The 60,822-nt window shown below is 44.0% G+C and overlaps 3 protein-coding genes and 1 long non-coding RNA gene across 7 annotated transcripts; 1 reads left to right on the top strand and 3 right to left on the bottom strand.

Moving 5' to 3' along the window:
* Positions 1-504: 504 nt before the first annotated feature.
* Positions 505-5,571, bottom strand: LOC148684208 (uncharacterized). The gene is made up of 2 exons (XR_015946433.1): positions 5,497-5,571; positions 505-705 (listed from the first exon to the last, which is right to left on the bottom strand). It is a non-coding gene; the product is annotated as an uncharacterized LOC148684208 (long non-coding RNA).
* Positions 5,572-7,552: 1,981 nt separating this feature from the next.
* MTURN (maturin, neural progenitor differentiation regulator homolog) lies at positions 7,553-23,707 on the bottom strand. Its single transcript, XM_035129636.3, has 3 exons — positions 23,161-23,707; positions 10,800-10,922; positions 7,553-8,113 (listed from the first exon to the last, which is right to left on the bottom strand). Exons 1-3 carry the CDS (start codon positions 23,323-23,325, stop codon positions 8,003-8,005), a joined length of 399 nt encoding a protein of 132 aa, XP_034985527.1. The 5' UTR covers positions 23,326-23,707; the 3' UTR covers positions 7,553-8,002.
* Positions 23,708-26,849: 3,142 nt separating this feature from the next.
* On the bottom strand, positions 26,850-42,650 carry EAF1 (ELL associated factor 1). Its single transcript, XM_035129533.3, has 6 exons — positions 42,517-42,650; positions 38,820-38,914; positions 37,355-37,491; positions 34,020-34,189; positions 31,454-31,672; positions 26,850-30,393 (listed from the first exon to the last, which is right to left on the bottom strand). Exons 1-6 carry the CDS (start codon positions 42,617-42,619, stop codon positions 30,347-30,349), a joined length of 771 nt encoding a protein of 256 aa, XP_034985424.1. The 5' UTR covers positions 42,620-42,650; the 3' UTR covers positions 26,850-30,346.
* On the top strand, positions 42,649-57,593 carry METTL6 (methyltransferase 6, tRNA N3-cytidine). Of its 4 annotated transcripts, none has more exons than XM_035129530.3 (6): positions 42,649-42,791; positions 45,262-45,638; positions 50,877-51,011; positions 53,325-53,495; positions 54,439-54,580; positions 57,270-57,593. In XM_035129530.3, exons 2-6 carry the CDS (start codon positions 45,342-45,344, stop codon positions 57,416-57,418), a joined length of 894 nt encoding a protein of 297 aa, XP_034985421.3. In that variant the 5' UTR covers positions 42,649-42,791; positions 45,262-45,341; the 3' UTR covers positions 57,419-57,593. The 4 variants fall into 4 exon arrangements, with proteins under 4 accessions (XP_034985421.3, XP_088510390.1, XP_088510389.1 ...); XM_088654263.1 differs by lacking the exon at positions 42,649-42,791 and adding an exon at positions 42,853-43,311; XM_088654262.1 differs by lacking the exon at positions 42,649-42,791 and adding an exon at positions 44,535-44,592.
* Positions 57,594-60,822: the final 3,229 nt, after the last annotated feature.

Below are 60,822 nucleotides of genomic sequence, written 5' to 3'. Positions count from 1 at the left end.
ACGGAGGGCTTCGCCGCTGTGCCAGAGAGCCTTGTTGGGCCTTGTGACCTCCTTCCGACATGTGTGACATAACACATGTGATGTCACACGCATTCAACGAGCCGTCCCAATGCTATGCCGAACTCAGTGGTTCTGTATACCAGTAGCTATAGGTAGGACGTTTCTCAAACTGTATAAATTTGTATGTGGGGGGGAAACACGTCTTGGTCTCATGAGCTCATCCCTCCAACTTGAACCTTGGCCATTTAGCGCCACTAAAAAAAATTAAAATGAAGCATGCTTTCGCGGGTCTGCCGGAAGTGTTTCTTATGTAGAGATTATCACTGCGTAGGAAAAAATGCAATGCACAAAGGTGGCTTTGAATTCTCGGAGGTGGAGGGGGGGAACTGTAGCATAAAGAATGTGACAAGCACTTTGATGGAAAGCTTTTTGATATCGAGCTACATTTTTAGATTTGATGGCCAGGCAGCAGGGAGAAGGCAATAATGGGTACGAACGCATCAATCAAAAGGGCGCATCTTTTATTCAAGTTACCATTCTGGGGAGGCAGTCTTTCGGATTTATAGTCCCAAAAAGAAACACGTCTTTGAAGGAGGAAACACAAGCGCCAATAGATGCCCTACTTTCAGTGTGGCAAATGATTCCCTCTCCTAGCAAGAGAGGTGCTGTTGCTGTTTTCACACGCCATGGTGCTCGGATCAATATCTGCATTAATAAAGTAAAATATGAAATCTTTTGGATTTTTATAAACAAAAGACTTTTATGGCCTCATTGCAGAGTCGAGGAATGAAAGGCCTTTGACAGGCAGTGGTGTCTTCACATCATTGTCCCCTGTCACAACACACAAAGGGAATTTCGGGAATCTCTGGCCAATCATTTTTATATGGCACTTCTGCTGCCTTCTGTTTGGTGCTATGCACATCAAGCCATTTTTCACAAACACACACAGACGGACGGACGTCTTCCATAAGATCCACTGGGTGAGAACAGATGGCCACTTAAATGCATGCTGGCTGCTGAAAAAACACACCGCATGGTGCTTCTACCGCTTTGCTCTGACCATTTATTGATGGAGTTACGACGCCTCTCCTTTGGCCCTTGTCCCCGTAGTTTCAAACTGGCAAGGTAATTGTCTCCGTTTCACCAGAGACTATAGGCAACCCAGTGGCCTGGCACTGTCTGGTGGGGCATCTTTTAAGCACCACCAAGTGCGGAATATAGCTGACTGTTTCGTTCTGCTTAGCCCCTGGGCTTTGGCCAGTGAGAATGCTATCCAGGCTTAAGTTGGGCATTGGCAAAGGATGGCAAAGGCCGGCCAGCTGTTTCTGCTAGTAGCCCATTTGCCAAGTAATTACATACCTTTCTGTCCTTGTGGAGTTGTACAGGCCAGGAATGGTTCGCCCAGTGGGGTGGAGCTGCAGGAATAGCCTGTCAGAGGGGTAAGGCGCGTGGGAGCAAAGGTGGGGCTGCACGATTGTACCAGCAGCGCCAGACTGATTTCGTGTGCAGCCCTGGCCTTGTCCCTCCTGAAAATCATTGATGCTGCTGCCAAGTGCCTAGGTTGTGGCTCCGCCTTGCCAGGTGAGCTGCATTTGAAGCAGTGCATAGGGGCAGGCCAATGCAGGACATTTTGCTTCTTTCAAAGAAGGCAGGTATCTGAAGGCAACCCTGTTTAGGGAAGTTTTTAATGTTTGATGTTTTATCGTATTTTTAATGTTCTGTTGGGAGCCGCCCAGAGTGGCTGGAGAAACCCAGCCAGATGGACGGGGTAGAAATATTATTATTATTATTATTATTATTATTATTATTATTATTATTATTATGCGTTTACACAGAATATATTAGGTTATTGACAAAAAGAATATACACATCTGTATACAGTGGTACCTCGGTTTTCAAACGTCTCAGAAGTCGAATGTTTCGGTTTCCAAACGCCGAAAACCCAGAAGAAACTGCTTCAGTTTTCGAATGTTTTTCAGAAGTTGAACCTGCTATGCGGCTTCCGTATTGAGTTTTCCATAAGTAAATGCTTCTGGAAGTAAATGCTCTGGTTTTCAAACGTTTCGAACTGTCGAACTGTCTTCCGGAATGGATTACGTTTGGAAACCGATGTTTCACTGTATTAATATATGGTCATGCAACAGCATTTTCTTTTTAGTTGTGCTCACTCGCTTTTTTTCTTTTTTCTCATTATTTTATAAATGAAATTCTAATAAAACACTTTTTTAAAAAAGCTATTTTGCTTGGCGCTGTGGTTAAACCACTGAGCCTAGGGCTTGCTGATCAGAAGGTCAGCGGTTCGAATCCCCGTGACGGGGTGAGCTCCCGTTGCTTGGTCCCAGCTCCTGCCAACCTAGCAGTTCGAAAGCACGTCAAAATGCAAGTAGATAAATAGGAACCGCTACAGCGGGAAGGTAAACGGCGTTTCCATGTGCTGCTCTGGTTTGCCAGAAGCGGCTTTGTCATGCTGGCCACATGACCTGGAAGCTATACGCCGGCTCCCTCTGCCAATAATGCGAGATGAGCGCGCAACCCCAGAGTCGGTCACAACTGGACCTAATGGTCAGGGGTCCCTTTACCTTTACCTTTATTTTGCTTCTTGAGGCAAAGGGCAAGAGGTGCCACCACCCCCCTTTTAATGGTGAATGAACTGGCTATTAACTCTTACTTCAATCCCGAAGGCAGCAAACTAATTTAGGAGATGCTGGGCAGGCTGCATGGCTCCCAGGTACCTCAGGTGGCCTAATGATAGGACCGGCCCTGAGTAGGGGTGCGTTTATGGCAGGTTATAAGGATCATATGCAGGCACTGGCGCATACTTTGGAACATACCAGGCTGCAGTGAGTTTCCATTGATTGGCCTTAGGAGGACTAGATCCATCAGAGACTTACTAGTGCACACTGATAACTCTCTCCAGAAAAACTGAAACCCTTACCAATGAGATTTCAGAACCGGTTGGCCATCATAGGTGTGGCAGATGCGCCTCCTGTCCGTTTGCATTGCAAACTAAGGAAATTCATAATGAGACTATTAATGTTAGATTCACCATTCGGCATTTCAGTAGGTGTCAAACGAAAAAATGTAGTTTATTTGATCCGCTGCCCCTGTAACTTACTGTACATTGGTTCAACCACCTGGGCGGTTGGAGTCCGCATTGGAGAACACCGTTCCAGGATTCGAAATGCCAACAGGGAGGCGCCCCGGGAGAATATTGTATATCGCACAACCACTCAGATACAGACTTATTGTTTACAGTCTTGTGGGTTAACCGTAAGACCACTGGAGTAAGGATGGATTATGAGAAATATTTACGTCAGCAAGAGTTCCGATTTATCTTTATGTTCAAAACCATGCACCCAGGGGGACTCAATTCAGAAATTGATTTGAATTGTTTCATCTAAGCCTTAGCTTGAGGTAGTTTTTAGTTCTGTACCTTTAAATATCACTTATTTGTAATCGGCACCACCTGGAGTCAGCTATAACACTGTTTGAAGCTGTGAGTTTAGTAACAGTGATTACATGAGACTATGAACACTGTTCCGCAAGCATATATCTACCCATATGATAGATGTGGTATGTATTCAGCGATTGTACTTTATTGTTCTTTATTGTATATTTTGTTTTCATATTGTCAAGAAGATATAGGACATTGTACCTCTATTTTTTACAGTTTATGAAATACGCCAATTTTCTCTTTCTGCGCTGAAGAAGTTCTCACGAAACAGTGCAACATTTCGGAAACTCTGTCCGACTAGTTCATTTAATCCTTCAGTTACTTTGGAACTTTGGAATATGACAAGTTCGCTGACTACTTTGGAACTTTGCTATACAAAGCTTTTCAGCTTGTTTCTTATTGAACGACTTTCTGCCATTTGGTTCCATTCATATCAACAGGGACCTCCAGAGACCTATTGGAATTGTTTTCATGTGTATTATATTATATATTCTAGTCTTGTTTGACATTGCATATGTTGTATATATACATTGTTTGTTTGTAATTGGCCACGTGTTGCTCTGTTCTTGGTTTTCACTTCAGTGTTTGCAACACAGGGGTTTGGTTAGTTTTTTTACTCCTGTGTATGCCGGCAGCTTTCTGCGAGAGTCACCAGAATTAAATTTCTGGTTGTTGCTGGCAACCTGAATGCTCTTTGGGGACCCTTGCAGATGAGACCACAGGGTGGCTGGTGGGGGTCAGTGCAGCCCGACTGACTCCCAAGAACAGCATCTGGAGTCTTCAGCAAAGGCCAGCCTAGCCCTATAATGGACCAGCAGGCACCTGTGACATATGTTTTGCATCAATAAAACTATCTGATCAATTTCAGGGCAGCTGGTTTTGATATAGGTTTTTTTTTATATTAAGGATGGGTTCAGCTCTGCAAGCCATGGGTGATTAGGAACCATCTGTTTCCGAGGGTGAATTTGCAAAACAAAATTATTTGCTCCTAGATGCAAGTGGTCCTGATCTGTGCCCAGAAAGCCCCTTTCTCACCTCCTCAGCCGTTACTTGATGACTCCATATGGTAAAGGTAAAGGACCCCTGGACGGTTAAGTCCTGTCAAAGACGACTATGGGGTTGCGGCGCTCATCTCGCTTTCAGGCCGAGGGAGCCGGTGTTTGTCCACAGACAGCTTTCTGGGTCATGTGGCCAGCAGGACTAAACCGCTTCTGGCACAACGAGACACCGTGATGGAAACCAGAGCGCATGGAAATGCCGTTTACCTTCGCGTCACAGCAGTACCTGTTTATCTACTTCCACTGGCGCGCTTTCCAACTGACAGAGCAACAGGAGCTCACTCCATTGCGGGGACTCGAACCATCAACCTTCCGATCGGCAACCCAAGAGGCTCAGTGGTTTAGACCACAGCGCCACCCGCATCCCTGCAGACTCCATATGCACATGTGTGAACAGCGTCGGCTGAAATGAAATGGACGCTTTCCAATGGGGGCAGCTATCCTGGAGTTCAACCGTCAATCATCCAACGTGTAGTAATCCAAGACAAGATAAGGCTAGGCTCTCCCTCGCTGGAGGAGATAATGGGGGCGCCATCTTTGCATCACATATGGAGTCAAAGTAGAAGACTATACATCCCCACTCCCCAACTTTATCCTTGTATGTATATGGGCTCAGCTCTGCCTTATACCAGGAGGAAGTGACCCACCTTGGGCGACACCATGAAGGGAATTAGGTTAAAGGCACCTCCAGGCCATTTTTTTAAAGAGTGTATTCTGCGGCATGCCATGACGCAATAACAGGGCATTAGTGGTTGATTTAAACTGGATTGCTCACACATAATCATGTTTTATTAGTTGTACTGGGGTACTAATAACCCAATGTTACTGTGTGGTTGCCATGCAGAGGGGAACTCTTGCACCACAGCACCCTGAACTGGGACCTCCAGATGCATCATCTCTTGACATACAGGTCTCCCCTGAGGAACCAACCCCCTTTTAATACCAGGTGGGGCACATGTTGGGAGTGAATGAGAGGCCACTCACTGAATGAGAAGTGAAGAAGAAGCTTCAGGCTGCTTTTAAGAGCTTGTCACTTGTCAGAAAGGGGTTGGAACCTGGAATGGGTAAAAGGATTTGGTTTAGTTGGAGGTTTTGTTAGGTTGTGAATCACCCTGAGATCTATGGGTATAGGGCGGTATACAAATTTAAATAATAATAATGTCAAAGCACTTTTGTCGGATGCAAGATAACCCCGGCCCTGCAATTCCAGGCAAACTGACCACACACCTCTCAGACATTTGTTCCATATAATGGAGCAAAACAGGGGAGCATTCAGACATGGGGAATAGTACATTAGTTTCCCTGATTCCAAACAGCCCCAAATTCCATCACTTTTCAGGTCAAGGGGGCTGCAAAGGATTTTTCTCTGGAATCAAGTAACGCAGAAATGTGTGTGAAACATGCACTGTATTCTGTTAAGTTTTCTGAAAGTGCCTTTTGCATTGTGTGAAAGCTCAAATATAATTTGGAAATTGACAGGGAAATGGAATAAACTGTTGTGTGAACGCAGCCCAAGAAAGCATTTGTGCATCTTACTTGCGAAGCCTTTATTGCTCACGATTTTGCAGCCTGATCACATGTGAAAAGATAAGGTTGTGTGGCATGGTCCCCAGACCACTGCCTGGAAAACACGAGTGTCTTCAAAAACAAATAAGCTATTCTAAGCGAAACTCATTCAGCGATGGGTTTGTTATCTCACAGCCTGGCTCCCGTTGGTGGTCAATTGCCTATGGCAATTAGATACAAGGATCTGCGGTGGCCAATCATCTTATAGACTGATGGCTATACACTTCCACCGAAGTGATAAATGCAGTTATCAAGTGAAGAACTTCCAAGTGTGAACTTAACTGAGTGTAATGAACCACCGTTCTGAATAGACAGCATGCCACAATCATTTTGCACATAATGGAAAGAAACGGTAGAAATGTGCAGATCAGATGCTGTTTCTATCTCCTGTGACTTCCAATTAACTTTGGCTGTTAATCGTTGCTCATTTGATTAAAAAGAGTGAAGGAGAAATTAGGCATTTATGAAGAAGGATAATTTTTAAAGGATTTAGGGGATACTAGTTATCTGACTAACCATTTCCTGTGCAGGCAAATGATTAAGGAATTCCTCTCATTGCTGATTTATTGTACTGATAAATGTGGATTTGTGCCAGCATGTCCAACATGTATTTTTAATTTTAATTAATTTTTTGTTAAAGCAATATTTGGCCCAGCATTTGCTGATAATAAAATTCATAACCATAATATCTGAAAGCCTTAATATAAATCTCTATTCTGACCAACATCTGTAAATAAAGTGCTTCAGGCACTTAGGAAACCTATTATTGTTGAATTATTATTAGATCAATACTGATGTGTTTTGTAAGAAATTTCCACCTAATCCAATTATCTTTGTTCAAACTTTAAGGGTTCTTCTGCATTTATCACTGCACAAAAACAGCACGAATTTAGCAATGTGATTGAGCTGAAGCTAAGCACTTAGGAGTCTCAAGCCCAGTGCAGATGTAACATTCCCAATCTTGTATTTATGGCTAGAAGATAAGAGTGGTGGTCATCCTCCTTCACAAATTCTCTTCTCCCTTCCTGTGGTAGTCTTAACCATGGTGCATCCTTTTGCCTGGATAAGAACTAGCCGTGATGAATGGCAACCAGGGTAAATTTTAACCAGGGTTGGCAAGCCAGCCTCCAACTCTGGTTTAAAGCCAAACCATGGTCAGCACACAGCCAGATATAATACTACACCAGTGTTAAACCAAACAATGGAAAAGAGGGTGGTATCCAGGCTGAATAGGAACAAGAATAAGTAGTGCTTGTTAGGTGCCTGATGACTCTCATTCCATCTGCACCGGGCCTCAATGATATCATAGTTAAAAGCACATGTTTAAATATTTCCCACTGAAAGCAAGGAGATTTTAAAATGCTTCATTTTGGCTCAGTTGCGCCTTTTGCTGGAACATTAACCATTCAGTACATTAACTAATAGTCTAGTTCTGTTTTCAATATATATATATAATAAGAGAGATATCTAAGACTGAAAGTGCAGATTGCATTTATTTTCTGCATGGATGGTCCTCTGTAAGGTCACGCAAGTACTTAACACACCAACCAAATAGTTCCTACATTCAAATCACATTCACGTCAGTGAAATGTTAATTCTATACAAACAAATAAAAAATGATAATAATTAAAACAAAACAAAAGAAAAGACAAGTCAGCAGGAAGAAAAAGAAAAACCCTAGTTCTAAGTTAACAATGGCAGAACGCTACTGAGACAACACCATAGAAACCTCACTGAAGCAGGAGTTAAATTCAGGCCACTTCTTAGCAAAGCTCATCACAGACTCTGAAAAACATTGTTGTTTTCTTTAAACTTTGGGTTTGGGAGTCGGATTTTCCAGTGTGATGCGTCATTCAAAAATGCTAATGCAGAAGCATAGCGATCCCACCTGGTAGGATAAAATATATTTCAATTCCTCTGAAAATTACTGCTGACTGACACCCATTTGCTGGTGATCGGCTTCCGCCTCTTCTTCTTCCACATCCGCGTTATATTCTTCAAATGCATCATCGTCTACATCCGGAAGCCCCAATAGCTATTATAAAAACGACAGAAATAAAACTGTGAGTGCAATATAAAAGGGCAAAACAACCAGGCAACAGCACTGATGTTCTAAGTCAGGCATCCCCAAACTTCGGCCCTCCAGATGTTTTGGACTACAATTCCCATCTTCCCCGACCACTGGCCCTGTTAGCTAGGGATCATGGGAGTTGTAGGCCAAAACATCTAGAGGGCCGCAGTTTGGGGGTGCCTGTTCTAAGTCCAAGAACAAACTGAAGATGTGGTTATTTGCAGCACCGCATAAAAGCATTTAAAATCGGGGGAAGGGGTGTAGTAGCTCAGTGACTTGTGGGCCAGAGAAGGCCAATTCATACATTAGGCAGCAGTTGACTTGGTTTGTTCCTAAGATACTTCTCAATAAAATGGGGCCAGCTCCAGCTCCCTGAATGAGCACACCTGTAGGATGCTGAAGTTTGTAGACACCTCTGGCTCATTTAGTTTTCACACATCTTTGGTGTTAATAATAATTAAAAATGTGTAAAGAAACCCAGGCACATAAACCTCCTTTCTTCACAGCAATGCGGGAAGCCATATTTGTTGAGGGAAATCTTCCCTTAAAGAGCTTTTAGATACCAGAGTTAGCTCTGCAAACCTGGAGAAGTGTTGATAGTACTGTGCCATTAGTCTAACTCTAATGTATTAATGCAGCCTTGTAAATAAGCCTGCAGGCATCATTAGCCTGGTAGGTACTAGGCTGCGTTTCCAGCAGAAGTAGGAGGAGGAGCTGTTATGCTAGCTTCCCAGCAGGTGAGTTCACTGTTGCTTACCAGGAGGGAGACAGGCGAAGCAGTTAGCACAGTGCAAATGCACTATATTGCTTCCTGTAGTGCTCTTACACTGTGCTGACCTCCCTGCCGCCTTGCCCCCCCCCCTTCAGTAAAAAGCACTGGCTCACCTGCTGGGAAGTTAGCCAGGAAGCCCCCTCTTCTGCATACAGCAAGGAAACGCAGCACACTTAACAATGTACAGTAGTGAAAAAGAAAGATTACATCTTTCAAGGGCTGGTAGAGAGGACAGAACAGAGGGTTGGATCAACAGACAACCAGGAAACCAAGTGGACTGGAGGAAGAGAGAGAGAAATCCCTTTGCCGACGCCACCACCAGCCTGTTCACTTGTTTGTGTGGAATTCCTGGTTGCCTGTAGCTACCAGGTAAGTTGTTAAAGGCAAGGTTGTAGTCAGAGCTGGATAAAAGGTGAATGTGACGTCCGCCCTTAAATGGCACTGCTGCCCGTTCACTTTTAACAAAACTAACTTCCACATAAGTGAGTTTTGGGGTTGTGATATTTTGATCACCAGGCTGGAAGCAACCCTATGGAGAACATCTAATAAAAGCCCTCCAATGCCTAGGGTTAAACCAGGGGTCCCCAGACTTACCCGGCTTTGGGCCAGTGCCCGCCGCGCCGATCGCGCAGAGGAGTGTGCGTGCAGCGGGCGGGGGAGTGCGCGCCCGTGCGCATGCGCACACACACTTACTGGCGCGGTGGCGCGCTTCCAGGTCAGAAAAATCGTCAAAAATCGTTTGTGCCCATGCGTATGGGCCTCCCCCGACCCGGAAGTGCACCGGAAATGACCTCTTCTGGGTCGGGAGAGGCCCATACGCATGCGCACAATTTTCAGCGCTTTTTTCCGATCTGGAAGTGCGCCGCCGTGCTGCGCGCCGTAAGAGCGGGCGGCAGCAGCGGGCTGTGGCGGCGCGGGCTGGATTGGGAGGCCAATTGGGCCACATCTGGCCCGCGGGCCGTAGTCTGGGGACCCCTGGGTTAAACCATAACTGAGAGATGCGCATTTGGGACCAAGTTGGACTCCGGCTCCCATCAGCTGCAGCCAGCATGGCCAATAGTCACCAACATCTTCAGGGCACCCCTGTCATACAGGATGGTAGCTTCCATCCTGTGCCACTCCAGACACATGAGAAGCAGGGGAGATCACATGGCAGGGGCTGACAAGAGAATCACTTCCTGTGGCTGTGTGCTCCCAGGGAAGATGCCCCTTCGGAGAGTAACCACAGTTGTCGCCCCGACCCGAGGTTCCTAGTTTAGCATTACTGGAGCAGCGCAGGGCAGAGAAAGACTGGGGAACCCAAAGCTCCTCCACCTGTGGTTATTGGACACTAAGTCCCATAAGCCTCAGCTGCCATGGCCAAAGGTCAAGGGTGATGGGAGGTGAAGTCCTATGATCTCTGGAGGGCCACAGCTTCCTCATACTTGGGACAGAGGAGCAACAAACTTGATTCTTCTTAGGGTAATGTTTTCTCAGGGGGAAAGAACATGCTCAGTTCTCCACCCTTTTCAATTTCAGTATATTGTGAAATTTCACAACAGAGGTGCCAGGAAATAATTCCACATCAGAGTCTGCCAGCAGAGCCAACTACTCTAGTTCTTTAGATGCCGCATGCTGAAATGAAAGAAACATGTGTGTATCATTTCTCATATGGGATGGACAGACTCTTTTGGGTTGCTTTCTGTCCCAGCTGGGAATGCGTGTTTGGAAAATGGGAGACAGAAAAACAAAGCCCTTAAAAATAAAACTTATGCTTATACACATTTAAGTGTGATGATGGGAAACGATCGTGAAAGCATGTGGTGTTTGTGGTCTGGCGTGTTGAAAACACAACCTCTTAACGCAATAAAGCCTAAGGGTAAAAAAATGGGCACTTACAGGTCTGAATGATTTGAAGACTTTTTCCAGTATTTCATGCAGTGTCTTTTTACCACAGGAGGAGATGTAGTCCTGCGCCAACTGCAGGAAAGGCAAGCAGTCCTCGCTTTCACTCCAGACGTGCTGCAAAGGCAAGTCATGACAAAGCAGGGATTAATCATGTTGGCAGGCAAGTTTGAGCTGTGGGGAGGAACAGGTTAAAACCCAGGGGCCTTAGGGGCTTCCTGTTTCCGGCGGTGACAAATGGCTGACTCCCATAGATTGGACCTCAGCCGTGCCCGTAATTCAGGGTTGATATGGGGGTAATTAGCCCTGGCAGACCCCCCCCCAGGGTGGGGGAGGACCCGCAGATTGTCCGATATTGTCAGCTTGCATCAAGGTGCAAGCAGCAGGACACTGGGTCCCAGAGCACGACACGGCTGGCACTCTCCAAAGCCACTCTCATAGCTGGAAATATCTGTTTGATAAAATAATTAGATTTGGACAATAAACAGACATAGTCTGGACCGAAGCGAGAAAAAACCTGCAGAATTGCACAGTCCCTGGTGTTTAAGCTTGGACTTCAAAGAGATTCTCATCATGGTGTTTGGAATACGGAGGTGATTGGTACGTTCTTTTTTCTTCCCAATACCTACAATTGTTTTTCTACGCCAAGCCTCATTAAGAAACCAATTAAGGAAAAAAAAGAAACCAATTTTTTTGGAAAAGTACAGATAGACTTCTATTTATAATTAAGTATTCAATTGTGCAGCTTTACTTAGACTTGAAAGACTTGATAAAGATAAAAGAAGAAACAATATGGCGCTTGTTAATATGATGCAGCATAGATAAATGAGAGTTCCTCCCTTTTTCGAGGGAAGTGGGAGATGCTTGCTGGCTGCCTTTGTAGTGACTTGAGACAATAATTTGGGATAACACAGTGCATCTGTTTGCAGAATTTATTCATTATGAGCGAGAGAGAAGGCTAAATGGATGCCTAGCAGCCCCCCTTCTAGGGCCCAGAAGGGGGGATTGTGTGGTCTCCTAAAGCTGATTGAACGTCAAATAACTTATATCTGTGAGATACAGTTCATTTACATTGCAATATTGCAAACAGTATGCTTAACATTAAACAACAGGCTTCGACAACAGCCCAGATTGGAATAACTTAATAACATGGGAGTTGCTGTGTCATTAAACTCTAAACGATAGACTTGGACAACAGCCCGGATTGGAAGATTGGAATGAAGTCTGGAAAAGCTATGCTGGCAAATAGACAGTTGGAAAAATACATATTTACAAATAAAGCTGTATTCGATGGATGAAAGGATATATGATTTCTGACATGATTGAGAATCGCATAGCCAGGGACAGAGAACTTTAAAGCACTAAGATCGGAATGTGGAAAATATGAGAACAAGAAGAAGAAGGCAGGAACGAAGATATTGGAGATATACTTCAAGAGGTCCAGACTATGGGGAGCTCGGAAAAATTAATAATTTGGACTGTTATTTGGTGTTGGTTTTTTTTAGTTTATTGTTTTTAATTGGATTATGATTATGGATATGTTAATTGGCTGTTTTTATTGGAAAAATAATAAAAATGATATTAAAAAACAAACAAAACAAAACCCAGGGGCCTTATACCCAATGGCGGCCCCCATCTAACTCTCTGCTGTCCAGTGGCTATGTAGTTGCATACAAATCCTCCCTCTGCCATAGACTCAGCGTTGCCACATATATTTGAAGGATTTTTACTCTGCTCTCCAGCCACATGGTGACTTACAAAGCGGTCACTGCTCTTAGGCTCATGACACAAAAGGAAAGGGGATTGGGAGGAGAGAGGGGGGAAAGCAAGCTCAAGCACTTAGTCAAAGTAGCAGAATTGTTATAGTGGGTGGTGCCTCCAGACTGTCAGCATTTTGGAGGAAGGAGTCAAGGGCATATCAGAATTTTAGGTTTGCGCACCTAGAGTGGATTAAAGTGCTGTGTCACCCTAGCGCAGGGGTGCAGAATCTCTCACCCACTGACCAAAATTGGCTTGGCCCGGGTCCCAATTTGGCCCATGAGTCACTTTCCCCAGCCCATGTTGAACTTCCCTGGCCCTCTTCATGCTTGCTGTGTTCCCCCAGAGGTGCAGAAAAAACTACTATTGATCAGTGAAGCCACTGTCCATCAGCTGACAGGCAGTGACTTCAAGTCTGATCAGTGGCAGCATTTTCTGCACCTCTGGGGTAACACAGCAAGCAGGAATTTGCGCATAATCCCCTCCCCTTGCAATGCAGAAGCTCCTGCGTCAGTCCTGCACCTCCCTTCCCTCCTGCGCTGGCAGCCAGGTGTCTCTGTGAGCAACACAGCGAATGAGGAGAGCTCAGGACCAGCACCACAGGTTGGCACTGACAGGCACCTGCAGCAGCCACAAGTCTCAGGATGTGGCCCGCTGCCCATCCATGGAACCAGCAGTCCTGCTGCACCTCCACCTTGCTCTCAGTTACTGCTCATGTGACATCTGTGAGCAAGCAAGCAATGTCAGGGGCAAAGGGAATGAGCTGTTCTACTTGCCTCTTCAACCTTTTGTCCTTAGATGTTGCTGGACTACGACTCCCATCATCCCATACTGCTGGGGACTGTGGGAGTTTTAGTTTGATGCTAAATTTATTATTATTATTATTATTGATGACCCAAGTTGAAGAACATTGTTTGCCATACAGACTGGCCTCCAACAAAGAGGGCAAGCAAATGGGGAGTGGTGTGGTAGACGGGAACTCGCTCCTTAAGTCTTCTCCCTGAAAGATCCCCAAAATTTGAAGGCAGCATTGGGAAATGACCAGGATGTGATTAGGCAGGAATGATTCCGCCCTCACAAATAATCATCTTGGTTTCTCCAGCTTTTTGATTATACACACTTAACATTTTACTCAAATTATGTCGTCCCCTCCAATTATTACACACAACCACCCTTTTATTCCCTATGCAACTCTCCAATTCAGATATATTTCACATCCAATGTCTTTGGGACAACACATAGCTACAGTATTGATCTAGCCACACCTGCAGTCTGTCAGAGCAAAGAAGCAGGATGTTAATTAGTGCAGGCACTTAATTAGGTTACAAACTGACTTGCTAATAGGGTTCAAAATGTAGAGGGGCTAATCAGAGCCAGTGCAGTTCAGTGGATAAGAGTGCTGGATCAGGACTCTGGAGACCAGAGTTCAAATCCCAACTAATCTGTGAAGCTCAGTGGGTGGCCTCACCTACTTTGCAGGGTTGTTGTAAATATAAAGCAGGAGTTGAGAGACATGTGCACCACTTGGAAGAAGGCTAAAATGCAATTAATACCGTCTATGAAATATCTATCCACCCATTCATCCATTATCCATCTATCTACACACACATCCCTTGGAATGTCCATCCCTTGGAAACAGAAGTAAGGCCTGTCTTATGTACCAAAGCCATTAGCATCTCACAAAACCTTTCAGAGGAAAAGAACAAAAATGACAAACTATGTAGACCTACATTGGCTCCCAGTACGTTTCCGAGCACAATTCAAAGTGTTGGTGCTGACCTTTAAAGCCCTAAATGGCCTCGGTCCTGTATACCTGAAGGAGCGTCTCCACCCCTATCATTCTGCCTGGACACTGAGGTCCAGCACTGAGGGCCTTCTGGCAGTTCCCTCGTTGCGAGAAGCCAAGTTGCAGGGAACTAGGCAGAGGGCCTTCTCGGTAGTGGCACCCGCCATGTGGAACGCCCTCCCACCAGATGTCAAAGAGAAAAACAACTACCAGACTTTTAGAAGACATCTGAAGGCAGCCCTGTTTAGGGAGGCTTTTAATGTTTAATAGATTATTGTATTTTAATATTCTGTTGGAAGCTGCCCAGAGTGGTTGGGGAAACCCAGCCAGATGGGCAGGGTATAAATAACATATTATTATTATTATTATTATTATTATTATTATTATTATTATTATTAAAAGTGAAGTCTCATTTTGTTAGCACCCAAGGTAGACTCAGGTGAATTTGAATGTTTTGATCATTCCCAATGGATGGATTATGCTGGGGAATTTTAACACAGGAACCTTGAACCTGGCTTGGCAGCATATGAGCTGCCAGTTATTTTTGCAGAGGTGTCACATGCTGTCAGCTGTGTACCACCATCCATAGTTCAGCCCCTGCATTCTGCACCAGCAGCTGCAGCTTCTGGATCAGGTCCAAAGGCAGCCCCACATAGAATGCATTGCAGTAATCCAGCATCAAGGTTACCAGTGCATGAACTGCAGTGGCCAAGTGATCCCTATCCAAATATGGCTGCAGCCAGTGTACCAAAACCAAGCTAGAGAGACGCACTCCTAGGCCACCTCGACCTCTAACAGCCTCCTGTATCCAGGAGTAGCCCCAAGCTAAGTACCTGCTCCTTCAGAGGAAGTGCAACGCTATCCAGAACAGGCAACCGCCCTACCTTCCAGATACGTGAACTACCTGCCCACAGAGCCTCCATCTTCCCAGGGTTCAAACTCAGCTGTTGGCAGATGTTAGCTGAAAATATTGGCACTGCTGCCCCTGCACCAGGGTGGCCAGCCCACCATAACCAGGCCGCATGTTGTCTCCAAAAAGAGGCAGATCTGAAGAGGATTAATTTCAAAGTCGTTTCCGAAAGGTTTGTTACATAAGCACATTTGCAATGAGATTCCCAATGATAAAAGCATACTGTATAGGTATAAATAGCTATTACATAAAATCTGTCCTGTATTGCCAGTATCCGCTCTATACAGTTAATACAGTCAGCTGAAGAACTGGGAAGCAGAGATTTTCCTAGACTGGACCATCTCTCTTTAGAGACTGCCATGTCCTAATTTGCCTCCATGAAAAATGCTGCATCATGGATGATGCTGAACAAGTCTCCCTGATGTGCTATTTTCAGTTCCCACCAGGCACCACCCCCACCCCCATTTAGCTTGAATTGGTACAATCTTCTGGAAACAGGCTTTATCACTGGCAAATGTTTACCACTCAATTCTGCTGATAGCATAAACTGGCTCTAGGAGGAAAGCAAGCAATTATGTGCGAAAACGAGACAAAAATCTCAATACTATGATTTGAACAATGTCAATATATTAACTTTTACATGTTAAGAACCCCAGATTTTAGGTCCAGGGCATCTGCACACAGAATATTTCAAAGCGGGACAAATCAGGTTACCCCCACACTTCCTGTAAGCGTTACAATCTAAAGACATGGCACTCTCCAGTTTCCAGTTTTTCACAAGGAAAAATAGGTGTCAAAGCATTTTTTATTAATACTTCATTGTGAATATTAGGACATATAACTGTGACAGCTGCAAAATACGAGCAAAATCAATTTCACATCTCAAGCAAAATCCAAAGAACAGAAAGAAAATTACACAAGGATCACATCAAAGACCTAACTGAAAGCACATAATGAAATACAAGATCATGCGCAAACATTATTTAGCAGAGTACACAAACCCACACAACTATGAAATACAATGAATGCCACTCAGTCCCCACCCCTAGATTACCATGGTTTGGAGGTCAAGAAATGCCCTGTAGATTTCTTTGTTCTCCCTCTGCTCTTAAGTATTTCCCTCCTATTTTTTTGGAGCTAACATTCTTATACATTTGCAATGGCATTTTTGCAAGCCATGGTTTGCTCCAACCGCAGTTTGCAACGTGGTTAGAAGTGGGACTACAAATTATGCAATGCTAAACCATGGTTAGCTCTAAAAGGGAAAGAAAGGGAATTCACAAAGTTGGAGGAGGGAGGTGGAGAGGTATGAGACCCCACAGACCACCTCTGCTTTGCAAACCAGGGCTAGGCAATCAGAAGACTCACACTACACTGTGCCCAAGGTGAAATAAGTTAGGTTCTCTCTGGTGTACAAAAAGTTTATGAGACGCCTTAACAATCACCCATATTAAGTACCCTGAAATACCTAGAGATAGTTAGAATTATTCATGCTGTCTGCTTCCTGACCACCTGTGGCACAGAAGCTCTGCTAGAAAACAAATTGGATCCCAAAGTGACAACAGAAGCGGGAACTCTGTTAACATGTTGAATCAGACAAGCTTCAAGCTATGTTGAAGTCTTTGCCCATTGCATGTCCCAGTCTAAGCTCTCTGGCTCATCTATCACCTGGGAGACGTGTGCAAAGGGATTTTAGCTTCATTCACATCCAATTCACAAAGGAAAACTGTCAACACAGCATCAGAAAGACTTAACACTACACGGATGAAACAGGAGGCAGTTTTGCTAAGCAACCCACTGAAAACTAAACGTAACTGCAACAGCAAAGTGGGAATAAAATGAGGGTTGTGAGAAAATACACACACAACTTTTGGTCCTTTATGAGATCGCTTTTCCTCTTACAAGCTGTCAGATGAAGTGTACTCTGAAAGACTACACGTCTTGTTAACTTCAGCTGACCTGAAATTTGAAATAATCAGTGGTGCATGCCTGTGTTCCATAGAAAATCTTCCTTTTCTTTTCTGAAAACAAGACCAAGACAGTTCCCTGGCAGCTTAAAGGTTTCTTCTCAACCGATTCACGGCTCCCGAGTGCTGCTCTTTATCTGATTACTTATTTCTCTTAAGCCCACCTATCCAGCTTGCGGACAGCAGAGTTCTCTTCATGGTTCCTAGAGCATTTGTGCAAGAACATGTTGATACCAGTGGTTCAGCACAAAAAACATGGGCTGGATACAGAGTTTATCATGTCTGAAACACAGCCATTGAAATTAACAAGACTTAAGTTAGTTAAAGAAAGTGCTGTGCGAAACCAAAATTGGTGTTTCCATGATTGCCAATAACTCTGCTGTATAATCTATATTGTACAAGTGTTAACTGCCAGTGGAAAAGGTAACCGGGGGGGGGGGGGTAGACATTTGAGGGGAGTCAAACTGAAAATTGGGTGGTACATTATAACCTTTCATAACTTATGTGACCCAACAGCAGGGTCAGAACATTCCACCTGCCTCTCAGAAATGCGTGTGGCTGGGTATTATTGGCTATTGGCTTGAAAACTACAGATGCCAAGACATAAGCAACACATGAGGCTTGTAATGTGCTATTAATTTTTATTGTGAGTCTGTAAAATTATTTCCAACACTCCTGCTTCTGTTGCAATGCTGGCGTCTGAGGGTAGACACCTAGTCCGTCTTTTGGTTTGGTTATTATTATTACGTATTCATTTCATTTCTGTACCGCTTTATTTTTTGGCTGGTGTTCTATGTTTGATCCTATTAGTTTTATATTTTATATGTTGGTATACTTAGCTACTGAATTATTATTATTATTATTATTATTATTATTATTATTCACAAGGCAGTGTTTTAGGGTTGCCAGACTCAATAGAGGACAGGACTTCTGTGCCTTTAATTGCCCTGCTCTCTTTTGAGTCTGGAAACCTTAAAGAGAAACCAGCAGACCCTTTGCTTGCAAATTAAACAAAGGGTCTGCTGGTTTCTCTTTAAGGTTTCCAGACTCAAAAGAGAGCAGGGCAATTAAAGGCACAGAAGTCCTGTCCTCTATTGAGTCTGGCAACCCTACAGTGTTTCTATATCAACTCTCATGTTACAAATGCACACTTAAAAATGCAAACAAACAAAGCCACACTCTGCTGTTGTTGTTGTTGTCGTCTGGAAGCACTAATGTGATGCAGCTAACTAGCCAGCCAAGGGCCAGCAACAATCACTATCCCATCTTGGCAGGTGGAAGAATGAAATACTCAAATGGAAACACTTGGGAAGGGGGGTTAATAGCAACACCCGTCTACATTTTCGCAAGCCATGGTTTATGAAGGTGTGGGTCAAAGTTCCAATGACACCAGTGAGCAATAAGACAGATCTAGCATGGAGAGAATGAGTGATATAAGCATGCAAGTGTGCATAGGACCCAAGATGCTGCAAGAATGGAATGTTTTAGAACAGGCATGTCCAGCTTCCAAGAAACTGTGATCTACTCCCAGTATAAAAAAAAACCTGGCAGTGATCTATCTATTGTCACTGGAGGGAGGAGGAGCGTGCGTAGGGTGGGTGGATTGCCCAGAGTTGTTGAGCTTTTTTTTTTTTTAAGAGGGAAGTGCCTAAAAGTCAGCTTTTTTTTTTTCAGGGAGACTTGCACAGAGTTTTTAAGCCTTTCCCCCATAACTTTTTGTATACGATAAGGATCCTGCGATCATCCCTGTTTTAGAGGGCACTCGTGGTAAAAACAGCATCTGATCTAGTTCGGCACATACAAAGTTTCAGGGACGAAGATGAATGGCTCTGCATGGCTTCAACATGTACAGAATGGTTGCGTGAATTGGCAATGAGACATAAGCCTTCAGATCCAGGTCTTTAAGAAACAAGGCACAAAGCGGCCCGGATGTCGTTCTAGCCACTCAGTTGATTTTTTTTTATTGTAAGACTGTTAATCAACCAAATATTTATTTGGCCTGATTGCTGTTGTTAGGTTTGTTTGTTTGTTTTTGCTTCCAGTTGCCAGAAAAGCAACGGGCAAGGCTGGTTTTCCACCCTTCGGGCAGTTAAAAACACACAACAAAACTACCGTATATAACTTAGAAAGGATAGACAGGTTTTGTGAGGAACACCTTTGGACCTTCCAAAACCACGACATCACGCCTGGATTCACAAAACTCCCATTAGGCTTTCAGCCAACTCCAACAAGGCCCACACTTGGCTCTTCCCCCTAATCCCAAAGGTCCACTTGGTGGTTGAACTTTCCCAGGAACCACAACTTTTTATATCAAGATCTGGCAACCCTAGCCAAATATGGAGCCCTAGTTCTTAAGGAAATCAACTGTAGGCTGTTTTCTGTTAAGCAGATCCAATGTTTCAAAACTTTCAAATGAACTTTACAAAGCATAGCCCACTTGACACAACTGCATTATCAACGCAGGAACGTTTTTTGCCTGTTCTCCATTTTTACCCTGCAAAAGCCCTGGCAAAGTGCCTAGTATCATTGAGAACACTGTCCTGGGGCCAGTTATTATTATTAATTTTTTTTAAAATCCATTTTCATCTATGAGTAATTCCTCTCTCTGGGAATTCAGAAGAGGTCTAGAAACTAGGCTGTGATAATTGGCGAGTTCTCCAATTACACTAAAAAGCCAAGGGCAAGCGTGCGAGAGACCTCCCATCTCAGATTGTCACAAGAACATAGGAAGTTAGTTTATACTGAATCAGACCATTGGTCCATCTAGCTCCATATTGTCTACACTGACTGTCAGTGGCAGTCAGGGAATGTTCACTGCTAGAACCTTTCCAGGGTTTCAGGTAAGCGGACTCTCCCAGAGCTACCTGGAGATGCCAGGGATCGAACCTGGGACTTTCTGCATGCAAGACAGATGCTTTACCATGAACTACAGATCTGGCCCAAGACCAACACTACACCATGCTAGTTCTCTGAGTCTCAAGCTCTCTTTTAATTACCTTTGCCTTTTCAACAAAGGGGCTTTCGGTGATCAGCTTGGAGCAAAAAGAAATTGCAATGAGGTGCAGCATGGCTTCTGAGTCATGGGCATACTTACAGAGTGGCAAGCCCTATTCCCCCACGGGAATGTACTTAAGAAGGCAAGGCTTTTCCAGTGAAATTGATGTGGCCCACCTTAAGCCCATGGGAGACGGTGAGCTAGAAATAAAAATCCAATAATTCCCCTTAATAGATTAGATGCAGACTTAAGCCATGCTCCGAGTAGACCCATTGAAATCAAGGAGACTTCTAACAGCCATTGCTAAATTAAGGCCTAGTGAGTTCAATGGGTCTCTTCTATGCACAACTGAGTCTGGTGCCACCAACTCAAAGGGCCACGTTCATGCCATACATTTAAGGCACTATGGCACCACTTTAAACCATCATGGCTTCCCCCAATGAATTCTGGGAGCTGTCATTTGTTAAGGGCGCTGGGAGTTGTTAGGAGACCCCTAGTCCCCTCCCAGAGTTCCCTGTAAAGAGGGATTTATTGTGGAATGACTTGGAGAATTGTAGTTCTGTGAGGGGAATAGCGGTTTCCTAAATTCAGCTACAGATGGGACGCGGGTGGTGCCGTGGGTTAAACCACTGAGCCAAGGGCTTGCCAATCAGAAGGTTGGCAGTTCGAATCCCTGCGACGGGGTCAGCTCCCGTTGTTTGGTCCCAGCTCCTGCCAACCTAGCAGTTCAAAAGCATGTCAAAGTGCAAGTAAATAAATAGGTACCGCTAGAGCGGGAAGGTAAACAGCGTTTCCGTGCGCTGCTCTGGTTCGCCAGAAGCGGCTTTGTCATGCTGGCCACGATCTGGAAGCTGTACGCCGGCTCCCTCGGCCAATAATGCAAGATGAGTGCCGCAACCCCAGAGTCGGTCAAAACTGGACCTAATGGTCAGGGGCCCCTTTACCTTTAAGTTCAGCTACAGTCCCAGAATTCTCGGGGGGGGGGGAGCCCTGACGATATCACAGTGTATGGTGTGACTGTGGTCCTAGTGAAGGCCCATTAATTATTTCTGCAAGGAAAAACGTAAGAAGCCACCACCTGCCTGGATTCTGCTGCAGCCAAGAGGGAAGAAGAAGCGGCATCCCTTCTCTTGTTTACAACAGAAGATCAGTTTCTGAGCTCTGGGCGCAGTCCTGCGCCAAAGATTTCAGGTTAAAACTGTAGAGTGGAAAGAAAGGAGGACCTTTTTCTGCCTCCCCACTTGCAGCTACTCTCTGAAGACTAGAGACAAGACCTTCTTAAGAATATTAGAGGGGTGGGCAGGGAAAGGACTGGACCATGTGAAAAACACAGTATTTTTGCTGCAGTTCATTCATTTCCAGCTTTGTGTTCTTGTTATTAAAAAAGCACACCTAGACGTTCCGTTGTTGCGCCCGTAACCTTGGTTTCAGGTGCCATTGGGCTCCTAGTTTTCATATCTCCATTTCTAACACGGCCCTTGGGGTCCCTTCCAATGCTACAATTCCATTATTCTAGGAGGGGAGAATAACAATGCAGGTTTCCTTGAGCTCCTTGGCGAAAAATACAGGCTGGAATTGAAATAAATAAATATAAGCCCTAGGGGTCAAGAGAAGCCCCAATGTTTTAATTGTTCTGCTGCCCGGGGGGGTTCCTTTGGGAGCAAGGACGAGATAGAAAAATAAATTAAGCAAGGTGCCAGCGCTTGCCAGCAGAATAAAAGGGTGCACACCTCGAGGCAGATGATACCAGCTCTGAGACTCCTTCCAGGTGGGGGAATCCATCACTCCCAGGCAAAGGAGCCAATGTTAATCTCCCAGCCCAGGCAAAGATGAATGTGAGGCGCAAATGCACTTGGTGACTTAAGCTCCCCCCCCCAAAAAAAAGCAGGTGAAATACCAAGTGCTGTGAGTGTGGATGGCCAGACTGGAACCATCGGGAAGGCAGAAAAGGCTGAAAGGCCTCGGAACGGTCAAGACCCCCTTTTCTCTCTCTGTGCCCCCCACCTTACTATCAGGGGTGCCAACTTGAATTAAATATTGGGGGCGCAGGGAAACCCCGCCCCGCATAATCGATCCCATGACACCACTCTAATAGCAATGCCCATCAGCAATATTTCAGATATTTCATGGGGGGGGGGAAGCGAAGACACCTCAGCCCAGCGGTTCCCAACATGGGGCATACGCCCCATAGGGGGGACAATTTTATTTTTAAAGGGGGAATACGAGAACAAGTTATTAACAGTGAATGGCCTTTTAGGCTTCCTCCATGTGAATAGTTCACTTTTTGAATAAAAAGAATTATATGTCACCGGCCGGGGGGGGGTGCATCAGGATTTTAGAGATGCTTAGGTGGGGCATGGCCCCAAAAAAGGTTCGGAACCACTGCCTCTGCCCCTAGGTCTTGGCTCCTGTGCCCACTCTTAAGAAAGAATCCCCCAAAAGGTGGGTAAATAATAATAATAATAATAATAATAATAATAATAAGCGTTCACGTGCATACCAATGACAAACTTAGTTGGTCTCTAAGGTGCTGTTGGAAGAAAAAAAATTATTCTGTTTCGACTACGCCAGACCAACACGGCTACCTAGCTGTAATAATAAAAAATAATAATATTAATAATAGAAAAAAAATCCTCCCCAAAGGAAAAAAAGAGACACAGCAGGGGAAAGAAAGAAGAAAGGGGCTCCCTGGTCTTTCTCTCCCTCCCCCCCCCCTATTATTTTTGTGCGTCTTAGGGGCCAACTCCATGGGACTCAAATACGCGAGGGGGGGGGCAAAAGTTGACGTCTGTGGCCATTCAAAGCGTGTCGCGTCACGTGATGGGGCGGGGCTGGCCTGCTCCCCCCCCAACCTCAATATTTTATTCCAGTTGTGGGGGGAGGGGGAGGACACCCCCCTGAGGGGGGGGTCGCCGCCGCCGCCGCCGGGCGCTACTTACGAAGCTGTCCCCGCCGCAGCCGTTGTCCGGGCACAGCACGTAGAAGGAGACGCCCGGGTCGGCGTAGAAATCCATCCTGCGCTCCGTCTCCTCGGTGGCGATGAGCTCGAAGGGGGTGCGCGAGCACCATTTGTCCGCCGCGTCCGCCAGCTGTTGGAAAGCCATCGCTTCAGGCCGCCGCCGCCGCCTCAGGCCGTGTGTGGGGCTGGCGGGACCCGGTTCCTCCTCCTCCTCCTCCTCGGGCCCTGCGAGGGGGTTTACTCGGCCGGAGCTGCTCCTCCCCCAGGCGCTGCTGCTGTTGTTGCTGCTGCGGCCGCCGGGCTTCGCATTCCCGGTTTACATACTGAGGGGACGGCCGCTTCCCCCCCGCCCTCTCTTCTTCTTCTTCTTCTTCCTCCTCCTCCTCCTCTCTTCCTTTCCCGCCTCAGCAGCCCGGCATAGGGGCTCCTCGGTCGCTCCGCCTCGGCCGGATGCGGCCGGATTCTGCTGGATCTCGAGGAGAATGAGCCACCCGCTGCCGCCGCCGCCGCTCGCCCCTTTCGGGTTCGGAGCCTCGTGGTGCGCACGCGCAATCGCGCAGCTAGGTGGAAATAACGGGAACGAACGTCCGTTCGCGGAGGCGGCGGCGGAGAGGCGAGCCTCGGGATCTTTTCGCTGCCTGAAGCGGGAGACGCCCTCAAAAATATCGCGCAGGGCGGCAGCCCAGTGGATCCGGGCAAAGGCGGAGCATCCCCGATCCTGCAGAAACGCCACGGGCTCTGAATTCTGCTAAGGCAGGGTCTGAAAACAATCCAGAGGCGAGCGTAACAACAGAAATCCCAGGCCTACCCAGGTCACTTTTTGTTTCAGCCATGTATGTGTGTGTGTGTGAGTGTGTGTGTGTGTGTGTGTGTGTGTAGGTCAATTTGTTTCAGCCATACATATGTACCGGTATATGCATATATATATATGTACCGGTATATGCATATATATATATGTACCGGTATATGCATATATATATATGTACCGGTATATGCATATATATATATATATATATATATATATATATATATATATATATATATATATATATATATATATATACACACACGCATATACCGGTGCTCTGGTCCATGGGGTCACAAAGAGTCGGGACACAACTAAACGTGTGTGTGTGTGTGTGTGTGAATGGCTGAAACAATATATACAGCTGAAACAAAAAGTAACCTAGGCTAGGGATTTTGTGTGTGTGTGTGTGTGTGTGTGTGTGTGTGTATATATATATATATATATATATATATATATATATATACATATACATATACATACACATACATACTGTATACACATACACATATATATGGGATGCGGGTGTACACACACAGACACATAGAACAGTATTTTAATCCCACAGCTATATATAAATATATATAGGTGTGATATTAAAATACTTTCTCTAGAAAAATAGCAGTGTATGTGTGTATTACATATTATATAATATACATACCTATAACATATGCACATATCAGTGCTTTTTTCTGCATACCCCTAAACATTTTGTGAATCTAAGTTTGGCCTCATTGAGGGGCAGTATTTCAGTATGAGTGGAAAATGAGAGTACCCCTAAACATTTTTTAAGGGAAAAAAAAGCACTGTATATAATAGAATATGTGATACACACACACTGCTATTTTTCTAGAGAAAGAGGTGCTGGAACTCACCATGAACACCTTGTTCTCTTATAATGGCAATGGTGCTGGAACTGATTTCTGGTGATAACATAACAACATAACAGCAATATATGTGTGTTGTGCCATCTTCCTCAGGAGGTTGCAGACTCTTTCCTTGGAGGTTTTTAAGCAGAGCTTGGATGGCCATTTGTCATAGATGCTTTAGTTGAGATTCTGGTATTGCAGGGGGCTGGACTGGATGACCCTTGAGGTCCCTTCCAACTCTTACAATTCTGATTCTACATATAAATATGTGGAACATATGCAGCCCAGTCTTCTCAGAATCAGTTGCCTCTGTATTGAATAATATTTACCGGTATTCCCAGCTAAGGACACATTGGTTTGCAACCCTGATCTCACATTCACAAGAGTGGGATTGTTTTGATTGCAAAAGCATTGCAAATACTAATTTTTGCAGGAAGGGCATTTGGCAATTTGCGGTAGGCTCCTCTGCGCAGGGTTGCCTTCAGTTGCCGCCACAAAATTTCGGCCGAGAAAGGGCCAATTTACAGACAAGCAGGTTGGGAAGCAAAGCACTTCAGGAATAAATTGACTAGGTTAATTTGGCATTGCCTTGCTTGGAAGTTTTCAAGAAAAATCTGGGCAGCCAGCATGCTTTCAGGATATGGCATGCTTCACTACAAAGACTATTCCTAGCTCATTCAGTGAGTTGTGTCCAAACCTGCTGCACGATCAATTCTATTATATTTCTGGGATTTGCAAAAGGCACCTGTGCAGAGACCTGTAGCGGCTTGTGTCAGCACAACCCAACAATATATTCAGCTGACGCAGGAACCTAGAAGCTTCCACAGTCCAGACTCCAGACTATCAGTTCTCTGCGCTTGCATAGTTTCTTTGACCAGGACCTCTCTTAACGATACTTGAGTTCAGATTCCCTTTCTTTTAAAAAGTTTTTTATTTATACATTTCATTAGTTTTACAATCCATTTAACATTTCAAAATTTGACTTCCTTCCCCCTTTCTGCGGCTCCTTAAATTTACTTTTTAATGCCTTCTGCATATCCAAATTTATTTAACTTGCTCATTTAATTATCAACTTTAAATACATCGTATACTCTTATAAAACTGCAGGTTATTACAATAATCCTGCTAATGTTTTCAACTGTACATTTTATCCTTTTCTCACTCCCTCATCAGTGTTGGCCCCAGGGGGAAACTTTCCAAAGGAAAGGTGTTTGGATCCTGCTCCCACTCGTTTTCCACCGAGTCTTGCAGTTGTCTTTTTAAATAAATTTTTTTTTAATGGTTTTCACCTTTATACGTTTCAATAATTTAAATCCTGCCAATGTTCTTATCTGTTTACAATTTGTCCGTAAATATTCCATAAACCATTTCCATTCTTTTATAACGAAGTTTGTTAGCTTGATTTCTTATTCTTCCGGTAAGTTTCACCATTTTTGCATATTCCGTAAGTTTTTATATCCATTCTTCCTTTGCTGGGACTTCTGCTTCTTCCCACTTTTGGGCAAGTAACATTCTTGCTGCTGTAGTCGCATACACAAAGAAATTTCTATACAATTTAGGTAGTTCTATCCCTATAATTCCCAAAAGAATAGCTTCTGGGGTGTTTTTTTTTTAAAATAAAAGTTATTTTCACAACATTCAGATTCTCATGGGCACATCAGAAACAACCTAAGGTGCCTCTGGGCTAGCAACTTCGAACTATGTATATATGTACCTGGTATGTTTGTACCTGCTATATATTTTGGATTTGCCTGTCCGTCCATTAATTCTCTACAGATTTGGCTGCCTCTAGAGATATTGTTGCTATATATACTGTCACCAGTGGCCTTCATTCAATGAAAACCAAATCCAAGTTATGTGTTGGTTGGCACCCTTGAGATCCCTTGCCACTGAGGAGTGTGGTGTGCATGTAACAATATATTAGAAATATGCGAGTTGTCGGTTTGGGATGGACAGGTGGGGAAGCCTCTTGTTACTCAGAAATAAGCACACAACTTGCATGGCTGAAGTTCATTTTTTATTTAAATAACACTTTAAAAAGAAAAAAATCTACAAAATTTTACAAGGCATATATATATATATTATTTACATATAAATGTAAACATACTATGTCTAAACAAATGATGCAGATAAATCTGAGGCACAAACTGCATCAAAAATAGGAGATCATACATCTGAGTTTGGTCTCGTTCCTATTTTATTCCGGTAACATTTGAAACAACTCAATTCTCTAAATAGTCTTGCCTGCTAACTCAATTGGCCAACACGTGGCTTATGAGAAGCATTAGGAATCTATTCAGTACAACAGCCTTTGTGCACAAGGTGTGGACCATAAAATCTCTCAAAGTCCCTCAGTCTTTCCAGCTTTGGGAGTACAGTCGTTTCAATTCCTTCAGATTACTAGATGCCATTACCAAATCCTACGCCTTGCAGCAGAATCCATATCTAAGCCAACTCAGCAGCGAGCCCAGCTAAGTTGAATCTTACTTACTTCCATGTGAGTGCATACAGGACTGCAGCCTCAATTTGTTTGCTTTTTTATTTTTCTTCTGTTAGTCACAAAGAGGGACAAAAGCTTTGTAAGACACTGAAGTACACCTAAGGTTTCATCTCAAGCAGTGGCTGCATATTTTCAAGCCTATCTTTTTGCAGGCCACAAACTAGAAACTAACAAAGCAAGGTTCTGCTGTATAGCAAACTCCACTTTTAGTACCTAAGTTTCTAATTTCTGCAGAAATTGCTGTACATGCACAATCCTGTCTATATGCCCTTCAGAACTGGCTCATAACATTCCAAAATCATATGAATGCTTTCTTTTCTGACCCCTTCTCTCAAATGCATAAGAAAGCCAAACATGTGAACACAGCTCATCTCCCTCCAGTGGATTAAATTTGTTTTATAGTTGTGTATCATTTTAAAGCGATGCATCCATCTTCCTCCAATTCACATCACATTTGAAAGGTTACAAGAAAGGCATTCAAAAGAACGACTTGCAACCTAATCCCACCCCTAGTTGTAGCTGCAACAAAGGTTGTAGCGTCTTTCCACGCAAGGCAAGAGGAACAACCCTAGTTCTGCTTTCCTTGTCTCTCAAAATCTCTCCTGCCTATTAGCAATATGATCAGCCTACTGATTCTCACAATAGGGCTTCCTGCCTTGCTTTGAGATAATGTTTAGGTACTCTCCTATTCAAAGATGGAGGTGGCTGAATTAGAGACGCAACATTTCTGGAAATTTTGAGGCTCTGGGCAAAAGCAGAAATGGAAGGGGTGTGGAATGAAACATACACGATACTTTCCTATCAAACCCAAACTTACTTTACTGCTTTAACAAGATAAAATGTGTCATTTAGAATGTAGTTAGCATCTAAAATGGTACTGCTTGACACATTTATAAAAATCCAAACAGCAATCCTATGCACGTTAACTCCAAAGGAAGACCCACTCTTTGAGCAGAGCTTACTCCCAGGTACGCAGCCTCAAATGTATAAATAGCTTACAGTGCAATCCTACATGATACAGTTCTACTGAGTAAACCCCACTGAGTTCAATGAGTTGTAGTATCGCCAAGCTAGAACAAAGGTTGCCATATATGGCAAGCAGCAATTCACAAGGAACCCAAGCCCCAAGTATTCCTTTCGTGTAGATGGCAACAGCTTCTATGCACAACTTCAGCACAACAGCACTCTCCCCACCTGTGATTTCTAGCAACAGGTATTCAGAAGTATGCTGCCTCCAACAATGGATGTAGAAGACAGCCATTGACTACTGGGCACCTGGCTTCTGATAATGCCAAAGCTAAGTTTGGATAAATTTGAAAAGCTTTATACAATTAGTTCTCTGCTTTTCACTGCAACGTTGTACCATTTGCCTACAAAATGCGTGCCATTTATTAGGAACAAATACACGAAGGATTGTGTCCTGTTCCCTGTTGACCCACACAGATTGGCAGGTGGAACTTTGGAGAGGCTAAATCTGGTATGTTATGGGTAGTTCTTGTTCTGGGGGATTCTATGCTTCTCATTTTGAAAAGTTATGGGTCTCAACAATCCAGTAACTTCACCAAATGACACGAGTATCACTTCCTACGAGTGGGAATTAAAGTCCCCCACATGTGTACACATCTGTTTCGCTACACAGTATGTTCACATAACATAAAGCACTGGATAGGGATGGGATTTTCTTAAAATCTCAACATCAAGTTTATGTGCACAGGTTTCCCCCCCCCCTTCTAATTTTCATCTTGCTCCTTAATCTTGAAGGGGTTAGATTCCCCCACCCCTGCACCGGTCCTGCTAAAAATGCCAACAATTCTTGCCCATTATATGCGTTATTTTATGTATATTCACTCCAGATTTCCTAAAGCTAACAGTGCATAAATACATACATACAATGATGCATATAACCATATGAAATACATATGCATTAATTTACTTATAAAATTATGATGAAGTATACTGAAGCATAGAGATTGACTCTTCTATGTACATCATACTTTGATATACATTTTTGGGGCATATTATTAGTTGGGCTTGTCTTGGGCATAAGTGGGTGCTCGAGGCAAGAGGCAGTCCAAGACGAGCAAAACTGAATGGGTTTGGAACTGCCCAAATCAGTGTATAAAACCATTTAAAAACATTCCTCCATTCTTAGTGCTGAGTGGTGTGGGTTTCTACAGTGCATATTGGCCAGCAGACCTATACATTTTCATGTGTGATGGGGCACAGGTATGATGAATTTCTTACATGGAAGTAATAAAAGGCATTGTTAGGTTTCCTATTTGTAACGTCACAAAAACTTAATCGGCATACGATCTCTCAGCAGTAGTAAGAAAGCCTTACAAGTGAGTCTACAAGTTATTGGCCTATGCATGGTTCTACTAAAGTCTCTGCCTACACATACCTCTATCAATCACTTGTGTCATACTGAGAACCTCAAAAGGAAAAAAGAAAGAAAAGACACCCCAGTTTTTTAAATTCCCTTGCCTGGGTGAAATTTGTATTCATCACAGGTGACAAGGCTATTGACAATTAACACCTGCCTTAATGCTATTTGACATCTTTGCATAAAAACGCTTGAAATTTGTACTCCACTTCCTATTTTGTTTTTAAAATGGTAAACCTGAGTTACATCTACCCCAGAGACAGCTTTTGCTTTATCTTATTGGGGTACGCAGCCTTTGCTAACAGCAAGAATCATATTGGAGTACACCAAAATTACAGAGCGTCAGCATGTTAAGAGCACAGGCCACTGAATTAAGACTGGTATATTCACATCCATTTTAAAACTTTCAAAAAGATACACAACATTCACAATTTATACATAAGTAAGAGTATAAGCCTTGCTTCAGGAATATTGGTTGCCCCCTTCACCTTCAAATGCCACATACAGCTGTGTCCTGTGAGCCGGCTTCTATAATTGTATCGTTCTTACTCCTCAGGAGATTTACATCTTCATGTATTTGCAACAGAAAAGCAATGGAGAAACCTCATTCTAATCATCACTGTCACTTCCAGATTCACTCAACTGCAAGTCATTTCCTGTTTTTAAATAAAGGAAGTTAGAATTACTCGTTGGCTGTGATCTACATTGAAGAATTGCTGTATTTGACCTCAAATACACTGGGAAGAAAAATAGGGCGTTAGGCGGAAACACACTATTCCTAGGTCATAAATATATTCATTTTAATCGAATTTATGTACAGGACTGCCACTGTCGTTGACCTCTGCTCAGCATTCACTGGCTTAAGATTCACTAGGAGTCTGGAGGTGGCAGTGACTCATCTGCCCTGCAAACTGGTAGCTTTCTACTTGCCTATTGGCTTCATGTAGCGTTTAACATTTGAAAAAGAATAAGCTCATTTGTCTCATCGCAGACTTGGCCCAGCAGATGACAAACTGGAACAGCAGCACCCATTTTCTGCAGCAATTGCTGGCACCGGTTTGATTCACAGCTGGAAGAATTTAGATCCAGTCTGCTTTGTGTTCATACGAGGCCAAGTTGTGAAATCATATCACTATTTGCACAGAAGGGCCATGAAATCTACGGTATGTTAATTCTTAGTTATTATTAAGCATTTCCTTATTCGTTTTTTTAAAGCAGCACTTGGGCACCATAAAAGAGGCAGGAAGTGGTTTGATTATTTCTATCCACTCACACCACTAATATGCAGCTCAGTAAAGTCAATGGGCTGCCAGGGGAGTTCTGAACTAAGCCTTTTTACAACATGAATGAATGAAACAGAAACAAACCTGATTTTGTTAAAACCCAAAGACCTCCATCTGTGTAGATCATGCTTGACCAGTTGCTGAATGATCTGCATTCAATTGTGGGCTAAATACACATCCATACATGTAACTGAAGCAGACACCGTGTTTTATTTAAAAAACAGAAACACTAGCTTCAGGAGAGAGGAATTTAAAAAGAAAGAAGGAAATTATGAGAAGGGAAAGGGCTGGGTACCACATCCCCTTCTCTCCCAAAGCCGCTTTTAAAAGCCAGCACTGCATCTCAGTTAGACATCTGTGTGTCTAATGTGTATTTAGACCCTTAGAAAGTGCATGTGCTGTAATAAATACATGCAGAAGACAAGAAACTTACTGAGCGTGCTCATGAGCTGATTGCTTCCTTGTGGCCTGCTGGTTCCGTTGGCAACAGAGTTCTTGTTTTTACCCGGCTGGGAAGGGGAAGGGTGTGCAGCACCATCCCCATCGCTGCTTGAGGTTTCATCATCGCTCCCAGAAGAGCTCTCTGAATCCGACGAGCTGCTTCCGCTGCTGCTACTCATCTGCTCTATTATTTCAACCTCGGCTCTCAACTCTGGAACAAAGGGACGTTTGCGAGGAGGTCAATATATGATTCCATGGGCCGTCAACGCAGATAGCCAAACCAAACCATAGCAGACCGTTGAGATCTGCCCCTCCCCCCACAAAAAAAAATCTAAAAGCATCTTGGTGCAGAATGTGGCTGCCAGCATTTTGGCTTGCACCAAAGGACTTACACATGTCACAACCGTTCTTGAAGCATTACGTTTGCTGCCTATTTGCTTCCAAGCCCAATTTTAGAAGTTTATCTTACCTTTAAGCCCTCAAGAACCAAATACCTGAAGGAGTGCCTCTTCCCATATCAGGCAGCTCCTGTCTGAAGATTTTCTGTAAAGGCCTTTCTCCAAGTACTGACTTTAGCAGAGGTATGTTATACGTTAACAGAGGGCCTTTTCTGTGGTGACTCCCTAACTCTGGAATGCCCTCCCTAAAGAAGCAAGCCTCTCACAGACATTGCATTTTTTCCAGCACAATGCTAGCTGTTTCCAGTTTGCCCATGCACTTTTGATGACATGTCTACTCAGAAGTAAGTCCAAGTAAACCACGAGGCTTACTCTCAGGTAAGAGAGGCTAAGACCATTTGGATCCCTTCCAGTCGGGATTCAGGCCTCATCATGGGACTGAAACTGCCTTGGTTGCACTGGTTGATGATCTCCGGCGGGCTAGGGACAAAGGTGAGAGCTGTTTCCCAGTTCTGCTGGATCTCTCAGCGGCTTTTGAAACCATCGACCATAACATCCTTCTGGACCATCTAGAGGGGCTGGGAGCTGGGGGGCACTGTTATACAGTGGTTCCGTTCCTTCCTCCTGGGCCGTGTTCAGAAAGTGGTGGTGGGTTCTCTCACTCCCCCATGCTTTTCAACATCTATATGCAGCCGCTGGGAGAGATCATCAGGGGGTTTGGGCTGGGTGTTCATGAACATGCGGATTTTGTTGGAAGCTGCCCAGAGTGGCTGGGGAAACCCAGCCAGATGGGCAGGGTATAAATAAATAAATATAAATAATTATAATAATAATTAGATTGCTGCCTTTAGGATTACCGCCTTAGTCATAATGTTTAATTAACCTGCTTGTGCTGTAAGTTGTTTATAAAATCTTATTTACTAGCTTTATTGTATTTATTTATGTATATATGTAAAGGTTTTATTTACCCCTTTGCACACTACCTTGGAATCTTTTTTAATGAAGAGCAGTTAACAAAAAAAATGCAAATAATTTTTTTTTGAAAATGTAAGGGTATACCAGAATATGGTAGTCTGCCAACCACTGATTAGAAAAATATATTAGAAAAGAAATGTATTACACATGGCAGCTCTTTCCCTTTTTTGCAAAAAGATGGACTACGCAAGTATTTCAACTCACATTTGTATGGGATTCTAACAGATCTGTCGTCTACTTACCTAATTGTTTTACTCTGACAAATACTCCAGTGTATCACAGAATTTGAATTCTTATGTAATGGGGAGTCTAAAATAGGATTATATACTTTTTCCAGTGTCTGGAGTTCAAATAAGAGTGAACTGTATTTTGTTTTGCTCTGAGCACTTAAATTGGCTTACTAAGAAGGGCTTGTCTTTGGAAACGCCGATTGAACTGAAATACTAATGAGACTTAGATTTTACCACGGTCTGGCAACTAGTTTCACAGACAATATTTCTTCCTAGATAGGAAAATCAGTAACATTGCACAGCTATAGATATTTTGGGTGAAACTAATACAATAAATTAGCATTTTTATTTGTTATTTTAAACCCCTGAAATATAGGTGATGTATCATGACCACAGCATAAAATTTTATTTGGAAGGCTACTATTTGGGGACAAACATACAGCAATCATTTTATTGTCAATATTCTACCAAGCTTTTGAGTTTTGCAAGACTTTTTATACCTTATTTCAGACACAACTGAAGTTCAGTGCCTTTTAAACTTTTTGCAGAATTTACTTTCCACAAAGCATATTTTAAAAAGGTAGATGATCATTTTTAAACCAGTGCAGAACATGTAACCCAATTATTCTGTAGACAAAACAGAAGTGAAATCACTGGACCCACCTTAATCTACTTTATGCAAGGACTTCAAAGTTCTGTAGACTAAGAAATCCAACTTTGGCCTCTTCACTTTGGAGCAAGGCCCCCTGCCCCCAATTTTTAGCTGAAAAGAAATTGCTGCAGTAACATCCGCTGTGGATGCTGTCACGTTATTCAGAGTGAGAAACAAATCAATTTCCTCAAATCTGTCTAAAATGGGACACAAAGAATAAGGAAAACGGGATTCATAGCAAATCCATTGAGAATTCTCAATGATTTATACTGTGAAGTTACAAAACAATCATGATTTCCATACCTCTCTTAATGTCATCCAGTTGAGGCTCTGGTGAAGGATTGTCTTTCAGTGGGGAGGTCTTGGGACCTGCTGCTGGTTTTGTAGGAGCTCTGAACTGGGTAGAAGAAGGTTGTGAGGCTCGGGCCGATTGCTGTTCTATCCGGGCCTGGATTTTGCTGCTGCCTTCAGCTCTGAAACAGGATTTTGAACACACAGATACAATAACAACTCAAACACAACACTTATGCATCTTCTCAACTCCCTCTCCCCCCCCCAACCTCTTCTATCCTTTCCAAAATGTCTGAAAAATCCCAAATTATATCAGGATTGTGTAAAATCAGTAACTGTACATTCCAAGCAAATTTAAGACCTGTATATATATATATATAAGCACTTTCAGGGAGAGAATGAGACGTAAGCATTTGCTCAAATCTACCAAGGAAATAAATGGTCCTTTAAAAAGCGAAAAAACAAAACACTGTCCGGATATAACATTTGCCTCTAGTAATTTCTAAAGGCCCCCCTAGCTATGGAATAGATCAAATTGAAACACGCAGCAATAGCAAATGACATGGCTCTTCATTTTCTGTAGCCCTCAACACCTGAAGCTGATCAGTTCCAGTATCTGATCAGAATTCCTCCCTCCCGGTTCTTTTCTTGGCTTTTAAAGTGTGTTCCCTACCTTCTATTTCATTTCAGAACAAAGCTGCAGTTTTTTTAAATTGATTAGTAAAAACTGATTAAAAAAAAAACATTTTCCCTGGTTGTACAGCTTGGGGAAAATTGGTAGGCTTCTGCTGTGTGTGTGTTATACTAAAGTAAGAAAGGAATTACTTTCATTTGTTTTCCAGAACAGTAGCTGCATTGGGTCCCATATGGACTATCCATTTAAAGCAGTATCATACTACTTCAAAGTCAAGGCTTTCCTCAAAGAATCCTAGGAACCGCAGTTTGTTAAGAGTGCTGACAGATGTTAGACCCCTATCCCCCTCACACAGCTACAGTTCCCAGAGTGGTTTAACAGTCAATCACTCTTCCCAGGAAACCCTTGAGGACTGTACCCCCATGAGGAGAATAGGGGTCTCCTAACAACTCGGAGCACCCTTAAAAACTGCCTACCTCTAGTGAGAGCTGGACCATAAAGAAGGCTGATCGCCGAAGAATTGATGCTTTTGAATTATGGTGCTGGAGGAGACTCTTGAGAGTCCCATGGACTGCAAGAAGATCAAACCTATCCATTCTGAAGGAAATCAGCCCCAAGTGCTCACTTGAAGGACAGATCCTGAAGCTGAGGCTCCAATACTTTGGCCACCTCATGAGAAGAGAAGAATCCTTGGAAAAGACCCTGATGTTGGGAAAGATTGAGGGCACTAGGAGAAGGGGACGACAGAGGACAAGATGGTTGGACAGTGTTCTCGAAGCTACGAACATGAGTTTGACCAAACTGCGGGAGGCAGTGCAAGACAGGAGTGCCTGGCGTGCTATGGTCCATGGGGTCACGAAGAGTCGGACACGACTAAACGACTAAACAACAACAAGTGCAGAGGAATACTGTTCCAGGTTTAAAAATTCCCTGTACATGTCAGAAACCAGGGTTCTTGCCTTCTCTGTGAGATGCTGGTGTTCCATTTTATTTATATACTAGTGGTTTTCAGCCCGTTTAATAACGGGCGCTAGAATCCTGGGGTTCGGAGAAGCGCTTGCGCAGGGCTTCTCCGAACCCTGGGACCTGTCCTTGCTGTCGGTGGCAGGGGGACAGGAACAGAGGAGGAGAAAGCGCTGCTTTCTCCTCCTCCGTTCCTCTCCCGCAGCCGCCGACAGCAAGGAGACATCCCAGGGTTCGGAGAAGCGCTTGCGCAGCGCTTCTCCGAACCCTGGGACCTGTCAGCAGCAAGGGGACAGGAACGGAGGAGGAGAAAGCGCTGCTTTCTCCTCCTCCGTTCCTCTCCCGCAGCCGCCGTCAGCAAGGAGACCTCCCAGGGTTCGGAGAAGCGCTTGCGCAGCGCTTCTCCGAACCCTGGGACCTGTCATTGCTGTCGGCGGCAGGGGGACAGGAACGGAGGAGGAGAAAGCGCTGCTTTCTCCTCCTCCGTTCCTCTCCCGCAGCCGCCGTCAGCAAGGAGACCTCCCAGGGTTCGGAGAAGCGCTTGCGCAGCGCTTCTCCGAACCCTGGGACCTGTCATTGCTGTCGGCGGCAGGGGGACAGGAACGGAGGAGGAGAAAGCGCTGCTTTCTCCTCCTCCGTTCCTCTCCCGCAGCCGCCGACAGCAAGACCTCCTCCCAGGGTTCGGAGAAGCGCTTGCGCAGAGCTTCTCCGAACCCTGGGACCTGTCATTGCTGTCGGCGGCAGGGGGACAGGAACGGAGGAGGAGAAAGCGCTGCTTTCTCCTCCTCCGTTCCTCTCCCGCAGCCGCCGACAGCAAGACCTCCTCCCAGGGTTCGGAGAAGCGCTTGCGCAGCGCTTCTCCGAACCCTGGGACCTGTCATTGCTGTCGGCGGCAGGGGGACAGGAACGGAGGAGGAGAAAGCGCTGCTTTCTCCTCCTCCGTTCCTCTCCCGCAGCCGCCGTCAGCAAGGAGACCTCCCAGGGTTCGGAGAAGCGCTTGCGCAGCGCTTCTCCGAACCCTGGGACCTGTCATTGCTGTCGGCGGCAAGGGGACAGGAACGGAGGAGGAGAAAGCGCTGCTTTCTCCTCCTCCGTTCCTCTCCCGCAGCCGCCGACAGCAAGGAGACCTCCCAGGGTTCGGAGAAGCGCTTGCGCAGCGCTTCTCCGAACCCTGGGACCCGTCCTTGCTGTCGGCGGCAGGGGGACAGGAACGGAGGAGCGCTTTCTCCTTCCTTCCTCTCCCCCAGCCGCCGACAGGAAGGACGCACGCACTCTCCCCCCCGCCTCCTCCAACCGCCGCTCCTCACGGGCCAGGGAGGGTTGTGAGGAGGCCTTCGCCGGCCTCCACCCTCGCTTCCCTGACGTGCCCTGCAGTGAGGCGTTGTCCGGCGGGAGCGGCGGTTGGAGGAGGCAGAGGGGGGGGAGAGTGCGCGCGGGCAGTCTCTGCTGTCCAATCCCTGTGTCTCTGGGGTACATGCGCAGTACCTCAGGGACACACGGGACAACTGGACGCAGGGACATCTTGGACATTATTATATAGGATGCATTTTATTTATATACCACTTAATAACAAACAAGCACCATGTATATATTGTAATATATACTCATCAAAATATTATGTTAAAAAAAGAAAAACAAATCATAGTCAAGGGTTTGAAATATGCCACCTGCAGTGTGAGATAGGATTGTGCCATGTGTTGTTTTCTCCAAATTAGAAGTGGCCCTGTGTGTTTGTGCCAAACATTTTTACCTTGTCTTCTTGACTTGAATGCTGCTGCTTAGCTTTTCAAGCACATATTCCCCAGTATCGTGATTGATAATAAGCACACAGTCCTTCTGGTATGGTCTTTTATTTCCTTTGAACACCGTCATTGGAGGAGTAGAACCCTGGTTGTCAAGAAAAGCAGAGATTACACTGAAGTCCGAACAAGTGCACATGCTCATGCCAAGAAAAACTGACTCTTTAACTAAAATGCCATTTCTATTCACTCATCTTCAAGGCTGCAGTTGAACGCTTCAATAGGCTACCTCTGAATATTTTCAGTTGTAATGTGGTCACTGAACTGCACTTCAACAGTCTGCCTTTATAGATGTAAGGAAAAACAAATGCCTGCAAACTTAACATCCCTCTCTTTATGGTTCTTTGCAAAATGTGCAGTCTTGCATATTTTTTATTTTAGGCTTCAGGATACTTCTCGGTAGTTCAGTAAGGAGTCAAAGAGAAAACAGAACTCTATACTGTATTTTTTGTGTATAAGACAATGCTTTTTGCTTTAAAAAATAGACAAAATTGGGTGTCGTCTTCTACACAGATAGTGAATGCAGGGGGGGGGTGTGATTAATGGCAGCAGCAAGCAGGAGATTGGCAGCAACGATTGGGCGGGTGATTGGTGGCTGCAGTAAGGCCTGCTGGCAATTGACTGCAGCTGTGGCAATTGGGCAGGTGATAGGCAGCTGTGGCAAGGCAGGCAGGTGATTGGCGGCTGCAGCAAGTGGGCAGGTGGGCTGTTAGTGGCGGCGAGCAGGCAGACAATTGGCGGCTACGGCGAGGTGTGCAATCAGGAGTGGCTGTGGCAAGTGGTCAGCAGTGGCGGGCAGGCAGGTGAGCGATTGGCGGAAGTGACCTCCCCCACTCCCCAAAAAGCTAAACAACTCAATTTCTTAATTTTGGGTTAAAAAAAATATAGGGGCCGTCTTTATACATGGGGTCATCTCATACACAGAAAAATACAGTAAAATCAATATATCATTTATATCCAATGGTGTTCTGCGTTTCTAAAGGCAATGACCTAAGCACATGTATGTAAAAGAACATTCTATAAAATTCAGTCAGAAGATAGTTTCAAATGCAGGTTCCAGGCATACACTGAAGTTTACCTAGAACTAAAATAATAATCATAGGCTATGAAAGAAGGGGTCCACAATCGTAGAACTAAAATATACATAGAAAGAGGCTACCTGGGGAGGGGAGGAGGATAGAAACACACACAATTTTAGAATAGCTATATACTCACATCCCAGACATACTACATTATTGGTGTTAGATAAGGCAACATAGAACAGGTAAAGCTGTTAAATCACCACTAGCTGTTACCGGGTTCTTTTGAAAAATGCATACAGTCTTCTTCTTGGACAAAAATTTAATACTGTAGTTCAGAGCAAAAAAGCATAGCTGGGGGAAGGAGGAGCAAAAATGTGACACACTGTAAACTTACTGGGATGTGTGGTAATGTAATTGTGACTTCGTCTCCTTTGCCAACTTGAAGCTCCCCTTCACAAGATGTATCGATAGATGCTGGTTTGAAATCATCTAGAGAGAACAATAGTTAGTATTAAATATCTATTGGGCTTTAAAGGTTTCCTGATTAACATCCATCTGGGACAATTTCACCCCCTCTTTGCTATTACTGATGAAATGTATTATTGTGGTGGATATACAGTCATACCTCGGGTTGCATCCGCTGTGAATTGCGTTTTTCACGATACAAACGTGGGGAACCCGGAAGTGTTTACTTCTGGGTTTCGCCCCACGCGCATGCGCAGAAGTGTTCTATGTGCTTTGCGCATAAGTGCTCTACCATGCTTTCGCGCATGCGCGAAAGCGCCACTCGGGTTGCTGACTTTTCGGGGTGCACACAGCACCCCGGAATGGTTCAGGTCTGCAACCCGAGGTACCACTGTAAAGGGAATAAGGGAACCATGAAGGTTAGCTTAAAAGCTTTAGAAAACCCCAACAGTTACTGCATCAGAATATTTTACTTTGTTAAAAGCTCCCACCCCCCCGTCATTTTGCATAATCTACAAAGCTCCCTTTTGTTGGTGCCCCAAGAAACATTTAATTCTCCACCCACCCAGCAGCAAATCATCATGCTATAACACACTTTTAAATAAATCTTCCAAACTTCAAAAGTAGCTTTCAAAGTGTGCTGTCTGCTGTTAAAGAAATGCCTCTTGTCTCTTTCAACAGTAATGTGATATGCTAGGAAGCTTCAATTACTTAATTTATTCACATAAAAAAGTTGCTACTGTAACAGAACCAGTAAAAAAAGTGGGGGAATAGCACTACCTACTTACTTGGGGCAAACCACAAGTGGTCCCAACCAAGCAGCCAAATGACAACCTGCTGCATGTTTCACTACTGGAAAAAGTTGTACTGTATTCATTACAGTATCGATGTCTGCATTATTTTGGAAATTCTGTTAAAAACCTGCTAGCAAGATTCCTCTGGCTAAGAAAAATAGTATTTTTAACTGACAAAGGCTCTGTGCTTTTTAATATCTGCTTGTAGGGTTCCCAACTTAAATGAAAGACAACAGCCTGGCCTGTACCTCTAACACAGCTTGATGTGCAGAAATCATCTGCTGAAGCATTTCACGGTATGGAGAAAACACGATGCCCTGATCTTTGCAACCTACTGTTAACAGGAGAAAGAGTTGGCAACCCCTGCTTGCTTGCTTGCTGTGCCTCCTATTAAGGACACATACCCTATTGTCTGCAGAAATAACTGGCAACCCTCCCAAGCATTCATCATGGGGCACAGAGGATAGTAAATGGGCTTTGACCACAGGCAATTGGCTCAATCCAAATCTGCCCCCGATTGTGCACAGAAAGGGCTGCCAGCTTCTTAACTTGCTCCTGTCTCGGCCCATTTAACAACTGTTTGATTCCATAGCAGTTAGTCGGGATTGTGTTTAGTTCCAGGACACAGAAAGCTTTCCCTCCTGATGTCTGCATCTCAAACTTTGAAGGAATGGTTATAGCAGGCATCCCCAAACTTCAGCTCTCCAGATGTTTTGGACTTCAATTCCCATCTTCCCCAACCACTGGTTCTGTTAGCTAGGGATCATGGGAGTTGTAGGCCAAAACATCTGGAGGGCCGCAGTTTGGGGATGCCTGGGTTATAGGAAGGGTTTGTGTTCTAGAATCTAGCCATCCTACGGCCAACAAACAATATGTGTAAGGAGTACGAAAGACAGTTAACTCTGCCCCCCAACAAGAAGTAGGGACTGCCAGTTTGTTGCCCCGTAACCATGGGCATAACCAGGATATATGTTGGGGGGGGACAGGACACCCACCTGTCATCAACCTCTGTCTAACTCTGTTTAGCAGTGTTTCCCCAAATTGGGTCTCCAGCAGTTTTTGGACTACAACTCCCATCATCCCTAGCTAGCATGACCGGTGGTCAGGGATGATGGGAATTGTAGTTCAAAAACGCAGGAGACCCAAGTTTGGAAAACACTAGTCTAGCAGCTTTGGAATAAAATGTCTCAACAACAGTTGTTGCAAATCACTTTCTTTTGACCCCAAGTGCTCTAAGAAAAAGCTGTCAAAATCCTTCTACAATTTCTACTTTTAGTTAAGTATTTTTATTTATTTCCTGAATGCCAAACCACACACATACAGAAATTTAGCAGCCGAGTATTTCTCCTGCAACTGCATCTCCTTAATACTAATAATAATTTTATTATTTATACTCTGACCATCTGGCTGGGTTTCCCCAGTCACTCTGCGCGGCTTACAGCATATATAATACGGTAATAATAATAATAATTTATTATTTATATATAAAAACATAGTAAAACATCAAACATTAAAACTTCCCGATATAGGGCTGCCTTTAGATAGATGTCTTCTAAAAGTTATGTAGTTCCCTATGGAGAAAAGCTTCTCTTGATGCTTTTCTGGCTGAGCAGCTGCTCTTAAGGGCACAGGATTACCCCGACTAGTTAAGGAACAGAACAGAACAGAACAGAAATACTGACAACTGAAAACAGAGAGGGAGGAGGAAATGCTGCGATGGCTTTTCTGAACTCCCAAAAGCATGCCTAGCACTGAGAAGGTCAACCCCACCAAATTCAGTGGATTATTTAGATTGTTGTTGTTGTTGTTGTTGTACGACCCCACCAGATTCAGTGGATTATTTAGATTGCTATTATTATTATTATTATTATTATTATTATTATTATTATTATTATTATTACTACTACTACTACTACTACTACCACCTTGAAACGCCCTCCCTTCAGATGCCAAGGAAAACAACTACTGTATCTGACTTCGAGAAGACATCTGAAGACAACCCTGTTTGGGGAAGTTTTCAAGGATGGATGTTTCTACTACATTTTTAGATATGCTGCAAGCTGCCCAGAGTGGCTAGGGAAACGCAGCCAGATGGGCGGGGTATAAATAACAAAATTATTAAGAATTATTATAATTATTATTATCCGTATACCCAGGGCCGGATTTAGGTTTGATGAGGCCCTAAGCTACTGAAGGTAATGTGGCCCTTTATATGCCCAGCTGTCCTTTGTCAACAAGGAATTGTCGCTGTTTTTTTGTGTTGAATGTATGCTATGTGGTGATTTGTGGACCTAATAGGTATCTAAAGCCATTTGCACATGTTGCCATGCAGAATGTAGGCACCCTATATATAGAAATGAGCAAACCAGTAATGTTTTAGGGAGCAGGCTAGCAGGCTTATATCACAGGAGCCCACACAACACAAAACACTGTTGCTGCATGTAGGTTTTATTTTATTTGTTTTTTATCTTATATTTTGGAAATGTGGATGCAGAGGGTTTTTTCCCCTTTAATTTTTTTGGGGGGCCCGCAAGAGAGTGGAGCCCTAAGCTATAGCTTGTTTAGCTTATACGTAAATCCGGCACTATACCCTGGCCTGGACTCTCAGCCCCTTCCACTAGGCCTGAGCCCCCCTGGCCCGTCCTGAGAGAAGGAAGGGCTGCCATTCCCCGTCGGGCTCCCACTCGCTTCCCCCGGAGTCGGCCCCGTCGAGCTCCGCGGGGCTTGCTCGTGAGTAGGCCTCCTTTTCCCCCTCAGGAGCCGCTTCCCTCGGGCCCGGGTGGCTCTGGGCGACCGTCCGCTTCCCCCCCCCCCCGGCGCCCCCTCACTCACAGCGGATGGTGTGGAAGGAGGCCTTGGGGTGCCTCTCGAAGCTCTCGCCCAGCTGCAGCGGGTGCTCGTCCTTGTCCAGCAGCGGGTTCGCCGAGCCGTTCATGGCCGCCGAGCGAAAAAGCAAGCGCGGCGGCTCCTTCCCCAACACCCACCGCCGGCAACAACGACGACCAGGCCTCCCGGCCCCTTTCGCTTCTTCTCCTCCTTCCGGGCTGCCAGGCGGCGGCGGCGGCGTGTAACCGGGAAAGCGCTCTGCGCCTGAGGGGAGAGAGAAGGTAGGCCTCAGCCGCCGCTAGGCCCAGCACAGGCCGCGCTCCCTCGTGGCCGCCGAAGCCCCCGAGAGACGCTTAGCAGGGGGAGGGGGAGGAACGCGGCCTCTGAGCACGTCCAGAGCGCCGCAGGCTTCGGAAATTATCCTTCTTATTTTGCGCCCTTGCGGCTCAGGGTACACGTGGCCTCTGAGCACGTCCAGAGCTCCACGGGCTTCAGAAATTATTCTTATTTTGCGCCCTTACGGCTCGGGGAGGAACGTGGCCTCTGAGCATATCCATAGCGCCGCGGATTTAGGAAATTATTCTTACATTGCGCCCTTACGGCTCGGGGAGGAACGTGGCCTTTTGAGCATATCCAGAGCGCCGCGGACTTAGGAAATTATTCTTATTTTTCTCCCTTATGGCTTGAGGCCTCTGAGTATGTCCAGAGCGCTTCAGAAATTATTCTTATTTTGCGCCCTTACGGCTCTGCGTCATTTGGGGGGGGGGGAGACCGCCCGCAGCACTGCTTGGACCCCTGACGGTAGGTCGGTGGGTGGCACTCAACACCCAAGGAGATGGGGGGGGGGGGTAAATAACGCATTAATGAAACCGCCAAATTGCCCCCCCTTTCATGGATGCTTTAGTTGAGATGCCTGCCTTGCTGCGGGTCGGACTAGATGATCCTTGGGGGTCCCTTCCAACTCTACGATTTGGTGACTATAGTCGCGCCGAGCGTAGCAGCTCGGGATTGAAATTGGGGTGTGTTTTCCTGTGAAGAGGACTGCAATTGGAGAATGGGTCTAGGAGACCACTGTAAGCAGATGAAAACAGCAGGATTTTAACAACACTTGTAATGTAGCGAATATCATGGACAATTTGGAAAGATACAAAATATGCGTTATGAAATAATATGCAGTTGAGAGGGTGTGCAATAGGACCCACGGAGTGGAAGGTGGGAAGTCAAGTGATTTGGTGAAATCTCGAAATATGGATGTAATTTGGATTGTTATAAACTTAATACTGTACAGTACTTGTAAAACCAAATAAAAATTACAGCACTGTAAAAAAAAGAAATGAAATTGGGGAATGGGGAAGGCTCTGCAAGTGAGCTTCATGTGCCCACCACCAACAGGGATGTGTTTTCCTGTGAAGTGGAACAGTAGGCAGCTGATCCAGTCCAAGTCGGAACCATGGATCCACCTAGCTCTGTGTTTCCAGCTGTTTTTCAGACTACAACTCCCATCATCCCTAGCTAGCAGGACCAGTGGTCAGGGATGATGGGAGTTGTAGTCCGACAACAGCTGGAGAGCCAAGTTTGAGAAACACTGGAAGGGAATGGAGAACCTGCAAGGCTCCAGATGTTGTTGGACTCTGGCTCCCTCCCAGCAGCCCAGTCAGTGGGTAGGAAATATACTTTGCTTGCACAAAGGGGTCATCACACAATTTCTGGGGAGCGCAGCCTCTTTTATATGCATGAAGCAGGCTATGGTTTTTCTTTTATTTCTCCCTCTGCCACTCTGGTAGTATGAGAAATTCAAGAAACCTCTAGCTTTCTGAACACTATTCCAGAACTTCAGTTCCCAGGTGGAAACTATAAGAGATCTTTAAACACACTGCAGCTAGCCAGCTCCCTCTGGTGTTACTGTAAAATACGCATGCCCACTCACCAAATCCTAAAAACTTGTTGTCTTATTTGCTGCCATAACTACTTTGTGGCTCTGATGGACTTCTTCAATGTACTCTTCCTTTATATTCCTAGATCAAGGAAAAATTATTTTATCATCTGGCCTGCTAGGTGTAGGAGAGAGAGAGCATCTTCCAGGTGTGTCAAGCACCTTGATCTTCAGTTTCATATAAAAGTTGGGAAACTACATTCAGATGATAGGAAAACAGTGAGATTATGTGGGTATTTGGAAATGAATCCTGGGACCTTGACGTCCTTTCCCAATTAGAATTGGCAGAAGGTTTGGTGGTGGGATCCAGACATATGCAAACACAGACTAGCTCAGGGTGGAAGCGGCTGGAAAATGTTTACAATATATATGTCTGTGGCATGGATTAACCTTCAAACATTGTAATAATAATAATAATAATAATAATTAATAATTAATAATAATAATAATAATAATAATAATAAATTACTTATACCCTGCCAATCTGGGCGGGTCTCCCCAGCCACTGAGGGCGGCTCCCAACAGAATATTAAAAACACGATAAAACATCAGACATTAAAAATTTCCCTAAACAGGGCTGCCTTCAGATGTCTTCTAAAAGTTGTACACCAATCTATCCTGGTAGGGATAGATTTCGTCTTGAACCTTGGCAGGGTTCTCTGAGCTTGTTCTTTCTGTCTAAAAAAAATTAAACTACAGTACATTTTCCAAAGGTGACGTTATAGGGAAACGACACATTTCAAGGGCCCCTTTATCGTTTTGTAACATGTCGAGCGAAAGATGAAAAATGCTAACCTTGTCCTTATTGTCCTTCTCAGTCTAGTTCTTTTCTGAACAGACAGTTGCGGTAGTTGAAGAATAAAACAACTCTGAATCGCCAGGGTCCTCCTTAACTAAGATGACCGACTCCAGGCCTCTGCAAGGTGAATCGCCTGTTGCTCAGCTTGATGCAACCATCTCAGCCTGTGAAGACGGGGCATCCCAAAAGAGAGGGCACAAAGCAAGAATTCTTAGCCCCGAAGAAGCCGAAAAACTGGCCAGAGAACAGGTCTTTGTCTCTGACTTCAAACAACAGAAACTAGAGAAGGAAGCACAGAAGAACTGGGATCTGTTTTACAAAAGAAACAGCACCAACTTTTTCAAGGACAGGCACTGGACAACTAGAGAGTTTGAAGAATTAAAAGCATGCCGTGAAGTGAGTGTCATTATGCATTAAGAGCATCAGAGGGAAAGCAAGAGCTGCAGTAGAAATGTATTTTTAGTGAGCTGGAAAGCCCTAGCCAATCTTCGTTCCATCTTAATTTGTGTAAAATTTTGCATGAATGCAATGGGTACGTAGGTGCACCTTGCTGTTTCCATGATGCTGCATGGGCAGTTACTATGGTAAAACTTGATTTGTCAACTCCTCAGATATTTTTGCTGATGCCAGTCTGTTACTTAGCATGCAAAGGTCCTGCTCACATAAACAGAACTTCCCGTTTCTGCGGGAATTGTACATTGCAATCCTTTGCACAAATGCTTCATTCAGCTCCAATGACCTCCTTGCTCTAGATGGTTATGGTGTATTTTATTTAATCAGAATTACATAATATGTCATCTAACAAATCCTAGACATTGTACACTGAAGTCCCTGCAATGATTGCAGGATAAGTCAGTATTAGAATCACTCCCCACCCCTCCCCAAAAGAAAGAAATCAGGACAACAATAGTATTCCAGATGCCTCCAGTATAGATTAGTGAATGATCTGGGAGGATCTGATGTTGACACTAAGTAGGGATAAATCTGGTTAGTGCTTCGATGGGGGACCGCTGGGAATCACAGTATTACTGTAGGAGACATTGTTGTTGTTGTTGTTGTTTAGTCGTTTAGTCGTGTCCGACTCTTCGTGACCCCATGGACCATAGCACGCCAGGCACTCCTGTCTTGCACTGCCTCCCGCAGTTTGGTCAAACTCATGTTCGTAGCTTTGAGAACACTGTCCAACCATCTTGTCCTCTGACGTCCCCTTCTCCTAGTGCCCTCAATCTTTCCCAACATCAGGGTCTTTTCCAAGGATTCTTCTCTTCTCATGAGGTGGCCAAAGTATTGGAGCCTCAGCTTCACGATCTGTCCTTCCAGGGAGCACTCAGGGCTGATTTCCTTAAGAATGGATAGGTTTGATCTTCTTGCAGTCCATGGGACTCTCAAGAGTCTCCTCCAGCACCATAATTCAAAAGCATCAATTCTTCGGCGATCAGCCTTCTTTATGGTCCAGCTCTCACTTCCATACATCACTACTGGGAAAACCATAGCTTTAACTATACGGACCTTTGTCGGCAAGGTGATGTCTCTGCTTTTTAAGATGCTGTCTAGGTTTGTCATTGCTTTTCTCCCAAGAAGCAGGCGTCTTTTAATTTCGTGACTGCTGTCACCATCTGCAGTGATCAAGGAGCCCAAGAAAGTAAAATCTCTCACTGCCTCCATTTCTTCCCCTTCTATTTGCCAGGAGGTGATGGGACCAGTGGCCATGATCTTGGTTTTTTTGATGTTGAGCTTCAGACCATATTTTGCGCTCTCCTCTTTCACCCTCATTAAAAGGTTCTTTAATTCCTCCTCGCTTTCTGCCATCAAGGTTGTGTCATCTGCATATCTGAGGTTGTTGATATTTCTTCCGGCAATCTTAATTCCGGCTAGGGATTCATCTAGTCCAGCCTTTCGCATGATGAATTCTGCATATAAGTTAAATAAGCAGGGAGACAATATACAACCTTGTCGTACTCCTTTCCCAATTTTGAACCACTCAGTTGTTCCATATCCAGTTCTAACTGTAGCTTCTTGTCCCACATAGAGATTTCTCAGGAGACAGATGAGGTGATCAGGCACTCCCATTTCTTTAAGAACTTGCCATAGTTTGCTGTGGTCGACACAGTCAAAGGCTTTTGCACAGTCAATGAAGCAGAAGTAGACGTTTTTCTGGAACTCTCTAGCTTTCTCCATAATCCAGCGCATGTTTGCTATTTGGTCTCTGGTTCCTCTGCCCTTTCGAAATCCAGCTTGCACTTCTGGGAGTTCTCGGTCCACATACTGCCTAAGCCTGCCTTGTAGAATTTTAAGCATAACCTTGCTAGCGTGTGAAATGAGCGCAATTGTGCGGTAGTTGGAGCATTCTTTGGCACTGCCCTTCTTTGGAATTGGGATGTAGACTGATCTTCTCCAATCCTCTGGCCATTGCGGAGTTTTCCAAACTTGCTGGCATATTGGGTGTAGCACCTTAACAGCATCATCTTTTAAAATTTTAAATAGTTCAGCTGGAATATCATCACTTCCACTGGCCTTGTTATTAGCAGTGCTTTCTAAGGCCCATTTGACTTCACTCTCCAAGATGTCTGGCTCAAGGTCAGCAACCACACTACCTGGGGTGTACGAGACCTCCATATCTTTCTGGTATAATTCCTCTGTGTATTCTTGCCACCTCTTCTTGATGTCTTCTGCTTCTGTTAGGTCCTTACCACTTTTGTCCTTGATTATGGAAATCTTTGTACGAAATGTTCCTTTCATGTCTCCAATTTTCTTGAACAGATCTCTGGTTTTCCCCATTCTATTGTTTTCCTCTATTTCTTTGCATTGCTCATTTAAGAAGACCCTCTTGTCTCTCCTTGCTGTTTTTTGGAAATCTGCATTCAGTTTCCTGTATCTTTCCCTTTCTCCCTTGCATTTTGCTTGCCTCCTCTCCTCCGCTATTTGTAAGGCCTCGTTGGATAGCCATTTTGCTTTCTTGCATTTCCTTTTCCTTGGGATGGTTTTCGTTGCTGCCTCCTGTATAATGTTACGAGCCTCCATCCATAGTTCTTCAGGCACTCTGTCCACCAAATCTAAATCCTTAAACCTGTTCCTCACTTCCACTGTGTATTCATAAGGGATTTGATTCAGATTGTATCTTACTGGCCCAGTGGTTTTTCCTACTTTCTTCAGTTTAAGCTGGAATTTTGCTATAAGAAGCTGATGATCTGAGTTACAGTCAGCTCCAGGTCTTGTTTTTGCTGACTGTATAGAGCTTCTCCATCTTTGGCTGCAGAGAATATAATCAATCTGATTTCGATGCTGCCCATTTGGTGATATCCATGTGTAGAGTCGTCTCTTGTATTGTTGGAAGAGAGTGTTTGTGATGACCAGCTTGTTCTCTTGACAGAACTCTATTAGCCTTTGCCCTGCTTCATTTTGAACTCCCAGGCCAAACTTGCCAGTTGTTCCTTTTATCTCTTGATTCCCTACTTTAGCATTCCAATCCCCTGTAATGAGAAGAACATCCTTCTTTGGTGTCATTTCTAGAAGGTGTTGTAGGTCTTCATAGAATTGGTCAATTTCACTTTCTTCAGCTCCGGTAGTTGGTGCATAAACTTGGATTACTGTGATGTTAAAAGGTCTGCCTTGGATTCGTATCGAGATCATTCTGTCATTTTTGAGATTGCATCCCATTACAGCTTTTGCCACTCTTTTGTTGACTATGAGGGCCACTCCATTTCTACTACGGGATTCTTGCCCACAGTAGTAGATATGATAGTCACCCGAACTGAATTCGCCCATTCCCTTCCATTTTAGTTCACTGATGCCCAGAATGTCGATATTTATTCTTGTCATCTCATTTTTGACCACATCCAGCTTACCTCCATTCATGGTTCTTACATTCCAGGTTCCTATGCAATATTTTTCTTTACAGCATCGGACTTTCCTTTCGCTTCCAGGCATATCCGCAACTGAGCGTCCTTTCGGCTTTGGCCCAGCCACTTCATCAGCTCTGAATCTACTTGTACTTGTCCTCCGCTCTTCCTCAGTAGCATGTTGGACGCCTTCCGACCTGAGGGGCTCATCTTCCAGCGTCATAACTTTTATATGCCTATTGTCTTTGTCCATGGAGTTTTCTTGGCAGGGATACTGGAGTGGCTTGCCAGTTCCTTCTCCAGGTGGATCACGTTTAGTCAAAACTCTCCACTATGACCTGTCCATCTTGGGTGGCCCTGCATGGCATAGCTCATAGCTTCTCTGAGTTATTCAAGCCCCTTCGCCACGACAAGGCATTGATCCATGAAGGGAGACATAGCTATGTAGGAGACATAGCTGCCCATTTTACCCCCACAGAGGTGGTTTGGAGCCTAATTTGTTTCGAAGATTGTATCTGTTGGGCAATGAAGACGGGATGATGATGATGATTTTATACCCCACCCATCTGGCTGCGTTTCCCCAGCCATGCTGGGCTGCTTACAGCAGATAAAAAATATAATGCATCAGAACAAATGGCACTCTGGGGAAAACCCAGATTCCTGTTAGCTCCGATTGAGCACTAAGGAGCAGTTTTTCCCCCAGGAGGGTGATGGAAGAAGCAGAACAAGGAAAGTCTGTATATACATATGTTTTCATTGTGAAATCACAATGCATCATACAGCTTAAATCATAGTGGGATATGATGTTCTTGTTGTGATTAGTAGTATTTATAAAAAGGTAAAGGGACCATTAGGTCCAGTCATGACCAACTCTGGAGTTGCGGTGCTCATCTCGCTCTATTGGCCGAGGTAGCCGGCATACAGCTTCCAAGGTCATGTGGCCAGCATGACAAAGCCGCTTCTGGCGAACGAGAGCAGCACACGGAAACGCCGTTTACCTTCCCGCTGTAGTGGTACCTATTTATCTACTTGCACTTTAATGTGCTTTCCAACTGCTAGGTTGGCAGGAGCTGAGACCGAGCAACGGGAGCTCATCCCGTCGCGGAGATTCGAACCGCCGACCTGTCGGCAAGCCCTAGGCTCTGTGGCTTAACCCACAGCGCCACCCACGCCCCTTAGTAGTATTTATAACCTGCTCTAAATTGGATATTTCACTTACTGAGCAGGGGACAATACCGCTCTGTTAAAAAAAGAAACCCAATAAAAATATACAAAGTAAATATAACAATGTGTAAAAATTACAGAATCTGTAAAAACAGGTCCAGCATATAACATAAACATATGAACAACTCCTTCACAAAATAAGCACTCTCCCTTGGTCTGCCACATAAAGAGGGCCCTCTCTACGCCAACAGACTCTCATTCTGTTGGCCTATGAACAACTTAATGACTTTCATCCCTGCTCTCCAACCCAAACAGGCTGTCATCCTGAATAGCTGCAACAACCTTGTACCCTGTTTTTCCACAGTAGCAACACAGCAAACAAAAAACAAAAACGAAGCACACAAAAGAGGATTGTGCCCTCATGGGGACACCAAAGCGATGACTACAATGAAGAGAGACGTCCCTTCCTTGGCTGCCTTTATTGAAAAGGAATGATTTTCAGGGTGATAAAACGTAGCACTACAATGTGAATAATACGTGTGGACCTTGTTTCTGAAAACATTGCCGCTTTTTAATGACGCATTTCGCTCTGGAAAGGTATATCAATTGCGAATGTTTCTCTCCCAAACAGTTTGCGGATCAGAAACTCACCATCCTTGAAGCAGGCTGTGGTGTTGGGAATTGTTTGTTTCCACTTTTAGAAGAGGATTCGAATATCTTTGCTTATGCCTGTGATTTCTCTCCCCGAGCTGTGGAATATGTAAAGGTTGGTGAGATGTTTGTCTTACTCCTTCCCCCCCTGTGTGCAAGAGAGCAGTGCCTAAATGTTCTTTGAAAAGGGAAAGTAGGAATTCCCAAGTTTTAAAAAGTGAATGATAAAAGAAATGAGGAAAAAGAGGAGGAGGAGGAGGACAGATTGTGCCAAAAATTAGGGGTGCCTACATACGTTGTGTAGGGTTTAATACACTGCTGTTCCCAATTATTATTCATTTACACATTTGGTTAGCCTGATAAAACAATTTCTTGAGAGTGACTGCTACACCAGGCTAACCAAATAAGGCTTAACTCTCCCCACCCTTGCATTTGATTATATGATCAGTGATGAATACTTACTCTCGAATGCTACAGTGTATGGCATTGAGTCCCAGTCATGTTTTCCTTTCTTCCCTATTTCATGTTGAGAACAGCAGGCACAAACACTCCATTAAAAGTCTGTTTCATTTGGAATGTTCATACGTTGTGTAAAAAAAGTAGGCGTCATATGACTGAAAATATTGAATCGGAGGCTTGAAAAGAAATCAGTCACCTTCTTTGCAGAGAGACAGGGTAGCCCAGGTAGCCCAAGAGGACAAAACTCTTGCACCTTTAGTAGCTGTGTAAAAGAGAAATTTCAGCAGGTGCAGCAAAAATGGAAATTTGAAAATCTTCACAACTACAACATCAAGTTTTCCATGGTCAACTTTGGTCAAGGCTGATGTGGCAATAGTCTCCCTTGTTTTAGCCACATACGTTTCTGCAACCATAATCAGTACATAGCAGAATGTGCTCAGATAAACAGAAGAAATATATATATTCCTATGCTCTTTTTATCATACTGCATATTTTGACTAACCTTAATTCATGTATATCTGTGACGTTATAAGGATTCAATAAATTCCTTTCTAATATGAAAATGTCAGGGAAGAGATTGTTGCCAGGTTTCGGGATGCAGACAGATATCTTCCAATAATTTCAAAAACCAGGGGCAAAGATGCTATCCTTTTTTATCACGGTTTTTAAAGAAAAATATTTTTGGATTTTGAAAGATTTATGACAATGCAGTCTAGCATATTTGAAGACAGGTTTTCAAATGATCAATTTATTAAAATTGACTTGTCCAAGATATTGGCCATGACCCCAAAAGGCTGATGGTATGATAACTCCATGAACAGAACAGGACTTCCTTGACTATTCATGCCACAGTGATTCTGACCGCTGGTAACGCTAGTTGTTAACGAGTTCAAAAGCAGTTAGTTATCATACCTGCTGCAAAAAAACCCCAAGAAGACACCATAAAGAAAACCCCAGTGTAATACACAGTGGCCTCACATGTTTGGAAATTATTGTTTGGAATGATGGGCTAAAATGCTAGTTTGATTTATAAAAAATTGTTTCTCTAGTTTAAATGAGATTTGTAAGGATTATTTGATACTTATCAACCTTGGTTTTCAAATAGCTTAGTTCTCAAACGTTTTGGCTCCTGAGCACCGCAAACCCGGAAGTGACTGTTCCGGTTTGTGAACTATTTTTGGAAGCCAAATGTCCGACAGGGCTTCCGTGGCTTCTGATTCCGTGGCTTCTGAGCCGCGCTTTGGTTTCTGAATATTTTGGAAGTCAAATGGACTTCCAGATCGGATTCCGTTTGACTTCAAAAGTACATCTGTACTATACTATACTATACTATACTATACTATACTATACTATACTATACTATACTATACTATACCAGGGGTGGCCAACTCTGAAGAGACTGTGATCTACTCTCAGAGTTAAAAACTGTCAGTGATCTACCCCCTCTTCGGGGGTTCAGGTCAAAGTTGTTGAGTTTTTTTAGGAAGGAGGAAGGACCATTTTTAGGGGTTTCAGAGTTGTTGAGCTTTTCTGAGGCGGGAGGAAAGCCCTGTCTTGGGGGGGGGTGAATGGCTAAAATGTTGAGCATTTTTTAGGGGAGCCAAAGTTGTTGAGCTTCTTTGGGGGGGAAGCCAGTGATCTACCAGTGATCTACCACAGACATCCAGTGATCTACCGGTAGATCACGATCTACCTGTTGGACGTGCCTGTACTATACTATACTATACTATACTATACTATACTATACTATACTATACTATACTATACTATACTATACTATACTATACTATTTAAATCTTGATTTAGTGACATGTTTGTGGTATATCTGTGCCACAAAGGGATAGAATTGATTGTTCTCCTGCTGTTTCATGCTTTCCTGGGGCACTTTTCTAAAAGTCTTCATTTCAGCAAGTGAAATCGGAGCGTTTGATTGCAAATGTTTCTAAGGAAAAACCTTTCCACTTCATAGCAAAACCCTTTATATGATGCCCAGAGATGCAGAGCATTCCAGTGTGACCTTACCAAAGATGACATTTTGGAAAACGTACCGTCAGATTCTGTGGATGTTGTGACCTTAATATTTGTGCTGTCTGCTATTCATCCTGAGAAGATGGCTCTAGTTTTGCACAATCTTTATAAAGTAAGTGAGCTTGCATTTTAATCAATCTACCATAAAATCATCAAACATGTCTGCTCCGAAAAGTTGCTACATGTTTGCACCCTGTGGCCGCCTTCCTCCAAAATACATTGGTGCCCAGGTGAGCTACTGAAACGCATAATGAGAGATATGGGCATGGGGTAGCCTTGTCAGGGTTATGTGTACCTTCACTAAAAAGCAAAAACAAAATGGAAATCTGGGCAGTTCAAAAGCCCTATTTTGTTTAATTTCAGCTTTGCTAGTCACTGAGGAACGGCAATGAGATATGCAGGGCATCACTGCAGTCTAATCCCACTTCTATAATCCTTCACAGTGGTACCTTGGCACTCAAACGGCTTGGCTCCAGAACAAATTGGCTCTGGAACGCCGCAAACCCGGAAGTAAGTGTTCTGGTTTGTGAATGTTTTTTGGAAGCTGAACGCTTAAGTGCAGGAAGCTCCTGCAGCCAATCAGAAGCTGCGTCTTCGTTTTCGAACGGTTTTGGGAGTCGAACGGACTCCCGGAACGGATTAAGTTCAAGAACCAAGGTACCACTGTACTTAGATAAAACAAATGGTTTTTTTTACTAAAAATGTTTAGGGGTACTCTCATTTTGACTCAGGAAAACCACCATTTTATAATTCAAATCAGGGGAAATAGATACAGTAAATGGGCAAAAGTACAAAGATTCACAAAATGTTTGTGATTGCGTACCCCCAGAAAAAAAGCACTGGATAAAACTATGATTGGAGCATTCAGAGAAAAGTTATTTCCATGTACCTTGTAATGGTAGAAGTAAAATGACCAGTGCGTTTGATGTGCTGTAAAAATATATCTGAAACAGCTGAGCCTCATGACACAAAATATTCCATTTTCCATGTTTCTGTTTTATAATGTCCAATTTATTCATAATGTCCATTTTATTTTTGTGTTACTTATTTGTCAGGTATTAAAACCAGGCAAATGTGTGCTGTTCAGAGATTATGGCCTCTATGATCATGCTATGCTGCGGTTTAAGTCTGCTAACAAGCTTGGAGAAAACTTCTACGTCAGACAAGATGGAACCAGGTCATACTTTTTCACAGATGGTGAGTCCTTCAGCTTTGTTTACACTTTGCTTCCCAGAACTATTGTATTTTTATTTCATTCCCCCCCAGTTATTTTATGAATTGCTTCCTGTGAAACATCTCAAAGCGATTAACAATAAAAATGTAATCAAAGCAAATACAAAAACCATTTAAAAAAGAATACAAATTGGGTTTAAAAATCTCCACTTTTATGGTCTTGTGGCATTCCATTAAGTATAAATCATGGGATTCAGTAGTCATTTCACATTGGTACTATGCATGGGGCTTTATTGTGCTTCTCTAATTACTTTTCTGGGACGTGGGTGGCGCTAAGGGTTAAACCCCAGAGCCTAGGGCTTGCCGATCAGAATGTCGGCAGTTCGAATCCCCGCGACAGGGTGAGCTCCCGTTGCTCGGTCCCAGCTCCTGCCAACCTAGCAGTTCAAAAGCACGGCAAAGTGCAAGTAGGTAAATAGGTACTGCTACAGCGGGAAGGTAAACGGCGTTTCCGTGTTCTGCTCTGGTTCGCCAGAAGCAGCTTTGTCATGCTGGCCACATGACCTGGAAGCTGTACGCCGGCTCCCTTGGCCAATAATGCGAGATGAGCGCCACAACCCCAGAGTTGGTCAAGACTGGACCTAATGATCAGAGGTCCCTTTACATTTACCTAATTACTTTTCACTATTCCTAAATTCGCTTGAGTCTTTTTTTCCATTTTACATCAAACAATAAAATAATTTTACATCAAATTTCAATACCCCATTTCGACCTCCCTCGCTCGCTTTCTGCGGTTACTTATGTTTATAATACATTTGCCAAACACACCAGATGTAACCAGCTGTGCTCTTACATAAATAAAATATATTATTCACTATATCATATCAAATAACTGTTACAGAGTTCAATGGAAATAACTCAAAGTTCAACAGAGTGAGCAGAAGACCCAGTAGATCAGTTCATTCACAGATCAGTTCATTCACGAGGTCCATACATGTACTAGTGTCTATTCCACCTGTGTCTTAGTATGTTCATAAAGTCCAAACAATCCACATGGGAGTTTGTTACAGTCCCACAGAATCCTTTCACAGAGTCTAGACAAGGATTTCCGGAATATTGGCCTTGTTTCGCCGTCTTGGGCTTCATCAGTTGTACAAGTTCTAAGTAATGCAAATAAATACAATGCTGTAGTCCAGGCATCCCCAAACTGCGGCCCTCCAGATGTTTTGGCCTACAATTCCCATGATCCCTAGCTAACAGGACGAGTGGTCAGGGATCATGGGAATTGTAGGCCAAAACATCTGGAGGGCCGAAGTTTGGGGATGCCTGCCGTAGTCTCACACATTTTAACAGGAAGAATAATATAAATACAGTACTATAAACAACTGTACATACCATATGTGATGTAATAAGATTGTGGATCTTATGGCATAGTAGTAGTTGCAATAAACAGCAACTGTTGCAATGTGGGGTTATACAGGCACAGTATTGATTTCAGTTACAGGTGTTGGCAATTCACAGATACAAAATTTCTTTCTTAAAGTGACCCATATGGCCCACAGAAGTGAAACAAACTTGGTCCATGCTCAGGTGTTGTGCATGTAAACATTAGTACAAACTCATAAAAAGCAACTATAATCAATTTCAGTATTCAGACCTGAGGGAATTAAGTCTGCATAAGGATTTTTTTATCTCGTTCTACAGGACCTAAATACGTCCAAATTACAAAAAATGTCATGCTTCAATAAAGTGTTATACTAAAGGAGCATCTATTACATTGTTCCTGATTGTGTATTCCAACAGTTTTAGCTGCCATTCTTCTTTGGTCAGAACACTATCTTCTTTCCATCTTTGGGCTAAAATCATTCAGGCTGCCGTTGTCACATACATAAATAAGTTTTTATATTGTTTGGGTATCTCTAGTCCTACTATTCCTAAAAGAAAAGCCTCTGGTTTCTTAGAAAAGGTTATCTTAAACATTTTTTCCAGCTCATGATATATCATTTCCCAGTAGGCTTTTTAGCTTCTTACAGGTCCACTACAAATGGAAAAAGGTACCATCTTTTTCTTTACACTTCCAGCATATATTCAATTCAGATTTATACATTTTTGCTAATCTGTTAGGTGTCGGGTACCATCAAGTTCTCTGAGTCTTGGTGATGTGATTTAGAGGAGAGCATTGCAGCAAAACCCCACCAGCGCAAAATAGTACACAGATATTGGGGGGGGCAGGTGTTAGGATTGGGGTTCCAGCGATGCAGATATAATGCGGTACACGACCAATTAAATATTGTAGAACTGCTGCTTATACATAAAAGGCCTTAAATCAAGGTCTGATTGATGATAAGAAGGTGTCCTTACAATTTTGGGGAGGCCACTTACCAAATTTGGATTATAATTTTGTCTGCTTAAAAGTTGAGCCAGTCAAGGAGGAAAGAACAACAAACTTAATCACAACAACTGTGATTTCTTCAGCAAATGAAGTCTAGGGGCTGATGCTAGAGTACTGCCCCAACCCTCTGTCTTTTCATTTTTGAAGTCTTAGTTGCCTGCTGCAAAAGCTTCTCGTTACCTGGGGCTTCTAATTCTATTAAAATGCAAAGGCTCTGGGCAGGGCGGGTTTGAGAAGAGGAGCCCACGTAGTTATACACTGCCATCTCACATTCGCGCTTCCACCTACGCGCGATGACTGCTTTATCTTTCTTCTCTTCAGATTTCTTGGCTGAACTTTTCCTTTCCGTGGGGTATGAGCAGGTGGTCAATGAATACGTGCTGCGAGAGACGGTGAACAAGAAGGAAGGCCTGTGCGTGCCGAGGGTTTTTCTCCAAAGCAAATTTCGGAAGCCTCCAAGGGAGACGTGATTTTTGCTCATGGGCACCTGGACTATTTTAAGTTGACATTTGGATGTCTCACAGAAGTGGCCTTCCTTTGGTGTTATACCAGGGTGACTGACAATGTGCTTGCCAAAGCTGCTGTCCTGTTTTCATCGCTGCAGGTGAACGGCCCACGGAATAAAGAAACCGATGTGAGCAGCCACTACGTCTGGCCGTGACTCAGGTTCCCCATCCCTGTCGTAAAGCAAATGCATTTATTTTTAAAATCTTGGCATTAGATGGCGCCATACACCACGTTTCTGTATCATCAGTCCATACATCCCCTTGAACAATTAGAATTGCCTTTCCCCCTGTAAATTGTGCCACTTAAAAAGAGATAAGAAATAAGAGGTGGAGGGGAAAGGGTAACGTTCTGCAGGAGAGCAAGTCAAAACTCCCCTAAATTGTGTCTCTGCTTGTGATGGTTCACTTGCTCAGACTGATTAAATGTGTCTGTTGCTTCCAGCTTACAACGTCCTGAAGCAGTTTAGTGAGGAAGTCCTGTTTTCGGATGGGAAATCCGACGTTTCATTTTGTAATGTTAGCTTATGGGAAATCATTACCATAGAGTTTGTGCAAAGTGACACAAGCAGCATGATTGAATGGACAGTGAGCATGCACACGAGAAGTCTAGCCTCTTTCTGATGTGCTAGATTTGTAACAGGTAACGGGAAGCGTTAAAATGTGCTTCCGCCAAAGTGGTGCTGTCCTGGAAGAACTGCGTCAGAACTGTGGTTTCTGGGGAGCTGTAGGTCAGTTCTTATTGACGGATTGGACAGGCTGGTGCCCCCACGTGCTCGCTCCACCATTGGGGCCAATTGAGGTTAGGGTTAGCCTATACAGCTTGTTTACTTTCAGCACAAGAAGGTCCCAGAGGAAAGGTTTCCTGCCTTTTCAAAAAAGGAACACATCTCTTGTTCCCAGTTGTGTGCCACAGCACTGAAATGGGACCATAGAAAACCACTTTGGAAACATCCTTGGCTGTGTGTAAAGGGACCCCTGACCATTAGGTCCAGTTGCGGACGACTCTGGGGTTGCGGCGCTCATTTCGCTTTACTGGCTGAGGGAGCCGGTGTATAGCTTCCGGGTCATGTGGCCAGCATGACTAAGCCGCTTCTGGCGAACCAGAGCAGTGCATGGAAACGCCGTTTACCTTCCCGCTGGAGCGGTACCTATTTATCTACTTGCACTTTGACGTGTTTTCAAACTTCTAGGTGGGCAGGAGCTGGGACCCAACAGCGGGAGGTCACCCTGTCACAGGGATTCGAACCGCCGACCTTCCAATCGGCAAGCCCTAGGCTCTGTGGTTTAACCCACAGCATGGTAAAAGCCATCAAAACTCAGCACAGATATGCTGATTTCCATTATCCATTTAAATCTGCAAATATGGGTCCAGAGCGACAGGTAGTTTGCAAGGTGGGCTGGCAGCACTTTCTAGTTCTCCATAACAATGCCACTAGCACATGATACAAAGTGCTCTTGCCTTTTATATGCAGGATAGGATGACGCAGGACCTAGGAGATGCTGGCATGAAGGGCTATGAGAAACCCAGCTAGCCTTACGCATGGACCAGCGTACAAATGACAAACTACTGCCGTTTCCTGTAATTCTGCCTTTCTTGCGACCTTTAAGGGTTCTGTTTGTTTTTAATAGTGCAAGCAGACTATTAAAGCCCAAACCAGAAAGATCAAATTGCACTGATTCTGGGCAAAGACTTTAATAAACACATGAAACCTTTTAAAAAAAATAACAGCATGGAATATGCTTCGCAGAAAGTGTGTGGGCAAAAAGAGAGAGGCAAGCACAGCTCCTTCAGTAATTCTATGATGAGACTTGTGTTTGGCCTTTAATGAGATGGAGAAAGGTCTGCAGTTCTGTCCTCAACAGGTCCCAAAGTCTGCAACGGGGGGGGGGGGTAAATTAAATCATTTGCAATTCATATTTGAGTGCTTTGCTTACCTCCAATAACGTTGGCGTTACTTTAAAGCCAGAAACAGACCGCTTTCAGGATCGGTGTTTGAGTGTGAAGGATAATTTTGTGCTACATCTGGTTGGAGTATAGGTCAGGCGAAATGGCTGGTGTAAAGGTGAGATGAGAAGTACCTAACTGGGTGAGCACTTACTCCAGGTAAGGACCTGTCAAATTCTGGCACTTGGGCAAAGACTGGATATATGGCTGGCCTTACCATTAGGCCAAGTGGGGCACTCTCATACAGCGTTACAATCAGAGCATCACTAAAGGGAAGCAAAGAGTTAGTTACTGCAGAATTTTATGGTGATGGGTGCAATTTGACTACTTTTAATCTTGGGTGCCAAAGTGGGCAAGCACACTGGGGAGGTTGCAGCTTTGGTGAATGAAGGTGTCCATTATTTTTTGTTTTTTAATATTTTTACTGACAGTTTTTGTAGACTACAGAATAAGAATCATTAAAAAAAACAACCTAAAGAGAGAGACCATATAACACCCGTCCTGAAAGACCTACATTGGCTCCCAGTACATTTCCGAGCACAATTCAAAGTGTTGGTGCTGATCTTTAAAGCCCTAAACAGCCTCGGCCCAGTATACCTGAAGGAGCATCTCCACCCCCATCATTCAGCTTGGATACTGAGGTCCAGCTCTGAGGGCCTTCTGGCAGTTCCCTCCCTGCGAGAAGTGAGGTTACAGGGAACCAGGCAGAGGGCCTTCTTGGTAGTGGCGCCCGCCTTGTGGAACACCCTCCCATCAGATATCAAGGAAATAAACAACTGTCTGACTTTTGGAAGACATCTGAAGGCAATCCTTTTAGGAAAGTTTTGAATGTTTGATGTTTTATCATGTTTTTAATATTCTGTTGGGAGTCACCCAGAGTGGCTGGGAAAACCCAGCCAGATGGGTGAGGTATAAATAAATAAATAAATAAATTATTATTATTATTATTATTATTATTATTATTATTATTATTATATTTATTTACATGTAAGGCCCTTTACCATATTTATATCATAAATTTATCCACATACAGAGATAGATCTTCCCATCTCCCACCTGGGAGCCTACTCCTCCCAGTCTCTCACCCTGGGAGATGCTTTCTACCCTGCCTTTCATGCAGGGGCTTCTCTCTTCCCACTGTCCTTTTTCTTTGTGTCCTCCTCAGTCCAAGTTAAAGGACTTATTTTGTGTCCCTCATCATTTGGAAAAGCCATCAAGTAAATATCCATTGAGCCTTCAACAGAAGCCACCTTTATGTTCTCCCCTTCTATCTTTCTAGTCATAAAAAAAATCACCCTGGGTTCAGAAAACAACTACCAGATCATTGGTGTTAAAGAAAAGGTGGGGTTTTTCCCCATTTAAAAATAGTTTATTTGCCACAGCATATATTTCAAACATTCTCATAATCTTAAAAACCAGAAAA

Source organism: Zootoca vivipara, chromosome 11 (genome assembly GCF_965207765.1).
Source record: "Zootoca vivipara chromosome 11, rZooViv2.hap1.1, whole genome shotgun sequence".
Taxonomy (NCBI): Eukaryota; Metazoa; Chordata; class Lepidosauria; order Squamata; family Lacertidae; genus Zootoca; species Zootoca vivipara.
The sequence above is the reverse complement of the archived record's forward strand: the minus strand, read 5'-3'. Positions and strand labels throughout refer to the sequence as shown.

Coding starts and splice junctions, on each gene's coding strand:
- METTL6 (XM_035129530.3), top strand. CDS start 45,342: ATGACCGACTCCAGGCCTCTGCAAGGTGAATCGCCTGTTGCTCAGCTT. Junction 51,012..53,324: donor GAGCTGTGGAATATGTAAAG/GTTGGTGAGATG, acceptor TCCACTTCATAG/CAAAACCCTTTATATGATGC. Junction 53,496..54,438: donor TTTTGCACAATCTTTATAAA/GTAAGTGAGCTT, acceptor CTTATTTGTCAG/GTATTAAAACCAGGCAAATG.
- MTURN (XM_035129636.3), bottom strand. CDS start 23,325: ATGGCTTTCCAACAGCTGGCGGACGCGGCGGACAAATGGTGCTCGCGC. Junction 10,923..23,160: donor GCTGCGGCGGGGACAGCTTC/GTAAGTAGCGCC, acceptor TTGCCTTTGCAG/CACGTCTGGAGTGAAAGCGA. Junction 8,114..10,799: donor TCTTCAAATCATTCAGACCT/GTAAGTGCCCAT, acceptor TTTTTATAATAG/CTATTGGGGCTTCCGGATGT.
- EAF1 (XM_035129533.3), bottom strand. CDS start 42,619: ATGAACGGCTCGGCGAACCCGCTGCTGGACAAGGACGAGCACCCGCTG. Junction 38,915..42,516: donor CTCCTTCCACACCATCCGCT/GTGAGTGAGGGG, acceptor TGTTCTCTCTAG/ATGATTTCAAACCAGCATCT. Junction 34,190..37,354: donor ATTCAAGTCAAGAAGACAAG/GTAAAAATGTTT, acceptor ATCCTGTTTCAG/AGCTGAAGGCAGCAGCAAAA.